A 69,101-nucleotide genomic window follows, 5' to 3' on the forward strand; every position below is an offset into this window, starting at 1 on the left:
AAGTGTTTGTTGTTATTGACCTTTTTTTTTTTACGAAGCCATTATTTATTTCTGAAATTACAGATAAAATTGAATGATGGAAGTCATTTTGCAGTATATAATTAGATTGGTATACGTACATGCATTATGAAGCATGGAGTCCTCTACATTTATACTAATAAGCACCGAGTATAAAAAGAAAAAAAAGATTTTTTTTTTTTAAATGAGATTGTTTAAAATAAGGCCACATTAACAATTCCATGAACCCAAACCCTCACTTTTGTATCTGCACTTCTAAACATCAATAAATGGAGGGGTAAACCGGCTAAATGGAGGAATGTATTCGTCTACGGAGCCCCATCAAGGCAGGTTATTACAGGGTGTGTATGTATGGAACCATCTGTCTTTTACAGGGTGTAGACCACTAAAGGATGGTGATATGTGCCATGCAAGCTCTGTATGAATCATGTGACATTCCACACATACTAATTAGTGCCAAATTATGGTCCGCGCGGGGAACTGAATGAAGTGCTTACAGATGCCTGTCAATGCCGGGGCTCCAAACCTCTAATCCCAACACTGTAGTTTAACAACTATGGAACACATTATTTATGTACCATAAAACAAGCCTTTTAGATCCCTGGACAAATTACCCCCACAGTTAGCTCAGCTAGCCAGTACTACTCTGATGTCATCAGTCACATGGACAAAGGGGAATTCGTGACAAACAGGGAAATAAATAGAAAACAACGGGAAATCATGTCTTAAATATGAAAGGCTGGCCAAGTCCAAGAGGTGGATCTCTTACCAACTTTATCTATATTTACCATTTTTAATTTAAGATGATTTATCTAATCATGATGCACATCCTCTTTGTAATTCTTTGCTGAATTTTAGATTTAGTATCTTGCTTAAAACCCAGCTGCTGTAAATCAGACATGAAATGGCCTTCACCTTTAGAGCCACATGTTGTCAGCTTAGGGATTTAGTGAGATGTTCCATGGGTGTACTGCAAACATTGTATCTTGTAAACATTATGACTTAAAAGTTTAAATGCTGGAAGTGAACTAAATATTATTACAGGCCTGTCTGGAAGACATAAAAACTGTTTATAATGACGCCGCAAAACAGAGCAGAGGAAGGAAATGGGGATGCTCTCGGCTCAATGGGGACAGTGCAGTCGCCACTAACGCTTCAATGGTACCTGCGAAATAACTCAAAAGCGCACACACATATACATACATACAACCACATGCTCAGAGGAAGTGGTCTTTCACTGGACAAACATTTAACATTTTCTTTATTAAAAAAAAAAAAAAAAAAAAAAAGGACTTCCAAAGATAACAGGGATAACTTTCCCCATGGTATGTCCTCTGCATAAAATAAAGAAAAACAAAAGGATTACTACTTTAACTGGGTGCGATGTGTCCGCTTGTTAAAGCACAGTCAGAATCACAGAGTGAAAGAAAAGCGCAGGCTTCCTACACCTACAGTCCTGAGTGAGACGGTCCAGGGCTGTTTGCTGCAAAGACAGAAGTAAAGAGGTCTGCATGAGCGACAGCAGCTTCAATCTGGAACTATTTTTGAGTGTTCGGGAGGCATTTTTATAGACAGTAGTCCTCATAGATGTCCAACACCTGTTTTATGTTGCTATGGTTCAATATTTATTTAGAGAAAGCACAAACTTGGCCATTTGGACCAAAATGGATAAGACTAAAGAGGAGTATCCATGAGGCTATGCAGATGTGTTCCTGATTATATCACCATGAGCAGCCCTGTTGAAAGTTGAGTTCCATTCTCATTATTAAGGACATCCATCAAGGTTTGAGAGAGAGGATGCATTAAGCTCAGGGTTGTAGCAGCTAAGCAGAAAGAAAGCTGTGAGAGAGTGAATCACGTCTGGAGGAATATTCAATAATTCAATTCATAAGAACCCTTGTAACTTCGGTGATGAATGGTCATTCATGGGGCAGACTGACGAGTTTGGACACTTAGGAAATGCAAACAGTGCAGTTGGGACAGGTGGCAGGCGTTAAACATGTTGTATTACATAATGAGCGCATTGGTAAGTGTAACTACATTAATAGTATGTCACACCTTGGGGTCGTCTCCTTGACCTTCTCTCTACAAAAATCCCAATGGCAGGTTTGCAACCACTACTTAATCCCCTTGCAGTCACTGCAATTGTAAACCACACACACGCTCACGATCCCACACGCACATACATGCCTGCTATGTTCACCATTGACCCATGGAATTCATCAGATAACACCTAGATCTGTCCACACCTTCTAACTTTCACCCTGGCATACAATAAATGCCGGCAGCTGTTCATTAAAGGCTGCGTTTAAGAAATTAGATTAATTAAGGTGTTCCTGCTTTAACAGCACAGGCCTGCTCTCCAGCAGCTCTGTACAGCTTCAGCTGCAAGAGCTCAGCTCGCTTTATTGCCCCCTAGTTTGCGATACACTCCCTGCCTTAACATTCTCAGTGTTACATTTCTATGATAATTGTCATTTCTCTGCCAAGAAACACAGAGGTGTTAATCATCCATTATGGGATCTGTAAGTAACAATAGCTGCTTAATGGAAAATACAGAAATATATCTATTCACAAAGGGAGCGCCGAGTTGAGTTTGTGCGAAGCAAATATGAGAAGCAAGCGTATTGTGGGTACCCACCTTCCATATCCGTTGTGGATGAAGGTGGTGTTTTTATGATCTCTCCCGTTGAAAACGGAGCTGGAGTTAAACATCTGGCTCCTTTACAATCTGTGCGACTTTAAATCTTGAAGAGAAACCATGCCTGCCTGTGATCACTACATAGAAAAAGGAAAACCGGTTAATGAAGCACCAAAGGAGAACTTCAGATAAAACCCGAGAGTCCGGAGAGACTTTAAACCGTCTCTCGATACTGATGTGTTTCCAAAGTACTCTGCTTCCACCTAGTGGCAAAGAATTCAACTGACACCTTCACACAAACTTTGATGCCAGACTGGAAATCCTTAAAAATAAAAACAAATTTATTAGCAATCACAGGGAAAGAATGAATGACATCTACAGGAGCATTTGTTGGAATAAAAATGCTAACGTCTTTATTTACAAAGTCTGCAATTGGATGTGAATAAGGTGAGCACATGCACATACAAATTGCAAATAGGCTATATTATTATTATTATTACACAAGTAACAAAGCTTTCCCCCAAATTACCCACAGTCACCCAATTATACAGCCCCTCACTGCTGCTGTGTTCCCAACAATCGACATTTATGATTACGACGATCACCAACAGACACAGAACATGTGAGATCATAGCGAGTGATGGATTTGTGGGCGATATTACAGTGAAATGCAGAAGCCACGTAGGCCTACATACAGCATCTGATCCGATCCAGGGACACTCACAACTGAATGAAAGAAATTATTAGATCGAGAAGCACTGGCCAAGCGAGGGGCAGATCAATATACAGTGATCGGACCTGTGAGAATTCATTGTCTTGTTGCTGAAAGGGAACGGCATGTCAATCAATGCGTCGTTTCTAGAGGCGACAGCGATGTCCTTGGACTGCTAAGGCTTTTACAAAAAGACATCAAGATTCAGACAAGGGTGTGCTACAGCACGGATGACTGTCCTCTGTGAACTCAAGTCATCAGGACTAACACTGGCTTTCTGTTATCCAACCCGAACAACAACAACAACATAAAGATGATGAGACATACACTTCGACACACCCATACTGTATTTTCTTTTTAAAAAAAAAATCCTTTTACAACCTGAGAACTGCAAGCAAAAGTTAGCCCACATTTCAAAGCTACATAAAAAAAAAGTCACAGGCTACGAGTGAAACGGCATTCAAATTAATCAGCAAGCAAACAAAATGTAACATTTTCTCATTCACATGACATCCATTAATTCATTCCTCTGTCCTCATTGTTAGAACAGCGCTGTCTTTTCTCACACATCATAATGCTTTCATGTGATTACTCAACATAAAATTAGATTGTCGAGGTGGCACTAAGTGTAATCAAGGGATTTCTGCTGCGTCTGTACCAAGTGTTTATTCATAATAGTTGGGTTAGAAACTGCATGGGGCAATAGATGTCTGATTGGGACGCTCTCTTGGCCAAAGGCACTTAAAACTTTGCTTAGGATTCTTGCCTCAGACACAACAGCCACTCAAAGTCTTACCTTCTGTTGATCTTTACGTCATGTGTAAACTTTGATTCAAGTCACTTCATAAAACAGATACTTCCACATGGCAGCAAATTAAATGCGGGCTACATCACCAAGAGTTTATCAGGAATTGAAGGCATTAGCACGAGCAACCATCATCATTTGGCAAATGACTGTTAAAAACTACAATCACACGATGTTACGTAAACACCACAAGTTGACGGGCAACAGAACAGATGTTTGATTGTGGGATTAGAGAAGCTCCATCCTAGTGTAGCCGCTTTACAGTAGTACACTGCAGTATCATTAGAAAACCATTTAAAAAAAAAAAAAAATTAAGAAAAAAAAACAAAAAACCTCCATGATGTACACAGACGCAGAGCGTGTCCGTAATGATGAGCGGTAAGGCATGATGGGTATGGACAATCCACCTTCTAGCACAGTAGTGAGACACCTTCTCAAGACTCCAGAATGGTTTTTTTTGGGGGGGAAGGGGGGGTAGTGCTGTACAAGGGGATACACATCTATGGTAGTGTACTGAGTGGTGCAGGTGCTGACGGTAGTGAGCAGAGAGAGCTGGATTACTTCACAGAGGCAGTGGAAGGGATGACTGTCGAGGACCCATGACCGTAAGTGGGGCTGAGGCCAGAGCTGCGACCAGGGGAAGGGGACACAGAGGGCGGGGCGTCACTCTCAGCTCCTCCGCGACTTTGAATGCTGGATGAGCCACTGCAGTGTGATATCTGCAGGTAAGAGAGAGAGAGAGGGGGGGGGGGGTGGCACATTTAAAATATGTTAATGACCCCAGCAGGTTCAAATATTATTACACACACGAGGTTGGATGTCAAATCCATTAACACTATAAAACTCAACTATTTTCTGGGTAATTTCACTACCTTCACTTTAAACCTCTATTCTTGGTCATTTGAAGAGCACCTGTACATTCTATAGGTTGTTTTTCACAACTGTCTCGGCCATCCAGATGTTTGTTTGTTTTTTATATCAGAGAAAAACAGATTCCATCTCATGAAATCTTTATGGTTTTACATGCGTCTCTCCATAAAACACTGCCAATGGAGATATATTTTCATAACACTGTAGGGGACACTGTATGGCAATATTAGAACCATGTGATATTCAATGACTTTGCAATATAAAGAAATATGTGCTGAGCTTTATTCACTCAAGTCTTGCTCGTCTTTTGATTACAACTTTTGTATCATTGTCATGACAAGCTTATTATGCTTTTATTTATAAAGTGGTAGTGTTGATTGACAGGAGATGAGGAGGAAGAGCAAAGTGGGAATGACATGCAGTAAAGGTCCGGCCGACCAGGACCTGAACCGGGGACTCGTGCGTCCATATGATTTTGTGCTAAACTCTCAGCTATCAGGTCGCCCTAAAAATACGTGAATTTTTGGTAAACTGATTTAACACAAAGCGGGATGTAATGTCAGCCGTACATTGAAGACAATGCAGAAAATTGCTGTGATTCCAAAAATGGATTAGTCAACAAAGTTTTGTCGCATAGGGAAGCAACAAGTTTCATCTGAAAGGGTAAGTTCTGCTGTTTATTTTGACATGTACGTTGTGAAGCCATCAAGACTTTGAACCCTGAAGCAGGAGTTTGAAAATCAGCGAAGAACTTCAAATATTACCTTGTAGATGTTTGCATAATTTCTTTGGTTTACATCTATGTGACTGTCATCATTAATAAGCTCTGTTACGTTCTCTCTATGTGATCCATATTTACGTGATGACAAGGTCATGAGTAATTCGAACACGAGTAGATGGTGGGGGGATGGATTCACAGCTGTTTTGGCTCTCGAATCCAAAGTGAGTAATGTGGATTAAAGGTTTATGTCCATGATCTATTATTGCTTAATACATATTTTTATGTTTTCAACTGTTTTTCTCCAACTTTGACTTTTTTACGTTTACCCATTTTTTATTATTACATTTCATAATTTATTTATTTTTTTATCAGCGTCAAACCGTTTTATTTGTTTGTACTCTTATTATCAGTCTGTCAGTCATCTGTAAAGTAACTTGGACAAAAGGTAAAGAAACTAATGTATGACACTACATGACATTAAATAATTCAACTTTGAATGGGAAATTAGGACCTTAGAAGAGTTATTTGATTTATGGCAATATATATTATTTTTTATAAGCTTAAGATCTCTTTTGGTTGAACAGTAATTCTGCAACAAATCAGAATCCTTATGAGTAAACACAGTAAAACGATTTTAGCCTGTTTAGCCCATCTTGTTTGGTTGGTGCTAGACTGGATCAGCTGAAAGGACGACCAAGCTGTGATTGGTTTTTCACTGTCAGTCAATTGGTCCTTTAACCTATCGCTAACCTTAACTCACACACAGTGTAACAACCAATCACAGACCGAGCGTCCCTCCTACGGATCCCAGCAAGCACCAACCATACAAGATGGACAAACAGGCAAGCCAAAGGCATTTTGCTATATTTTAAATTAAGAGGCATTTAAGGGTTTTGAAGAGAATACAAACTTAAGATACAGAGCACCATAGTTATTTTACTTGTGGTGCATTTTAAAAGCACCCATAATCAGCAAAATAATGGGCAGAAGTCTGCCAGACAAATCATAACACAGTTTAAGTCTGAAGTAAACCTAAGCCTGGAAATTGGCATGATTGGTTGAAGGCTAAAGCCTCATTCAAACCCCTTTAATTAAGCGCAACTTCCGGAAGTAATCCTCACCTAACTGGATAATTTGCTCAATGAAACATCTTATTACCTATGTTGTCTTTCTCTTTGCAGGAGACAGAGTAGCAGCAGATCTCTCGGTCCTGAATGGCAGATAGGTTCCTGCAAAGAGAGAGTTGGAAATGCAAAAAGTGGAGATAAGACACTTATTTTTAATAACATTAAATCCCACTAGTCGGTGGACACTCAGACATTATGTCAGACTTTTGTATTTGATATTAACCTCTGGCAGAAGTCATGTCAGCGGGATGCTTCATATCTAATTAACAAACCACTGAAACGTTAGCATGAGGTTTCACAGAGTAAGTTTAGATTTTGGACACCACCATATTAGTGTTTATGATTTTGTAGGATTATTTAAATAAGTAAATAAAAAAAAAATATATATATATTCCTCACATTTTTTCAATTAGCTGCTTCTCATCAAGTGCGTTGGGTAGGTCTCGTTTGTTGCCGAGGACTAGAACCTGAAAAATGAGGGAAAGAAAGGGAAAGAGCTGATCAATATCTGGTGCAGCAGTGTATTAGCACCATCGTGGTGGGATCAAACTATGTAAAGGATTTCTCTCAACCGTATCCCTCACCCATCACAGCATCTTTACTGTTTAGACAAAATAAACTGTCTGCGTGGTGTCAAGTCACAGCAGGAGGAAGCGAATCGATTGAGCACATCAGACCCTGTCAAGTTAATTTTCCTGTCAACTCATTAAAAAATCCTGGCCTGAGTTCAAATGACCACTTAGTGTGCCGTCATCAGGCCTGAGTCACTGCAACTGATTGCTAATTACGATTTTAAATCAGTGCTTGTGAGCAGTCACTTGACCCTCAGAAATCAATGGGATGATCAACTTGATGCTGTAACCACGACATTTTGGTCCAAAGAACACGAGGGACCTCTTACTGGAATTCCTTGTAGTTGTGGTTTGTCTAAAAGGTTGTGCAGTTCGTTTCTGGAAGCTTCTATCTTCTCTCGGTCTGCTGCATCCACCATGTAACTGCAGAGAAAGAACAAAATATTTTTTTAGAGCCAAACCAAACTTAAAAGATCAAAGTTACATAATAAGCATTTCCTCCAGGAAATCAAGATCATGCGATTGCAATCATTATCCAAGTTATACTAATCTCTACATTTCCCAACGTCAGTCTATTCACACAGTGTTTTAAAGAACGTGAGTTTAACACAGCCTTCTAGTTGTCAGAGACCACACTTCATTTCTGTGCACACAGTATGTGTTGAATTAATGTTGTCTAAAATGCATTTAAGCACCTTCTTTATTTTTTTTTTTGAAGATTTGTCCCATGTATTTTTTTTTTTTTTTTTACTGCAGTCAGGCCACTCTGTAAAGCTACGCAACTTTATTAACTCAGGAATGTATTGTTACTTACAGCTCTTGGTTATTTATGGTCAGAAAATAAAAGAGACGAGAACTAAAACATTTCCAGTTGCTTCTGTGATATGTCGTCTAAATCTGAACAAATTACATTGTAATCTTTGAAGAAGAAATAAAACACTTTGAAATCAAGCATTTTTGACTGCAACAATCACACAAAAAAACAACTCAGAGAAATCATGGAGAGACTGATAATTGTTTAACTTTGTTAGGTTTTTCAAATGTTCAGCCCCAAAGGCAACTTGTTGTACTCGTAAAGTCAACAAACTCACACAATGGCATTGACTCCTCGACAGTAGCGCTCCCACATGCTTCTGAAGCGGGGCTGTCCACCTATGTCCCATATCTGAGAAAAGAAAAACACAAAATTCCATCAGAGGCAAAACCAAACGCTGCAACCTTTTACTTCCTTTGAAAAGCAAAATCCCTGCACTATCACTGCTCTAGGATGCAGAATACACAGCTTTAAGTAGTGTCAAATAAATTGCTGCATTTGGTACTACTGATCACGACAATTTATCACAGAGACTGGAACATGTCATTGGGATTAAAGGAACGGCACTAGGCTGCTTCATATTTATATCTATAGGATTTATATTGGTTAATGTCAATGAGTTCTCTTAAACACACACACGGTGTGGTGCTAGGTCCGGTGCTTTTCAGATTATACATTTCCGTTACGTTTCCTTTAGGTGATATTATATGGAAACGCTGCATACATTTCTATTGTTAGGCAGATGAAAACCCAGTTATAGCCATCAATGAAACCGGATGAAAGAAATCAGTTAGTGAAACTTCAAGCCGGTGTAAAAGCTCTGCCACTTTTTCTCCCAGCGAATAAATAAATGGTCACAGTTCTCTTGATCTGGTTAAAATTCATTTAGGTTTTTAAGTGCTTCAAAATAAAATCATCTCTGAAGCATAAATCATGCAAAGGGGGACAATTCAAGCAAACTGAATCGTCAAAGTTGACAAATTCATATTTAAGGTCTATTAATGGATTTACAACATCAACTCGAAGCCTAGTTTGGATCTTCACCCCATTAGTTACTGCATGACACTGTTAATACAAACTCAACACTTCCTATATCTCTTTCAAATGAAAAGTCTTCTAGCATTTCAGTAGACAGAAACCCAGGGCTTTTATTGTGAAACATTTCCAGGGTCATTTGTGACTGAAATCAGACAAAACCACTTAAGATGAGTGAGCCAGAACAACCGTTAAAAATAGCATGATTGGATTGTTGACTTTATTAACTTAAAGCGATTACAATATCTAGGCTACATTTTTGACTGTATGCGGAGTTGCCTCCACATTGGTTCTCCAACCTTAGAGCCACAACTTTCAATTTACTCACAGCGTCAAAACTGCACTCCGGTAATTCAACAAATAGCAATACAGCCCTGCATGCAATATTAATAAAATCAGGAACATCTGCTTGTCTCAGCGTGACATGGAAAAATGTACCATTGCTTTTGTTACTTCCAGGCAAGACTACTGTATCTCTTTGTTGTCCGGATGTTCCAATAACTCTTTAAAAAGCCTGCCGCTGATTAAAAATGCTGCTGCAACAGTACTGACAGGATTTAGCAAGAGAGATCATATTTCTCCCAAAGAAGCTTCTCTTCATTGGCTCCCATAAAATCAAGAATTGCATAAAAGATTTTTCTCCTGACTTACAAAGCTTTCAATGGCCTAGCACCATATTATGTTAAAGATCTCAGTACAATATTATCCTAATAGAGTGCTTCCCTCTCAGGCGAAATTGTGGTTCCTGGTTTCCAAAAGTGGAATGGGAGGCAGAGTCTTCAGATATCAGGGCCCTCTCCTGTGGAAGCAGCTCCCAGTTTGGGTTTGGTAGGAAGATACCCTCTCTACTTTTAAGATCAAGCTTCAAACTTTTGTTTTTCATAAAGCGTATATAGTTAGGGTGAGCTTGAGCCAATCCCTTAGTTATGCCGCTATAGAACTCGGCTGCTCGGGGACGTTCTATTGTACACTCAGCTCCTCTCTCTTTCATTCTCCATGCATCTATCTGCCACTATTGCACCTCATTGTCTTTATGCCTCCCCCATAGTTTTATTTAAATTGTACGTTGTCTCTCTATGAAGGTCTCCTCGTTCCATAGATATCCCTGGAGCTGCACATTTCTGGTCTATGGGCAGTGGCCCCACCAACAGTTCAATGTCTCTTGTATCTCTCAGCTGTTTTTTTTTTCCTCTCTGCGCTCTCGCCTCAACCCAACCGGTCGACTCAGATGACCGCCCACCTCTGAGCCGTGTTCTGTCCGAGGTTTTCTTCCTGTTAAAAGGTAGTTTTTTTTCCTTTCAGCTGTTGCTCACATGAGAATTATTGAATTGTGGAGTTACTCTCTATAATGTTGTACGATTTTGTTAGAAAGACTTTCCTATGTTAAGTGCCCCAAGACGACTTCTGTTAAGACTTGCACTATATAAATTAAACTGACTAGGATGAAAAATGTCCCTGAGGCAGTGAGAGCCAGCAGCTGCATACCCTGGCTTGTTGGCTTACCTTTATTGTCACATTGCCTTTGGTGACCTTCCGCATGTTGAAACCGACTGTAGGAATCATGTCTTCACTGAACTGTCCTGACTGCACAAGACAAATGAAAGACAGAAGGCAGCATATTAGTGAATAATGTATGCTACAGTGTTCAAGTCGGCATGGTTTCATCTGATCCAAAAGTCACATGAAAAGCATTGTGGGAGTGAATAATTTCTATGATCGAGTAAATTAGAACATGATTTAATTGAGGGTTATTTTTTACTGGCTGAAATTTAACATTTTACTCAGTACTCCTGTTCTACTCTCTACTGAATTACACACTCCAGATAGAAAGTATTCTGAGAGCTTAACATTTTTTGTTGTTTCAGATCTACTATTCAGCCCATTCAATATGAAATAAAAAGATGAATGCTACATTAAAGATTCAGCTGTAATTTGGGTGGTTTACATCCGTATAGAAAGACCTGTTAGGAAAGATTTAGCTCTTTTAACATATCTTGGCCACAATTTAAGGGTTCGACAGTATTTAAACAGATTCACGAGGTAAAAAAAATAAAAATCAATACATCTAATATTTTGAGGACAATCGTTTTCAGTCAAAGCCTCTGAAGTCTTTGCTACATGGACAGCAGCTTTTAATCATCCCAGGTGATGCTCTCCCATACCTGCACTGCAGCCACCTTCAGCTCCTGCTTGTTGCGGAGTCTGTCTGCCTTTTTTTGGAAGCTCAATCAGATTACAATCAGGTGAGTGACTCAGCCAACTCGAGGATATTCCACCTCTTCACCCTGAATAGGTTTTTTGGTTGGTTTGGCTGTAAGTTCAGGATCGCTGTCCTGATGAATGATGAAATGTCATCCGGTGAGTTTGGATGTACGTGGTTGGCACGGAACACATCGAAGTTTCCTGTAAACCTCTGCAGTCATTGTGTTGCATTCATCAGCAGTGAAACCATCAATAAATGCCAGTGTGTCAGTTCCACTGGCAGTCATACATGGCCAAGCTATAGCAGCACCACCACGTTTGACAGATGAGGTGGTGCTTTGGCTCATATTGGCTGTTTCTTATTTTCTCCACACTCCCCTCTTTACATCACTTTGACAGAGGATTTTTAAGAACTTTGTTCTATATTTCTACAAGCCTTTTCTATTTTTGGTGAATCCTCAGAGTTTCAGGTTATGAAGTCATGATTATTAAGGAAATAAATTTGCCTGCATCCTGGAGGGCTATCTTGACTTGCTGCGAGGTCTTGACCACGCATATGATTTTCCATTCAACCATAAGCCTTGGGCTTCACGGTCTACCAGCTCGTTTGGGATTTTTTTTGTTGTGTTTGCCAGTGTGTATCTGTGTTTTTATAATGAGCTCTACATGTCTAACTACCTTTGATATCTCTCCATTAAGCTTTTTTTTCAGCCTCATTATTTACTTCTTTACTTGATGTGGTCAACTCTTTACTCCTCATGTTGACAGACCATTTCCCCTTATTTGTAATGGCAACCCTCAACTTAGTAGGCAAGTGTCCAGCTACTTTTGAAATCCTAATGTCTGGGCACCATGACTTGGCACTTTTAATGTAGTATCCATGATATTATTTCAAAGTAAATGAGCAGAAACACAGACCGTGAAAAGCAAAAATTTGTAACTGTTCAAATACTTTTGGTGATAATCAAAATTTCAGCTCCTAACCAATGTGTTGTAACCAACACACTTAAAGCACCATACATTTGTTTTAAAGGTTAACTGTTCTGGTCGGCACGACCTGATATTATACCAACCGAGAGCCTTAATTAACAGTATACTTTTTTTTTGGAAGGGGGGGGACATCCTCCATATTTGTAAACAGCATTGGTTAGGTGTTTGTATGTGGGCTTGAACCAGTCTGACAGCCCTGCAATGACTGTGACAGGAAATGCACCACAGATCACCTGACTGAAAAACAGAGCTGGGAAATATGATGTTTTCTTGCATGAAAAAAAGGGGAACCCAAAGAACTGAGGCCTAGAACATGAACCTTTTAAGACTACAGTGGGACCTATCGCCTAGAAACACAGACATAACTAATCTGGATAGCAAAATGTAACTCTTACTCTAACCTTGAGTAGGGAGATATCGACAAACCAATATATTTTTGACCCAATACCTCGACATCTATATTGCAACTTGATTGTTGGCATGACTTTCGGTACATTTACATAATGAGATTTTTAATAAACAATTACCAGTAATGTGGATATAATGAGTAAGTGGGTAAAGGGAAGCAATAGAGCAGCTAGGACAGTCTGGTAAATTCACAACATAACATCAGTTTACTGTAATGGAACCTTTTAAAAAAAAAAAAAACAGGGAAAGACAACACATAAGCCATATCTAACCATATCTAAAAATCTAAGACCATGTACAGTCTCATCACAACATAATAAAACATCAATATATCGTGCAGATCCTACTCTAACCCCAGACCCAGCTGTCTCGGTCTAAACCAACTAGAATAACAACAAACAGGACAACAAATTATCATAAACTTTTGCAATTTAGAGTGTTTATTACATGACATCGTGCCATCAAACCCGAACATATACAGAGGACCATTTCTGAAGGATGGAAGCTCAAACAGGTGACAGTGACAAACGCTGTACCGAATTAAGTATCTCATAACAGGCTGGTTCAATCAAATGTATGTACTTTTTACTCATTTCCATTGATAGGTAGCTGGCAGCCTGCAGCTGCACACAGTTCCTGTTCATCTTCCCCTCCAGTCCGCCCTACTTGCCGCATGACGAAACACCCCGTTTTCAAAATCGTCCGGTGGCCCGTGTTGTCGACACACCGTTCATGTTGACACACCAGCGGTTATATTACTAAGCGCTGACGAGTCCGTTCACATGACCGGTTTCACCAGTAAGCGCACAGTCACACCGCCCAGCCACAAGTGAAATCACGACAATCGCCGGTACCGAAGCAATATTTGCTGATCTCGTTGCTCCAAAACTGCCCAGCTGTGCGGTCTGGAACAATAACGGTGAGCAATGCTGAGGTGATCAAACCTAATCTGTCCACAACCTCTCCCAGGTGGTAGCCGGGGCCCACACTGACGTCGGGCTACTTACCGCGATCACATTGACGAACGTGGTTTTTCCGGAGTACTGAAGCCCTACTAATGTAAGCTCCATCTCCTCTTTCCAAAACAGGGACCTGAACCAGTCCAAAAGCCTGTTTATAAGGGCCATCATCTTGGATGTCACAGTAGCCGCAGTCTCTGCACCGGTCTGGATGAGAATTGGCTAACAGTCTACACAGGAAGCAGCTAGCTGCCTTGTCATATCATGTGATCTGCTGACAAGTGTTGCTGCTTCCGCGTGCCCGCCGAGGGGAGCGTCATCCGCGCGGGAACGCGCACGGCGAAAGCGGAACGAGCGTGGAAAATGTTTTGCAGGAAGTTACTTTTATCACCGGCCACTTTGGGTTATTATTTTTTGCAATTTATTGTTTTATGTAAAGGATATTTGCTTATTTCTACTTTTGCTCTGTGTGTGCCTATGCAGTCACGTGTCAATGGCATCGATAATTCCTTGTAAAACAAATTAGGCCTACCTCACAAGGAAATGTGCAATATCATTATATACAAGAGTGGCACACATAATTTATATTAAAAAAAACATGCATTAGCCTACTTCTACGCAGTCTCAATTTCGTTACGGCTGAAGAAGGAGACGATCGGCCAAACTTACGCAGGAGGAAACTGATATACAACCCTGTTGTCCCATTTAAAAGAATGACACCGACCTCCAAAAGCGTCTGGTAAAGCACAGTGACTGCAGAATTTTTATATTGGTTTTCAGACATCACTATAGTAGTTTAGGAGGTTAATGACTCCTACTTTTAAATCATACCCTTCTCAACCTACTTACCCGCCTTCAAAACCAATTAGGTACTGCCGCCTGCGCACTCCAATGGCTATTGAAGGAAATGGCATCAATGTGCAATAACCTCCAAAATGTCAAAGCACACAATGAATATGAAACATTCTTCTTTCAAATTTTAAACAACAAAATATTCTGTCCTAAATATAGGCTACAATGTCCAAAAACTAATATGCTAAAGCATTAATCGAAGATAAACTGAAAAATACATTATGTCATGGCTGAGGATTGTTTGACTGTAGGTCTCCTGACATCTTTTGCCAGTGGCTTTACCCAAGCTGCTCTATGATGTCATTGTGAATCTGGGAGTTTCAATATTGATGGTTTTGGTACAAATCACAAATGCTCGGGCCAGAACTTTCCTAATGATCATCAGAACGAAGAGTCACCGGTACAGCAAGCCGAGTCATTAGGTGAAGAAGTTGACTGGCAGACAAGTTTTGGCTTTAAACTCTGGATTTAAGTCCAGACCTCAAAGAAGAGCGGATAAGTTTTGGGTTCAGACAAGCCAGCTTACATGTGAGAAAAACACTTGCACAAATGACTGTACTGGCAAAGAAGAACATGAAGACTTCTCAAACTGAACTGGTATAAAAGACGGCTGGGAAAGGACTTTTCAAACAGGACACCAGGTGTTGCTGCTGCGCCCTACCAGTGACTGTAAGCTTTGAGCCAGGTGGCAGGGTCCTTGCTAGTCCAAAAATGTCTGGGTAAGGTAACCTATGAAACACTGACAGGAAGAGAAGACATCAAACCTTTCCTGTGAACCTCTTGAAGGACTTCCAGGTTCAATGATTGTGACCACATACAGCCGTGGCTGAATTTGTTTGGGTACAAACCATTAATCCATTAAAAAAAGAAAAAAAATTTTTTTTTCTCTGAACTTATTTTAAACTGCCAAAAGTAATTGGCCTCCATCACTGTCTACTCCATGTTTAATTCTGATTTTGCTTTTAATTCAACAGAATATTTTAAATTAAAAACCAATGAAAATGGCAATGATAAAATTCATGGGACCATATTCTAATATTTGGTTGCACAACCTTCAGGGACAATCACTGCAAACTTGACTTCTGCAGCTGTCAGTGAGTATACATAAGTATACATTAAGTTGTATATATATATATATATATATAGGTGCAGAAGTCTATATATATATATATATAACAAAGAATATATTTGAAATTCAATAAAGTGTTTTTGATTACTATCTGGGAAGTTCATTCAGCATTTAGGATACTGGTAATACATTTATAATATTGTAATGTATAATAGTATGTAGTGTACAAATTAATATAGCATCGTAATAAGAAAGTGTGCTTTCTTAGTAACTGGAATAAGCAAAAAAGTATAACTTGGTGTACTATTACCACAATATCAATATATTAATATTGCAATGTTTACATATTTGTAAAACACTCATAATATATTTCAAATATACTTAAAACACAAAAAAGGTATAATTTAAGTTAGCTATCAGCATGTATATTAGTACATACACAGTCATATACTTAAATTGTACTAAGTATACATTAAGTTGTTCCAATTTAGCACAAAAAATACACTAAATACACTTCACATTGTGCTTAAATACTATTTAATCACAACTAAAATATATTAAGTATAAAATAAGTTGTTTCAAAATAGCACTCTTGAAGTATTCTGATGATTAGTAGGGCTTCAAGTATATCTATATTTTTTCATATTGTGTGCACTTTGTGGTTTTCTTTGCTGCTGTGACGACCAAATTTCCCCACTGTGGGATTAATAAAGTCAAATCTAATCTAATCTAAAATAATCTATAGTTATAGGAATGCCAAAGAGTATGAGAACAGTACTGTGAAATATTTGAATTCATTCAGATAATATATAATTTTTTTGTTTTACATTTTGAATCACTGATTGTTTTTCTTAAGAAACCGGAGCACCCGGAGAAAACAAATGAAAGATTACATGTGGACCCACATCCACGGAAATAAAAGCCGCTGACGTACACAGAAATGCCCGAGCTGACCAGCAGGACCAGACCCAGGACTGTTCTTGCTGTGAGGTAACAGTGCTAATGGTAATGGTGCAGTCACCATTGTATGGGTAGTTTTACTTTTTCATTATTATATTTTTTTATATGTAGCTTCGACATTTATTTACATTTTGAATCACTGTTAACCACTGCACCAGTGGGCTGTGTTGTGATTACTTCATAAATCCTAATTCTCTACCATTGAAGCGCCTCGTGAGAACATTTGTCGAAAGAAGTTTCTCTTTGGAAACTCCACATCCATTGCGTCCTCCCAAACCTCTGTTGCCGTGTCCACGTCAACGTTAGGCGGTGTCTTCGAGATGTTGGCTTCACTCTCGGTGCTGATGATGTTCGTCTTCTTCTGGACCTGTACCTTCTCCAACTGTGGATGGGTCTCCTCCACCTTGGAACAGAGGTCCATGCTCATTGGGCGTAGCGGACTCAGACTGGAGGCAGAGGGCATCTGGAACCCCCAATTCCTCTGGAGACGTAAACAATCCTGTGACATCTTCTCTATCTGCTGTAAAATCTCATTCTTTCTGGCACAACTTTGTTCAAGCTTGAGTTTCAGATCGGATTCAATTTTCTTTTGACAAAGGAGGCTTTGCTCAGTCTGCCTCGTCTTCTGTTTGATTTTCCTGAGTTCAGCTTTCGCTTCATAAAAATCGTTCACTTTGACAGAATTTTTTGAATATTTACCCCTCAGACGATCAATGACACCACGCAGGGTTTCAATGCAATCGTTAACACGAGTTCTCTCTTGTGGACTGGAAACTCGAAGGATCTCCACTTGCTTGTGTGTAAACTCTTGGTGAACTTTAGTCTCCCACTCTTTAATATAAGAGTCCACACGTTCGTCCAGTTTCGGAAAGGTCGGTAGTCCTTTGAGCAGTGACATGGTGATGTGCAGCTGGTGGGATCAGATCTCACCTACTTAGTCTGGGCTGAATTTACACTCTTAAGAACCAAATCGATGCAAGTGAAGCACTTTGAGCGACGCCCACCTGTGAACAGATTAGATTAGATTTAGACTTTATTAATCCCAGTGGGGAAATTTAGTTGTCACAGCAGCATAGAAAACAAAAAAGGTGCACACAATATAAAAAAATGAACCAATGAATAAATATACATACACACACACACACACACACACACACACACACACACACACACACACACACACACACACACACGCACACAGACTGTATACTCAAAAACAAATAAAATAAATAAATACAGCTTGGGATGAATGGTGGCGCTGTGATGCTGTGGTTCAGTGCTTTGAAATTAAATGAACAGGATGAGGCTCGCCCACTGTGAAGTCACAATTAGAATGCCTTTCATAAGAGACCACGCCTACCTGTGACATCACAGTTACGGAACACCTTTGATGATAGACCACGCCCCCAATGGTTCCCATGGTAACAGAGAGTAGGGTTTAGAACAGGGGTGTCAAACATACGGCCCGCCAGGGGGTCCAGCTCGGCCCGCCGGATGACTTTGCTAAGTGTGAAAATTACAGAAAGACATAAATTGCATTTCTATGAGAATATGGAGCTTTATGAGTACAAACGTTTTGTTATTATTTTTTTTAATCGATCCAGTAATTGCTTCAAAAACAGCGTAAATGCGACGTCTGCTCCGGAGGCAGCCGCGCTCGCAGAATCTGCAGAGGAGAGCCGGGGCAGATAAACAGCGGGCTGATGTCTGAGTTTTTGGTCTTTATGTTTCTAGTTTATTGTAGAAAGACCTTAAAATAGGGTTTATCATCCAAAAACCTTCACCAATGATTTAAACAAAGAGAAATATTGTCGTTATGTATGCGTTATTATGCTATGATTGTACTGGTCCGGCCCACTTGAGATCAAAGTGGGCAGTATGTGGCCCCTTAACTAAAATGAGTTTGACACCCCTGGTTTAGAATGTAGCAGCATCTTTTCTCGTATCACCACACTGGTGTTGGTTTTATGGAACAGAGATCACTGTTGGAAAAAGTGTGTTTGTCACAATATTGCAGCTGCAAACACAATGGAAAGGCCTGTATAATTTAAATAAAAAGAATAAAACCCGTATTATATAAGCAATAGAGAAATGCAGTCTGCATTAATCGTCAGGACGTCTGACGTTACGGTGAGCGTATTGCTTCACTTCCTGTTTACAAAAGTTGTGACTAGTATTACTTTTATTAATATTTCAGCCTCTTTTCCTGAATTAAACCTCCCTTAATCTCTCTGCACTTCTTTTAGCTTCAAGTTAAAACTCACGCTCGCTCTACTTGAGCAGTTCTACCACTAAATATTTTACCAACGTTCACTTTACTTGGTGTTTCGGTACCACTAGTTTAGCAGTTAGCAATGGCAATGTACACTGAGATGGTTGTTCATACTTTTAATAAAGTTATTAAACTTATAAAAGATGTGCTGTCCGCCGAGATGGTTGTTCATACTTTTAATAAAGTTATTAAACTTATAAAAGATGTTCTGTCCACTGACACTTTTATAAAAAGCTCTACCAAATATCTCAAATTTAAACTGAACACACTAAAAATGACATAATATTGTTTTAAATGTCAGCTTTGTTCTCCCTGTCAGACACTGCATTTGACATTAAACTACTTGCCTTAGTTCCCTTTTGTGGTTGAACTTCAGTCAAAGATGTGACTCATTTACAGTGGGGCCCTATAAACTGGTCAGATTACAACCAACATCAGATGATCACAATCCTGAAGGTATATTAACATTTTATTTAGTTTGAGATACAAATTGCAGGAACAGAAGGTGAAAAAAGCCATTTTTAATCATCACTTTTTACAAGCACTATTAGCACTGTTAACCACAAAAAGGTTTGAGGGAGATTCCCTTGTAATCTCAATTCTGTAATCATCACATGGTCATTATTCTGCACATAAGCGACTTGAGAAGTTTAGAAACTCCAGATTTTTACAACTCCATGTCTGTCAGTTCAGATGGTCTGGGGCAGCCCTTGAAAGAAATTAGAAGAGATGAGTGAGTGTCTCATACTTTCACTGGTTTATCGTCACTTCATTGCTTCTCCAGAAGAATACATACATTTAGGATGGAATTTGATTACCTGTGGCCTGACACGCGTGTTGTACTTCTCGGGGGTTGCTGCACTCATTATCGTCGTGTAAATCGAAATTCTGGGAAGTTATCGAGACAGTAAAAAAAAAAAAAAAAGGTTACTATCAAATGTGATGAAAAGCATTAACCATCTCAAAACAAGCTGTGTAAGAGTTACTTTAAAATATGCATTAAGTCTGTAGAACATGACAATTCAAACCACTGCATTTCTATAGGCTATTTGCCATGTGCTGAAGTATAGTGGCAAACAAAGGCCTTTTGACCTTGTTGCTGATGTGAGGCAGAGGGAACTGAAACTGGTATGCACACAACTTCCCCTTCTCACAACAAGAACAGCAGTGGGATTTGTTGAAACCGAGAGCATAATGAACATAAATTCCTTCTCACCCATTACAGACTGGAAACTGCGACAAGACCTGGAGGACAAGACTCTGTTATAACTCCACATATTGTCTCGAACTTTCAGGAGTACACACTTTCTCTAAGCATCCCATGCACTTTGTTCCACCAGTTCATACTTGCCTGATAAAGTGTATCCATGTTGATGTGATCTTGGCCAGTGGCGTTCAGTGCTTTGTTGGCTGCATCTCTAAGAAATGAACACAGAGTAGCAGTTTAATAATAAGAACAACAACAACCACCATTGTATATATGTTCACGCGAGATGACTCACCTTCGATGGTCTCTGGCCGGGGGAGGAGCCCAGTGGTCAAAGTTTGTCTCCACTCTGAACCATCTATAAACAGTCAGGAACACGTAATCAAATGTCTGTTCAGTTGCACGATCCTATACCTTCACCCAAAGCAAACAAATGTTGCACCCGGTCCAGGTTAATATTAGGCATAGGACATGAACATCTGTTAAAGTATTAAAAAAAATATATATATATATATTAGTATATGCAAATATCGTTATTCTTTATTTCCTGTTTTTTTTTTTACCGGTACCTTTACAGGGAAAGTTAGCAAACAAGTCTACCACAGCTAAGCACCGACATAAAAATGAAGCATCAAGCACGGTCCACGATCAATAACCGATGGGCCAGACGAAGTGAGTTTGATGTTGGCTGTGTGGCGCAAACAATGGCCCTCATCTCAAAGATGAAACTAAAGGCATGTTTCTCATCAGCTGTCTCTTTGTTGAGCCCGAGTTAACAGGCACAAACATTTCTTTTGTGTGTGTGTGTGTGTGTGTGTGTGTGCGTGCGTGCGTGTGTGTGTGTGTGTGTGCGTGCGTGCGCGCTTTGGGTGGGGCCTGAATAGTCAATTACTAATTGAATAGTTCCAAGTGAATTTTGAAAAGCATTTTTGCTGTAAACACCTATCCCTACTTAATACACCAGCTTCTCCTCAGATCCTTTATTTTGCATACTCTTCATTTACTGGATCCAGCGGCCAGATGTCAGCGGGGCCCGTTCGATCTCTGGTGATGACGACTCCTTCCCCTGCCCGCACCCCACCCACGATGTAATACACATTCGCGATGATGGGGATTTTTGACAGACGCATCACTGCATCCTGAAAGTCTTCTGCTTCCTCCAGCGTCTAAATAAATTACACACAATTAGTTTAATTTCCTGGTGTATTTTATTTCCCAATCACACTCACTTGTATAACATAACTCACCTCCCTCACCAGCCAGCTGACCGGGACTCGCCGATACAGGAAAGCAGACACCAAATTCTTCCACCAGTTCCACCAGTGCTCCGTACCTGGCGAAGACGGACAAACTTTGAAACAACAAGAAAGCGTCTGAACCGTTATACAACCATGAATGGTCTTACCTCGTTGGTCACCTGACACCGTAAACTTGTTAGGACTCTGTCCTGTCCACAAACCAACGTAGCCAGCAAATGAAGTTCCACTGTATGCCACCTGAAGGGACGCATCGCATTTTATTCTGGACATCCTATCGTCACACAAGGACTCCCTGCTCCAGTTTACTGTCTGACTGATGATTCTGCATTCATGGTCGTTAACAGGTTTTGTGGGTACACTTTGAGGCACATCGAGTCTTTAGTTTAAAATGTTGTGAGCACTGTACCTGTCCGTTCTTGAGGAAAACTACATTGAAAGTCAGATTCCTCAGAGCAGGGTGTGGATAATCCAGATTCCTGCCGTGGAACACGTGCCCATCTTTGTCCTGAGCTACGATGCTGGTGCAAAATCTGGGGATGAAAAAGGTTCGTAGGCACGCATGAGAGGGCTTTTACTTTACTAGACACTGAGGCTCTTTGCACATGTTTCCATTACAGACGTTTAAGTAGATGTCATACGTACGCAGATATTTCATAGGCAAAGTTGAGAAGGATGATGTCGGCCAGGTTTCCTCCCAAGTGCGAGGCTATGCCGCGGATCTCCCCGGCGTAAGGCTTTGGGACGTACTTTTCTAAATCCTCCACGATAGGCGTCACTGCATGATGCACCCATTTTGGAATTGTCGAACTAAAAAAAAAAAAAACAAATAAGAAAACATGTTGGTGCGCAATCATGTGGGGGAAAAAAAAATGCATCACTAGAAACTGCATTTGAATTGTGAGATTTGAATGCGGAAGAATACAGAGAGGAGAATTTTCTGCGAGAATCAAATATGGTTTCAGAGCAGAGAGAAGTCAATTTCATAATTTAACAAATCAATTTCAAGTTGATTTAAAACTAACAAATTATGCTCTTCAGTTGTTATTGCAACTGAATATACAAGTTACACACTTTAATTTAAATTGTGATTCAAATTCAGTTTGCCAATGCAATTATTCAAGTAGCACCAATGCAATTTTAAATGAATTTTCCAGTGACGCATATTTCTGCCCATACAATCACTTTCCGCGCAGCCATAGTGAGTTATAAACACACTATATATATATATATATATATATATATATATATATATATATATATATAAAACAGTGTTCAGAAGTGTGTGTACACTGCCCCAGTCTATTCACATTAAAAAAACAAAAAAAAAGGTACCATATTAGCTTTCTACCAGCTTTTTGTTTGTGTGTGTGGCTGCATTCCTCTTCGCGATGCAACACAGATTAAAAAAAACAAACAAACAAAAAAAAAAAACAAACAAACAAAAAAACCATTCAAATATACTTCGAATGACTAATGAACTATTTGGTAGAACATAAAAGAACCTACGGAAAACTTACTCAATGATTTCTGTGGCAAGTTTGTTCACGTAGTCGACGTCGAAGACTTTCAGCAGCGGAGCCCATCGCACTTCTGGGTCTTCGTCCAGGCTGACGTTCACCGCGGGGGGAGCGAACTGTGCCCGGCACGGCGCTACGAGCCCCAGCGGCGGCAGCAGCAGCAGCAGCAGCACCGCAGCCGGCAACATCATGACCGAGCTGAAGGCTTTGAAGGCTCTGAAGGCTTTGACACCGTAGAAGTAGGGAGTCCTCCCCTCGCGTAGCTGATATTTCAAGGCAAAGGACAGAAGCGACACTTTCGCCGCCAGTTTTTCACAATAAAAGCGACGCGCAAACTTTGTTGCTTCCGCCAACAAAACTGCGGCAACAATGATTTTGGTGACATGTGGAAAACATTTTTTTTTTTTTTTTTTTAAATCCTTTCACTCGGCGAAAGGAGCAATTTACAATTAACATTAAAGCAAATATTTGAGCTTGACACTGTACAGCGTGTCGTCATTAATACTGTGTTGTTCCGGAAAGCTCAGCTGTAACTTATTATTGCTCAGTACTGTACCGTAAAGTGTCCCAGTAGTACAGTGAACCAGCGTGCGGATCAGCCGGACCCCCTTAAGTGAAATACAGACATTATTCTGTGCTTTTATGGCTACGTGACGAAGTCAAACGTGTTCCATGAGCAGGTCTATTTTACGGAAACACAAAAACAAACCAACTGTATACAACTGTATATAAATAGGTTAAAATAGCCTATAATTCAACGCAACCTACAAAAACATTACAGTAGCCTCCTGCTTGCATTCTATATAAGCCTTATTATGACAAAAGTCATACTGTAGCCTACTTTTACTTTTTGATACTTTGGACACATTTTAATAAAAAGAGCAGTTTTTGTTTTTGTTTTGTTTGATAGTTTATTCTGTAACAATGCACTATATGTTAGCTATGTAAAATCTGAATGTTAAAACAAATCCCACCATTGAACATCCTGCTTATTACAACTACTCCTACTAGCCTACTACTACTACTACTAATAGGCTACAAAGAAGAAGAATCAGAATCACAATAATTATAATAGAATATCTCATTCACCAGTCCTGAAGAACTGCAAGGTTTATTTATTATTTTCTCTGAAGTTTTTCTTAGTTGGACCATTCTACCATTCTAAGTAATTTGTAGAAAGACCCTTTCATTTTGAAAAAAAAATAGGAGACCGGAAATGTAATTACTGCTCTTGCTGGTGGAAAGTGGTACAAGGTACGAAGATATTTCTTGCCTTTACATTTTATTCTCTATTCCTATATTTTGATTTACAAACTTGATTTTCGATTGCGGTGCAAGGAATTTGCTTTTAACACTGTCTTTTATACTTACATTAAAAAAAAAAATTAGAAAAAATATACAAATTTGTAGGAGCTTTTGCATCAGGTTTGTCTGAAAGCGTGTCCTTTGCAAGTCCTCTGTGTGTTTTCGTTATTTGTGTTGAAGGTCATTCTTTTCTTTGATGAATGTTCACTCAGTAATTTGAGCCTTATTAGAGATCAGCCCTTCGACCATGACAGTGCTCCGATGTGCCTCATTCACAGTCCACACACTGTTCTCAGCGGCAATCACCATGGAAGCCATGTCCATGCGTATAAGTTCCACAGTTGTCAAAACTGTTATATCGTTTGGTAACACTAGACACCAGACTCCAAAGTATTTATCAGCCAGTTTATTCATGGCAAGGTCATTTTTTATTTTTTTTTATGGTAACACATTTTTACGGTTTAGGCCTTCTTGGAAGCCTTTTTTTTTTTTTTTTTTTTTAATCTCATGACAATATTTGTCTTCGCCTCTCGGACACTGGGGTCACTGTTTTCTATAATAGCCATTAAGGTTGCCCCTTCAGGCAGGAAAGCTTCAGAGAAACCACATCCTGCCTTTAGCTCAATGATGAATTCCATTGCATAAAGATGACAAAGCAAACATCCTTTGTGTTAGTTCCCTTTGTGGCCTTGAAAAAACACATTTGGCTACTTGGGGACAGAAAAAAACAAACTGTGAATACAACATGGTCATGTTGCTGTCACGTTCTGATGCAGCTAGCTGATAGGAGCTACATTGGTCCCAGTATGTCAATCATTTGTCCATTCTGGGGCCCATGGCTTTTAACATTACATATCCATCGGTATCCCCCGATGGCAACATCCAAATGTGTGCGCTTGTCACAGTAAATGATGTACATGTTAAAGCTGTACAATAATGAACTGTATCCCAGCAAATATTAGAGATAAAGCTCAATTAAAGAAACGGTTAATCTACTGTTCTATTAGTTTGATGTTCACCTGCCTACGTGCTTCTTTGTTGCGTAGTAACTAACAATGTAGTATAAGGGTGCTCTGCAAGATGTTTTTTTTTTTTTTTACTTATATTAATAAGTTATTGCTCTGCATGCTTATATAGCCTACTCTGTCTTTACATGACTCTGTAATATCTGTCCAAGAACTGTTTTTATGGAATTGCCACACATTCAATATTCACTCTCCTTTTAGCTCTTCTCTGATTACACCATCTCTTAAGAAAAATATCCTACAATGTGAAGTCACTGCTAAACCAACTAGTTGCAATAACTATCTGTTTAGAGCTGGGCAGGTATTGTGCGGAGAGATTTCTCTGTAAAAAGCTGCCTGGTGCTGCTTGAAAAAAACAACACATTAAAGTGAGGAGTAAGACTGAACCAAAACAAAGTCACGGATACTAAAACCAAAAAAAGTGAACGCTGAACTATTCTTTACTGCTCAGAGGAACAATGGAGTTGGGTGAACATTTTCTGTGGGGTTTGTTACTACCTGTAAACCCTTTCACATTCCATGAAGTAATCTGATCCATCCTCATAAAAAGGCGGACTTTAGGTGAAGGGGTTAGTTGAAGAGTTTCTGCATTGGCACGCAGGTAAATCATAAAGACCAGAGATTAGAGCTGTTTAACAGTTTATTGTCCTTTCATTTCCACTTTTACACAATTGTTGACTGCTGCAGATGCTGTAGATTAATGTATGACTAAAAAAGCAGGTGAAACAATAATCAATAAAAAAAAAAGGTACTCAAATAAATCAAATTCAAAGCCCAATACATTAACTTAGAAAAAAATAAGTAACAATAACTTTGACCAATATCCATAACTTACTCAAATAATGCATTGGGTGCTGCATTAAACAGAAGGAGGGACTGAACAGAGCCTGATCAAGGCCTCTTATCCGTTCAGGTGTGGCCGTTCTAATTGTTGAACGGCGGGATTGTTGAAAATCCTCCTTCCTGCACTGGCAGGAAAGAGGATCGAAGGATCAATTGAAGGATTTTCAACAATTGTTGTTAATATAAAATAATTGATTAGTGCAGCTTTAAAGGCTTCTGCTGTCTTTAAATTGTATTGTATCTAATACACACAACGATGATCAAAACAGCAGTGAGAAAGCATTGCATTGATGAAGGCTAACATCCAGACTGTTATACTAAACGCTCAGTTCCTTAATGCAGCATTAGAAGTCAAAGTCAACTTTATTGTCAATTCACCATATGTACAAGACATACAGAGAGATCGGAAATATTGTTTATCACAGTCCCACTGTCGGCAAAATAAAAAGATAAAACAAGAAAAGTATAAATATGTAACGGAGGCTGCGGTACCTCCTCCCAGAAGGCAGGAGTCTGAAGAGGCTTTGTGAGGGACGGGTTGAGTCTCCCACCGTGCTGACTGCTTTGCGGGTAAGGCGGGTGTTGTAGATGTCCAGGAGAGAGGGGAGTGCGGAACCAATGGTCCTACCAGCTGCCTTCACTATGCGCTGCAGGGTCTTCGGGTTGGAGGCGGTGCAGCTCCCAGACCACGCAGTGATGCAGCTGGTCAGGATGCTCTCCACGGTGCCTCGGTAGAAGGAGCGCATGATGGCTGCTGGGGCCCCTGCTCTCTTTAATTTGCGGAGGAAGTAGAGGCGCTGCTGGGCTTTTCTTGGCCAGCGATGCGGTGTTGTCTGTCCGGGACGGATCCTCGTTGATGTTCACACCCAGAAATTTGGTGGTGCTCGCCTGCTCCGCAGCAGAACCGTTGATGGTCAGAGGAGGGTGTTGCTTGAGGGTTCTGCACAGGGTGGCGCACAGTCATGAGTTAGCAGGGTGAAGAGCAGGGGGCTGAGCACACACACCCTTGGGGAGCCCCCGTGCTCGGTGTGATGGTTCCTGATGTATTGTTGTCAACCCGTACTGCTCGTGGTCTCTCAGTGAGAATGTCCAGCAATCAATTACAGAGAGAAGAGCTCGGGCCCAGCCGGTCCAGTTTCCATATTAACTCCTGAGGGATGATGGTGTTAATTGCTGAACTAAGGTCTATGAACAACATTGTCACGTAGGAGCCACTAGTGTCCAAGATGGGTGAGGGCTGAGGAGACGGCATCCTCGGTGGACCAGTTGGCTCGATATGCAAATTAATTTGGGTCCAGAGAGGGAGGAGGGGTGGATTTTATTTGCCGCATAACAAGCCTTTCAAAGCACTTCGTGATGGTGGAAGTTAGTGCAAGAGGGTGGTAGTCATGAAAGCAGGATGGCATTCTGTGCAGGAATGTTATTTTGTGCATCAAAACGTGCAAAGAAGTTGTTGAGGTTGCTGAGCAGAGAGACGTCACAGGTCTGTGGTGAGGGTTTGAAGTCTTTGATGGTCTTGATGCCCTGCCACATGCTCCGTGCGTCTCTGCTGTCTCTGAAATGTAAGGTAATCTTTTTCGTGTACTGATGTTTGGCTTTCCTGACTCCACGAGACAGGTTGGCCCTTGCTGTTCTCAGACCGGCTGCGCCCCCGGCTCTGAAAGCGGCGTTCCGGACCCTCGGCAGCCTTCGGACCTCCCCCGTCAGCCGTGGATCCTGGTTTAGCCCGGGCGGTGATGGCTTACATGTGGGTCACATCATCAATGCACTCGCTGATGTCGGCAGTAACAGTCTCTGTGTATTTCCGGATGTTTGTGCGGTTGTCGTAAGTGGCCGCCTGCTTAAACATGTCCCAGTCTGTGGTGTCAAAGCAGTCTCGAAGTGCAGCGGTACCGTTTTGTGGCCACACCTGTACCTGTTTCAGAGCTGGTCTGGTGACTTTAACCCTTGGTCTGTTTTGCTGGTTTCAGCATAACAGTGATGTGGTCACAGAGGCCGAGGTGCGGGAGGGATGGAGCCCTGTACGATCCTTTAAGGGTTGTGTAGACCATGTCCAGTGTATTATGTCCCCTTGTTGGAAAATCAACGTGCCGATATATTTTTTTTTTTGGAAGCACAGTCTCAAGGCCTGCGTGGTTGAAATCCCCGGCGAGAATGAGAAGTCCGTCTGGGTGAGCTGTCTGTTGTTCACTGATGGCATGATACAGTTCTGTGAGTGCTTCATTTCTGTCCTTGTTGTTGGGACTGGGGGGGAATGTACACAGCAACTACCAGAATGGCTGTGAATTACAGCATTAGTGGCCTAATGATGATTTATACTGTGCGCCTCTTGTGAAAAAGGAAGCCAGCTTGGTGTGAGGCCTTATATCCACAAAGTGGCGCCAGTGTTGCAGTTTTGAGTCGTAGACTATCAGCAGGCCTGTGGAGAGTCAGCCTAAGAATGGCTGGGTTTATTACAGCGATCTGCAAACCAAATACAAATACTATTGTAATTACAGGAAAAGACAACTGTCACCGCTAATGGAGACATTGTGGGTGGTAAGCAGCTCATGATACAGGCCTTTTTTATTTTTTATTTTTTTTTTTTATTTTCAGTATTACCACCCAGGAAACAGTACCCAAACAAGCACCGTGTATTTCATATCATTAAATATGAAAGTAAATCAAAGCCTTAAAAGTCTCTCCCCCCACAACTTGAAACACCATTTCCACTGTGCTGCTCTGAAGTTGCCAGACACCATTTATCTCATTAGAAAATGATCAGACCACTTTATAATAAAACCACAAAAGTAAACATATAGGTAATCATAAACTTCTTTATTTACATACTTTATTTATCTGGTGATACTTTTTACATGAGATTATATTCACTTTTTAAACTAATAGTGTGTGTTGTAGTACTAGCAGTTCACACTATTCATGATTGTAAAGCAAGGGAGATGTGGCTGTCCACTATTCTCCCGATTTTGATTAACTAAAAGTAACAGTTCAAGAAATTATATTGATTTTTGATATATAAATGAAATTGATTCCTTAAAAGTCCTTTTGAATGTGAAATGTTTATAGCCTGTAATCTAAGACATGCTATTGATTTACAGAGGCTGTGTTGCTTTATGGGTTATGTAAGTGTTATGTAAGCATGTGTTGTTATAAGGAGCTGTCAGGTTGGCTGGCTACAACACGTTTAAGCCAATAGGCAGTCAAACACAAAATCCGCAGGGGGAAAAAAAAAAAGAAGCTTTATTAATACTTTAATATATATCAATAATACTTTATATACAAAATATGTACAAGCTTGTGTTACATTTCAAAATAAAAATCCCAAGTACCTCTTTCTATACAAAACTATTATTTTTTTTAATTTGAATTTTACATTCACTCTCTTTGCCACAGACACAACATTTAAAGCAAATACGTTTAAACACGTGCCGTTGTTGTGTCTCCGTTAAACGAGTAAAGGCAACAGCATGAGCTGAGATCAGGCCGTACGCCTGATTGGGAATCTGTGGGCAAGATGCAAGTCTGGTTGATGCTTTTTGCTGCACACATTTCTCTCGGCATACAGCAAAGCGCTACCTCAACTTTCCTGTGGTAGCTCTACAAATACACTCAGCGGGTCACGTATCAAAAATAGAAATGTACGAGTAGTATGAGCAAAAAAATAATTACAAGACATTACTTCACAGGAGCTTCATCTAAATGCACAAATAGTCATGAGTCACAAATGAAATCGTAAAAGCATGAATGGCCACATCACTCTTTAACAGACATGAGTGGCGGACCTCGTACAGCGACAACGCCCTGAATTCTTTGAACATCGTGAAGTCTTGTGTTCATTTAGCTCCCACAAAATCCAAGAGTGACAGGAGCAATATCTTTTATGACGTCTCTGGTCAACATGAACCAGACAATATTTTGTATTTTTTTTTTGGTAACATTCTAATCTAAACAAGGGTTTGTTGCAGTTACACGAGCGACAAACACCGAAGGTAGATCCTCCAGTCACAGATCTACAGCAGGTAATAATAATCCAAGCAGCATGAACAAGGGGCTTTTGTTTAATCTTTACATTCATTACAGACTAGTATGTGTGTGTGTGTGTGTGTGTGTGTGTGTGTGCGTGCGTGTGCGTGCAAAAAGGTAGATCCAAATTATTTTGGTGGCGGGTGGGGGGAGGGGGGGGGCTCGTCTGTGCCTTACATTCTGGCTTTATCTATGACATTCAACGCGGAGTGCGGAGACGACAAATGAAGCTAATAAAATAAAAAATAATAATAATTTTGCAATCTCTTGTGCACTCTTCGTCTACTGACCATCTTCACAGTGTTTCCGAGCCATGCGACAGGTGTAATATGAGCCTTCACATGGGCACTCCACGCTGCCCATAGTAGTCCCGTTTAAGGAGCTGATGATAGACGGCGGTGACCATTTGGGGTTCTGTGCTGATGGGCCAAACTACGGCTGTGGTTTGAAGGGATGCCAGTGCATTTGTGTTTGTTCAACCTGTATTTATTTAACCACATTCAACATTCAGAGGGCAATATACTGACACAAACACATCTGCTTTTAGTCTTTGGTTTCCAAGTTCAAAGGAGAGACCTGCTTTAAAGCTTTGTGAAGAGCGTGGGAGTCCATGGAGGTCTGGTGGGGTACTGGAGACCCTGCCCTCGGGGACATCACCAGAGACGAGGGCAGCGTGTCTAGGGCTAGGCTTCCCGCGCTGCCGCTCATGCCCGGGTACATAACCGGCATCCCCCCGGTGTACCAGCATTTCTCGAGCATGGGCAGGTACGCTGCTGCTGCTGCAGCTGCGGGGGGGATGAGGTAGAAGGGGAGGCAAAACGGGGGCTGGTTAGGGGAGAAGCTCATGTAACTGCCAGGAACTCCTGCACCGTGACCGGAGACAACCTCATCCTCCGAGGAGTCCGATCTTAACTTCTTGGCCCGAGGCTCGTCGCTCTCCTGCTTGATGGCACCGCCCGTCCGCTCAGACGCCGCGTGCTTGAGCTCCCCCTCCCTGGCGTGGCTTTCTGACCACTGCGCTTTGGGGTCGCGCTTGTCGTGTTCTCCCCCGTAGCCGCTGTCAGTGTCTGTGTCACTGCCGCTCTGCTCCCCCATCCCGTGTGGGTAAGTCCTTTGAATGACTGGCACACAATTTTTGGCAGGGCCCTCAGAGGCCCTCGGGGGCTGACCTGCGGGCCTCTTCACTTTTTCTGAAGCTTGGAGGGTGGGCTCGTCTGGCTGCAGGCTGCTTTGATGCTGCAGGACTTCTGCTGCCACCTTTTGGATGTGACCGATGACGTGGGAAGGAGTCAGGTCCCTGCTGGTGTCTTGACTGGCCAGATAGTGGAGGACCTCTTTTGCGCACAGGTGAAAGCCGGAGCGGAACATCTCCTCACTGCTCTCTGCGCTGTCATCTCCATGATCACCTGGGCAATTAGAAACACGACATTAAAATCATCTTTCCCGCAGACCTGGCAGCTGTTGGTCTTTCACGTCTACTCTGCATCACAACCCATTAAAAATCAAACTTACTGATCTGCAGGTCCTTCTGTAGAGCCATGATTTTTTGCTGCTGCTGCTCCAGGATGGTGCTCAGGGCTTTCACATGCTTCAGAGTGAGTTCCAGCACCACAGCTTTTTCCAAATGACCCAGCGTCTAAAACAGGAAGACCTTCGATAAGCATGTTGATCTTTCTTATGTAACACATTCTGCAGCTGAACAGAGGACAATCGTAGAACATCCAGGAAGTCATGCAATCCACATACACGCGCACAAAACTTTTAACAAACTGAAATCCGGAAAAAAAAAAAAAGATTTAAAAATTACTTTTACTTTAAATAATTAAAACAATTAAACAGTATTATAGCAGTAAAATTGTAAAAAGAAAGAAAAGCCTTTTTAAATAAATAAATAAATAATAATAAAAAAAAGCTTTACTCTAATAATTTAAAACTGTTTTTGAAGACTTCAAAACTAAATTCAAAGTCTGAAGCAAACAAACTGCACAGCAGAAGCATGTTGCATCTCCCGCTCCCCGGCTGTTGGCAGACATGCCATACGTAGACAGTAATAGGCTACTCACTGTCAGCTTAAGATGTTCTGGCAACAAATCCTTCAGCTGGGCAATGCATTCGTTGATTCTGTCCCGTCTTTTCTTTTCGATCAGTCGGTGCGGTAACTTGTATGTCTCCTGCACGGAGAGGGTTGAAATATTGTCAGTGGAATTCAGACTGCTAGCTTCAAACTGATACATGCAGGATTGTTAGTGTTTTTCAAAAGAACAAATCAAATCAAATTGAATTTACCTTGCTCTCATCCCCGCGCTTCATGCCCCTCCTGGATTTGTACACATAAATGGGGAAATCCATCCTTTGGAGACAAGATAGAATTAGTTGGTTTGGTGAACAGGGGGGAAAAAAAGAAGAAAAAAGAAGCAGAATAGTTTAAAATAAAATTAGAATTTTCCATTTACCCTTGCATGTCAGCTATTTCCAGTGATTGGTGTTTTGGCACACAGGGAGGTGGTTGCGCACTCGTAATCCTCTCCATGTTGCTTGACTGTAAAAACCCGAAAAAAAAATTGACTTCAGAAGCCTTGAAATATGTCTTTGCAGTCGCTTTTCAAATCGAGAAAAAAAAAAAAAAAAAAAAAGGTCCTTCAACATAAAAGAAAGAGAGAATAAATGCGCAAAAAAAAAAAAAAAAGTATCTCCTGTTATCCTGTGCGTGCGTTCCCGTCGGGAGCTGCAGTGGAGCGCGGCTGGCGTGCTGTCACCCTGAGGTCCGGACTCGGTAGTTTGCCCACAGAGGCTCCACGCCCGGTGCAATGTGTGAGAGCTGGGCGGGTGTGTGACTACGTGTTAAATAAACCCTGTGACTGCAAGCACGTCTCTCAGCCACAGACACAGACTCCGTCACATGAGCCTCACGTGTTGGACGGTGCTTTCAACTCGTCACCCACCCTCCCTCCCTCCCTCCTTGCCGCCCGCCCTGCTGCTGCTGCTGCTTGGAGTACAACCCATTTCTGTAGTACTCCTCCACTGGGGCCGAGTCCCGTGTACCACCACGCTCCGACCGTGTTTACAAAGACAGAAAGTAGAGCAACAGTTTCCAGCAAGAAAGAGCTGAAATGTTGTATGTAAATGTAAATATGGCAGCCTCTATAATACACATTGTAACAATGATAACGTAAAGTTTCTCTGACAAAAAAAAAAAAAAAAAAGAATATTTTTGTTGTTGTTGTTGTTGTTGTTGTTGTTTTGGACAGGCTGTTAGCCCTTAGCTGAAGGCATAAATTGCTCTTAAAAACCATGTGGTTATTGCACAAAAATTGACAAGGGCACAATGATGTAAAAACCTGCACTGCTACTTGTCTCTGTAGAATTATATTTTATAAAATTGGTGTCAGTATTCTTGAATACGGCAACAACAATAAAAGGGAGAGGAAACATAAACCTGCAGTGCAGCACTTTTGTCCCCCCAAAACCTGTTGTCACCTGCTTCTTACTGTTGCAGCTATGCAAAAGTGGGCACATTTCACTAAGCGTCACAACCCTGCTTTCACTATCAGAATTGTATTACTTCACTCCAATAACATTTGGAAGTTCCAGAGACCACATAATTAAATGCTTTTTAAAAAAAAAAAATTTTTTTATTTTGTTTTATCCACATTCAAGTTAGAAACATCTGATTAATTATGGAATTATTTTCAGTACCACCAGAACACTGATCAGTAGGAGTGAAATTATCATGACTTGTGGAAAAAAAAACGTTGCCAAAAAAAAAAAAAAAATTGACTTTGCATTTCATGAGGAAGTTGAATGACAGTCTATTGGAGCCAGCACCGGTGGTTCTCAGTGGTAACCAGTTTAAGGCACTTCCGCATTGGCTTAATTTTATAGACCCGGACGCTATGTTCACTTTTATATACAGTCAAGTCTTAACCACTCAGCTTTGAAGTAGACATCAGGAGAACACTGTTGCTGGGCAATGGCAACTTGGATGGGAAGCCACAGAGGTTAACAATTTAGCAAGCAATCAGGAGGGTAACGTAATGAAGGAAATGCAAAGGCCTAATGACAAAGGGAAAAGATGAGGCTGCTGGGAACATAAACATTTCCCAGAGCTATTATTAAATTACGCCGAAAAACTCTATATGACTCTATAAGCTCTACAAAATTAAAACAGGCTATTTTATTTAATGTAGCTAATTGCCTATATGATATAGCCTGGGCTACTTTACCTTATAACAAATGGCCTCTGCAATTTGTGAAAATGTAGGCCCAAGTAAATAACATCTCAACTCAGGAACTCGAAATTGTGAATACAAGAAGGGGACACTCATATTGTCTCGTCTTGTGAACATGATAAATGTGACCATATTTAAAGGCAGTGAATGTCTCTGATGTTTTGGGGCCTGCCTATACTCCACGTCCACGCGCATTCATCCAGCCGGCGCAGAATGTCTCACCAGACACATTTTAAAAACTCTGTATAGCCTACAGTAAAATAAAAAAAAGATTTATCTGGTAGTGATATCCATAGCATTGTGGGAACGTGTTAGCCAATGTAGCAGACAATCATTTATTTGTAAAAAAAAAAATAATAATAAAAAAATACATATATATATATATATTTTCCCAATTTTAAGTAATTTTTTAATATAGATTTTTTTTTAAAGTTAATTAACACAGAAGAGAAAGAAAAAAAAAATCAAACACAATAACAAACAATGGTAACATGATATATTGAGTCAAATCACGAGTCTTCCCTGTGATATCTAATCTGTGTTTCAACGCAGCCATCGGGGACAGTCCTTTCTACTTTCTCCATACAGGAGCCGACAAAGTGTCACGCGCTCAGTGTGGACACCGTGCAATTTCATACTGTGCCCGTTTACCGTGTGGCACGTGCACATGCGGCAGGACGACAGTCGCTGGAGCGGAGCGTTTTGTTGTGTTTTTTTTTTTTTTTATTTTTTTTTTTATCAGCTGTGCTGATACTTATTAAACCTGCCTGTACCCAGAGGGCTGTCACGTTGAGCTCCTCATGGCCGGGAGAGAGTGCGGAGGAGCGGATCCCTGCCGGTGACGTCAAGGCGGGGCAGACTCCCGAGAGTGCCCGACTGGTCGCTCGGTTCCAACCGCCGACGTCCCGAAGCAGACAAGCCTATATATAGAAACGAGCAGGACGGAGGGAGCGGGAGGGGATCTCTGTCAACACTTGCTCCAACACTTGTTTTTGTCTTTGTACTGTGGAAATTAAAGAAAGATCAGCGAATTATTTGATCTCCTGTTCGTTGGTGCCATTATATTATTTTAAAAATAGCTGAGGCTACTAATACACGTGATGACGTGATGTACCTTCAAAGTGTGTGCTTAGTTTCTCTCCTCCAGTATAGCCTACTCATCAAGGCTGTGGACATTGTTAGATCTACTTAAATTCTCTATGTCCTAATACAATTAAATAAGAGCTGGTTTGCACATTAAGTCTGCTGAAGGACAGTTCATGGTCTGTTATTTGAAGCTTGGTTTCACCTCTACATCCCAGATTAAAGCTGCAAGAACGTTGTGATGTAGCCTACATAACGGCAATTGGCCTTTTTTTTCAGAAAGCAGATTTGATTTGTCTAAATATCCAGGATGAGAATTTCACATTGTGCCGATGTGTAAGAATGTGGAGAAAAAACACATTTGGTCGAAATTGGTGATCATGTTTTTTTTTTTTTTTTTTTGTAAAAACCTGACATTTTGCATGACTGACAACCGCTGACATTTCATTTGGACATGTTCAGGTAGGCCTCCAATTGAAATAATAATAATCTGATTCTGTGTCTGAACTCGGACAGTCATTTGAACTGTTATTTCTACACTGTAGGAGACGACTTGAAAGGCTTCTCGTCTTGCTGAGAAGCTGTCAGAAAAGTCCCAGATTGATGAGGATGTAAGCAATTTTAATTCCATCCAATTACACATTCCACTCCTATTGCAGACATTTGCTGGTTTCTGACAACAAAGGCTGGTTTCTAGGCATCACAGATGTTTTCTCCAAAAGTCCAAAGATTAATCAGGATGTGGCTCAGTTTGATTTTTTCAAATGTGGAAACCCTGACTGAAATTCCTGTCTTAACCCACGAAGAACATATTGCGCATTGAGTAGCCTTTATAGCTGTGACTGAATTGTCACTTATAGTTTGTGCGTACTCCAGCTGTGTCCCCTCAATTTCAAAATACAGTATCATATATATTACTTCAGTCGTATTGAAATGTTGTTTATTACTGTAGTTGAGTAATTTAGTACTGAATTGAAAATGGTACATCATTATTAACAGAAATGAGTCATTTTAGATGCACCGACTGATCGATGAGTGTGATACTATACAAAGGTTTATAAATTCTCCCTGAAGCAAACAGTGTTAAATAGCGCATTCATTTCTTACAGTGAACCTATAATATCACACCAATAATAAACACACTGCATGAAGTAAAGGATAATTGCATCCATTTTAATAAATAATTCTACTTTAATTTACAAATTGACAGTGCTTAGATTTGTATTTTATCCTAACATTCATAGGTAACGGGTTTTTTTTTCTATACAAAAGCGAAGGTAAGCAACAAACTTTATGTACACAGTCGTCGTCATCATCATCATCAAAAAAAAAAAAAAAAAAAGAGGTAAGTCTAAAAGTAGCATGAAAACCAACTAGTATGTTAAAAGTTAGTGACTCTGCACAAGCAGCAAACTTGTATTAGACAAAAAAAACAAACAAACAAACAAAAAACAGGCACGAATGGAACCTCTTTGCTGCTAAATGGGAGAAATTCTGCCAGTGATGTTTATCACTGCAAAAATAACACATCACCTCAGCAAAGTGTAATAGCATGAGTGTCGCGGAGGAGATTTTAAACACCGTTCTAAATGTCCTTTACAAACCAGTTAAATAAGAAAGCAGATTTATCATAAAATAAGTGAGCACTGAGATATGACAGTTGAATTTACACAGGTGAAAGGAAACTATCTGTATATATTGCTCTCACACAATATACTATCTCTACTGAGTGCACTTGTCACTCAAAAAGTATGCACATTTTCAAGAAATAAAATTGAGAAGGCCAGCTTATTAAATATTATCTCTATTTTTGTGAACAGACAACCAACAAGTGCCTATTTTATCCAGTGACAATAAAGTACAAACAAGAACATTGGCCCACGCTGTTAAATAAGACATAATTAATGGAACTTAAATCCACACACCGATGAGGTTGCATATTTAAGTTAATATATTGCACAACATACAAAAATAAGACATTTAATACTGCTCATTATGCCAGGGGTTTAAATAGAAAACATTAAAATGAAAAAAAAAAGAAAAAAAAGAAAGAAAGAAGAGCAACAAATGGGACTAATTCCTCCCGTCCAGTCAGCTTTATTGTTTCAAGTCCAACCAGTGAAGGCCATGTGTTTAGAAATCCAATTTATTTGCGACGTAGAAAACATTTGGCACCGATTCCGACAGGACTGAACAGAACGAGGTGGGTGAGTGTCACCGTGTGGAGTAACACGTGCGTGGAGTAGAGCTACACATCGCCTTATGACTACCTATGTTACAGTGTTTCCCTACCGTTATAAGTTACACTCACACTCAGTGCAGTATACATTATGGGGCGACCTGCGTGCTCCGTACCAGACGCACAGCCGACGCCGAGCTGCTTCGCGGGGCCGTGCCAACTTCACCTTACGCAGGCTGCTGGGGGTTGACGTTCATGTGCTGAGGGTGTCCCAACAGGCCAATGCGCTGCTTCTGCTTCCTCTGCTCCGTCATCTGCAGGCAACAGAGAGAACAGATGACTAAAAACTATCCCACCTGCCGGCGTGCAAATCCTCCTCTGCTGAATATGATGGCAGCTTCTCTGATCTTCGGTCGGAGCCTTACGGGAGCTAATAAATGCAGCACAAACTCTCCCCACCGCTCAGCCGAAACGCATACTTTTGCCGGGCGTCTTCATCCACTTTGCTGCGTCTTCTGACGACAGCAGTCAAATACAAACTAATAGTGAAACTAAGTCAATAGAAATTTGAAGAGATCAAGCAAATATGAGTCAATGTGTTAACCTTTACAACAGCAGAGACGAAAGTGGGTTTTCTGCTAAGACTTAACTTTAATTAACAAAAGGTATTGATTTGTACCTCGGCACTGAAACACAACAATATTCAAAGAGAGAGGACGGAGTGGTTGTGTAATGAGTGTTCCAGCAGAAATAATTCGGCGCAAAGAGACGTGTGAGCGAAAAATATTCAAACTCATCAAGTGGGCTGATGAAACTCCGTTAGCAGTAGAATGCCGTCCTTTTCTGCACTATAATTTTCTCACTAAGCCAATTTTCTTTGGAAAGACACACTATATGGAATATAATTTTCCCCTTTGTGCTTTTCTGTGAATAAATGCCCATTTCATCCCAGCATGATGCATTTCAATTCATCAAGCGACACAACTGTACGTTTTCCAACGGTTTCTTCGTAGAATCCGATCCAAAATGCAAACAGGATGCGCACACATGTTGAATCTGGAGTGAAATGGGACTGATGTTACAAGTGCCCTTCAACGCCTTCAGCAGAACAACAACCATTTCCCTCACTGTCTGGGTCAAAATGCCTCGGAAACATTCACTTCCTCACAAAGTTCTCATTTCAAGGGTAAAGATATTTTTACAATTCTGTTGACTAGGAACAGTAGATTGCATCAACTGTGCAATTCATCCTCATTTGCCTTCACACGCAATATCAACAGAATGCATCGTTACATAACTAAGAAGCACGAGAGTGTTTATTTGTTTATGGAGGAAATTGCATTTCGGGTTTACTTTGGACTTTAAATATTAAGAAAGATTTTATCCAAATGAATAAATTAGATAATAAAAACTCAAATGTTTTAATATTGAAATCCACAAAAGCTGACGGTAGGTTGCTGCTTAATGACGAAAATAAAATCAGGTTGAGAGCTTCGTGAGCTGTGTTGTGAACTATGACTCATCACCTTTTGCATTCAGTAAGTGTTGCATCTAAAGGGCAATGAGCGGCAAACAAACAAACCTCGAGCACAGTCAGCGGTCCACAACATTACTAAAACATCGCTCACGCTTCACAGTTTCCACACGTTGAAAGTGACAGACGTCAGAGGCCAATTCTTCGTCATCATTTTGGTGTTCGTCAAAACCAACCTGTTCTTTGAGCTCGGTCAGCTGGCCCGAGAGGTTGGACACCAGTTTCATGGTGGATTCCAGTTTCTCCTGCAGGTTTCTGATCTCATTCTGCTCCCCGTCTGCGTCGCTGCTGACCAACGACATGGCCCGCATCCGTGGAAACCAGTCCAGGTTGTGATCCTGGCAAACAGAAATCTGGATGGTTAGAGCACGTCAACACATAATGACATGGATTTTCAAATGGTTTAAAGACTTATAATTTATTCATCCCACAGTGGGGAGATTTAGTCGTCACGGCAACATAGAAACACAAAGAAGGTGCACACAATAAGAACAAATGTACAAATACGTATACATAAAAATAAGATGGATGAAAATAATTATTTTAGAAAAAAAAACAAAAAAACAAACAAGAGCAATGAATAAATACACACACACACACACACACACACACACACACACACACACACACACACACACACACACACACACACACACACACACACACACACACACACACACACACACACACACACACACACAGACTATATACACAAAAACAAATACAATAAAATACAAATAAATAATTACAGCTCGGGATGAATGAAAAGTGTCAGGTGCTATGAAATGAAAATACAGTGCAATGTTATTTTATGGTGGGGTTGAATACACACATAATAACACAAATTAAATCAAATCAAATTCAATTTGTGGTTGTCATCTCAGACCAAGTTTTGCCTCTTTGCCGTGTGCAGTGATTTGAATCTTCCTCTGAAAGCAGAATCAAACTAATCACGATGGGACTTTCCACAATTAGAATCACATGGGATGTGTACGTATTCCCCAAATCACTCAGAACAGGAGTTCACGTGTTGGTTGCTTCTGTCCCACGCACCATGAACCTGGCCAAACTAACACGAGGAAAACGTCCTCTTTTGGTTCTACACGCATCGCCTCACATGCAGCGCTGCGATGTACACATTACTCAAAGATAAGACATGGAATAGGTTGTTTCACCGAGCACTTAAATCAGGTGTTCACAGCAGGAAGTGAGCTGCTGAGGTTTTTTTTTTTTTTTTCTTCTGTTGGAGTTGCGGCAGGTCTAAGTGTAACGGCTTTATTTGAAGAGTGGGATGGTGGGTCAGAAGAATTCTTTCTAAAATACTGGCTGGAGCAGTGATGTTTACTAATAAGAAGTTACAGTAGAGTGTCATTAATGAGCTCTTTGACTCTTGTGCTGTGTCAGCAGCTACATGCAAGTTTTACACAAGACTTGTATCAGTTCTTTCATATCGCTGAAGTATCAGAATTGAAGAAGCTTTTTCACTGACAGGGAATGTAAGAAATGCACAAGCATGTTAGTACACTGGTGCTTCAAAGGCAGTTGGTTTCATGCAACCATTGTTCCACATTGTTCCACATATTTCTGACTGAAGGCTGAGTCGTTGATGTTGCTGACTGATGAGTGACTGATACCAGTTATAATGGGTTCAATCAAGGAGGCCTGATTATTGGTGGAATCGTTATGTATTTTTTTTAAAAATTAAATAAAATTGAAGGAAAGCCTTTTTCCTATCCATAAATATGCTAGGATTTCTACCCACAATACTAGCAATGTAATATTTCTTTCTTTCAGAATCAACCAAGACTAAAATCTAAAGGATTGTAACTTAAAAGAAGGTATTATAAATTATAAGAATATCTAAAAACTAAAATAATACCCTATTTCTATACTTATATTTGGTCAAAGTTTTTTTTTGTTAACATTAATTGCAATAAAATTTTTATTTGTTGTCAAATGAACAATCTTAAGGTTTGTAACTTCAAAGAAAGTAAGAAAGTAACACACACACACACACACACACACACACACACACACACACACACACACACACACACACACACACACACACACACATATAGATATAAAATAAAATAATTTTTCTATACTTATATGTGGTGGAATGTCCTCCCCCAATATTAGTAGAGAGAGCAATAGAAATGTAAAAAATATTGAAAGTTAAAAGTACTTATTCACAGAATATATGTAAATTTGGTGTTACATGCATTCACTTAACTTGCAAATGCACAAAGGACAAAGACATGAAGTCAGCCGGCTCCTCAGAGGCTGTTGCGCTCAACACGTTTGAAGGCCACTCGGTTGCATTCCTTCACGCTTCTATCTCCTTTGTCACTTCACTACCACATGCCACTGTTATAGTGCGCTCTCCCAAATTGGCCAAAGTCATGTGGACGCCTGCACTCTCATTCACAAACACACGTCTGTTTCAGTGCCATGTGCTCCCAATCAGCACCACAATCTGCTCTAACGCTGCGCAAAAGACCAGGGAGGATGCAGCGTAGCCGCTGAGGTCACTGGCTTGGAAGGCCAGAAGCAGCGTGCAGCCAAGAGAACCGGGCTGAAAAAGCCCCCGAGGTTTCAGCGGCTGATTTGGATGCGCACGGTAGAGCGAGATGGTCGCGAGAACCACAAACCAGTCCTGGGTCTGACAGCAGCCTGAGGGGAATCACACATCACTAAGATAATGAACAGCACACACTCATTCTGAAAGGAGGAGAGGATGGCTGAGCAAGTTCCACTTCCTGAATGTAAAGAGATAGAGGCTATGTTTACTTCGTTCACCCCCGCTCCCCCTCCTCCAAACATACTTACTATATCTGAACAAAGCTCCAACTTTTCTCAGTACACCTCCTTATTTTAATAAATAGAAGTTTATATATATATATTTTTTAATATTGGCTGTGTGTGAAATGGAGTAAGAATGTGCAGTGTTTTTTTTTAGTTTTTTTTTTTTTAAACCCTTGCAGTGTTTTAATCTCTTCAACATATCTGACATTTAGAGATCATAAGAAATACAGATGTGATATATATATATATATATATATATTTTAATCATTTCTGTCACCACTGTTTCTTACACTCAGGTCAACTCCAAAAAAATGACAAAAATAAAAGCGCTGAACGTGACATTAACAAGTCATTTCCTCACTGGGTTCTCCTTGCTGGCCAAAAGCACGCACGTGTTAGTTTGACGACTTTGTCAGCAGCGGCCCGGGCCTCTTTCCATCCCCAGTGTTTACAAATGAAAGCGCTTCCAGTAAACTGAGAGAGACAGACAAGATTTTAGAGTCTACAACATGCCGGTTCAATGGAAATGACAGAAGTTTTCATTATTAAAACCGCACGGGCCATGACAGAGAAACAGGATGCTGTGTGGTTAAAACAGCAACAGAAAATGTTACAGTCATGCCACAAGCCACCTGACGAGCTGACAGCCCCCTCATTCCACAAATATGCGAATAATTGTCAACAAATGTTAATGCATTTAAACAGACACATACATATATGGGTTAAGATTTTCCATGCTGTAATCAAATTGTAACTATTTTCAATGTTTACGGCTTCAGATCTTTGAAATCTGCTCACGGAGTAGAGAAATCTTTCTGTGTCTGTAACGCTACGACTACAAGAATTAGGGCAAAGGTGTGAGGTAAACATAGTCTTTTCACACTTTGGATATGACATTTCAGCCAGAGTCCTCCAACATTGACGTCAATCCTAGTCATTGTCAGAGTCGTCTGACTTCTACACCTCCTTCTGTCCTGTTTCCTCTTCCACATTACTGTAGCATCAAATAAATTGAAACTCAACGTGGGAGAGGTTGTACAGATTGAAAAAAGATTGGCCTTACACATTGCATTTCAGATGAAAATCACTTGTAAGGACTGCGAGATAAATCTCTATCAGATGCCTAAAATACAGAAGCAAAATGGAACAAGAAGAAAAGTAATGGAGTAATTTATTCAAAAAGGAATTTGAATAAAAGGAATTTGCAGACCACATGGAGGCTCTGCATTAAACACTTGGATTTAAAGCCGAGAGCTAATGTTGAAGAGCAACAAGAAAGTTGAATCTTTCACTAAATTTGTAGTTTATTGTATTTTTGAAATTAGTTTTTGAACGGTTAATGCACTATTTTATCCATTTTATGGGACGTGAAAGCCAGCCATTTAGATTGAAGAGTAGTCATTTCGAGCTAGGTTCATAAAAATATCCAAATGTTTCATATTACATCACATAAGGACACCGCCTCTACCGCAATGCACTGTGCAGTAGTAGGTTTTTAATGAGTCAAAGCTGCTATGGTTTAGTTAATTGGTCCATTTGGCTAATTCCGTCTCGTATTCTACGATTTGGCAGGTGACTTATTGTGTTTGTGCAAATTGCACAAACTCGGTGTTACCCGAGTGTGTGTTTGCCGCAGGTGAAGAGACTTCTCTGCCGTGTCAGATTTGGTCGCGTGTCCCGCTCATTTCAGACAGGACGAATGCGTTCCCAGAGACAGAATGCGGACGGGATGTCTAAGCCAAGACTGTGTGAGACTGGTAGCTGGTGTGATTCCCTCAGTGCACGCAGATGTCTCAGTTTCAGCAGGAGCTTCTGTTACTGGCGCCAGCAGCGGTAATGGCCTCACATTGGTTTCGGAGATTCAGTTCGATGACAACACAAAACTGTGCACTGTAAGTCTTCTTCTTCGAATGTTTGAATACTTAGCTCTCTGCCCCACGCCTCTCGGAGCCACGTGACACCGTAAAACGTAGTGTTTAATTATATGTTGGATGACGCGAGACATAGCTGACACCAGCTGATCCTTGCACATTCTTTTTATGTTTTGTTAAGTATCAATACTCCAGAACTGAACATCCCGTACGCGTTTTGTTATATCCCGATATAAACTGCATAGTAGTGTTATAAACACAAAGTTGGCTATCCTTATTAAACATCGTTCACTCGCCAAGACACCTGCCTACTTCACTCGTTCTCCTCGCACCATTTGCCACTGATAAAAATGTGATTTCTCCTTATCCTCGTCTCTTTCATTCCTAGCAGGCTCATAATGATAAACTTGTGGTTTCATATGCATATGAATATACGTGTCAAAATTACTGTTAAGATCAATATTTCCTGTTGGTAAACTGGACCAAGCTTGGCTGCTCTCCCTTTTGTGATGTCACAACCAAGTTGAGCTTTTTGAGGCGGGTATAAAATTGATCACAAAAAAAAAGAGTCGAAATGTTATTGTAGTGCATTTTTATTTTTTTTTATTTTTTTTAAACTAGTTTCTGTTTCATTTTTCTACACATGAATACACTGGGGTCGCCAACCAGAGAGTTACTCTTTAAGAATGACTGGGTCAGCTGATGGGTCATCGGGGTCTTTCACATAGTGTGCGCCTTTTCTGCTCAGCTTGCTGCTTAAACCTGCTGGTCATAATGCACTTTTGACAAACTGGTTTTGGCTCAGCGGGGTGCGATGTTAATGGGCGAGAGGATAGGAGGGGGGGGGTTAATCCCAAATCAGGTGGTTCCTCACATGACTAAGTGTAGCAGATCAAGGCGAAAGGCAAGAGTGGGCTAAATGGCATCAAATAGAAAACAGTGTCAGAAACTGACACCAGCACAAGTGCGTCAGAGAAGCAGCCACTTCAAAAAAAGGGGCTTTCCTTTGGCAGTTAAAATGCCTTCTAATTGCTCACAGGCTGTGAGCATGATGCAAGAATCAAAATAATCAGTTTTCTTTCTGAGTTTCATTTTTTATAGCAAATTTCCACAGATGTCATCTGACTGGATCAATTGTGGCAACAACGGCCAAACTGGATGCGCAATTATCTTTGCGTCATATGGAAGTACTTACAAGTTGAGATCTCAACATTTTCACGATTGTTATAACCTCTAAGGAAAACTTACATTATACACATACCAGTATAACTCTATCTATTAATCTATCTATCCATCCATCCATATAGATATCTATCCATCTCCCTATATATCTTCATCTTTCAATCTCTCTCACTCTCTCTATATATTTACCATAATAATATAGAAATATTATTGGAAAATAAATTGTTCTGAATGTTTCCATGTTCTGGTCTATCTACGGTTCTATCATGTGGTGACCTGCAGGGTGAGACGTGTGTGTTTGAGTGTGTGCATGTGTGTGTGTGTGTGTGTGTGTGTGTGTGTGTGTGTGTGTGTGTGTGTGTGTGTGTGTGTGTGTGTGTGTGTGTGTGTGTGTGTGTGTGTGTTATGTGCGCGCATTAATGATTGACACAAGGCCTGGCTGCTTCAGGGGATTAACACATTTTAGGCCGATGGTCGACTCTGTCTGAATGTTAATTCTCCATTCTCAAAGCTGACTGATGTGAAAATACTTTAGCAGGATTCAAGGTCACGAAGGCGGGGATTACATAAAGCACTCCTGGCACTCTGGGATAAATGAGGTAAAAAAAATAAAATAAAAAATAATAATCAATCCTGTCCAAACCCATACAAACCTGGAGTCACAAAGCACCGAGATTGTTATTCAGGACTGAAGGTTAATTTCAGTAAAGACCACAGCAGGAGCTGATACAGTGTTACACAATACGGCATGTGTAGTCTCTGAGGCGTATGCCAAGTGTTACCTGTACTGAGTAAGAACATGGGGGAAAGCTGTACTTGTTGAGTCAAATTACTACTGTCTATAGCAGGTCATTAAAAGTCAAGACTTTTAAATACCTTCTTTGGCTTTTTTTTTTTTTCCTGTTGCAACTGAATTCAAAGCCTATAAAGACTATTTATGACCTGCAGATACCCCGGTATTTATTTATTTCTAACATAAACCTATCTGAGTTAACTGGAAGTGGAAGACGGAGCACTTAAAGATAAAAATGCATGTGCATGACAACATCCTTACCCTGATCATTTCAGCCACGTAGCTCTCCGGGCCAGTGTACTCTGTCGAGTCCTTCACCTTCACCAGGACAATGAAGAACAAGTAGTGCCACATGTTGTGCTCAACTTTGATGTGTTCTTCAAAGGTAACCGTCTTATTGTCAAACTTGTCTCTCTCCAAACCTAAGAAGGAAAGGATACACCACACAGAGACAACCACATGCACAAAATAAATGTCACTGTCATTTCCTAGGAAGAGTGAAGAAACACACTGTGCGGCAAGATGACATAGTCGTTCTTGTGACCTAAACTAGGATGAGTGACAAAACAAACAAGAGGAAATAGGGTCATGAGGGAATGGGCAGACAAAACGTAAGAAGTGAAATTTACTTAAAGTCTTCATGAATTGCTTGTCACACCAAATCTCTGTGATCCATATACATTCTTGCACTGCATTTGCAAATAAGGATAAACCCTTAATAGTGTTGCCCAACATAAAGCAGTAAGAATTACCAGAGCTGACCACTGATTATTCACATGAAATGCCTTTCAGTGACAGACGAGGCCAGTGTACGATTGTATGTACAGTCTAACATGGTCAAGAACCAAATGCCAACAGGAAAAAACACGCCTCCTCCACAGCAGCACCTGCCATGACTAACTGTTCATTCTGGGAAGAGGAGGCGTATGTTTTTAACAGCCCCCATTCTGAAAACAGCCCTGATGCGAAGCTGCAACACAGCAGTCGCATGCTCATACAAGAGCAGGCTCTGAGCAGACCACTCATTTGATTTTTCGTAATCATTTGCAAGCTTTGGCGTTCACACCTGCTGATTGTGCTGCTCCACTAAGGCTGCATGCAGCGTGTTAAGTATCAAGTGAAGCTTTCACTCGAAAGATCTTTTTTTTTTTTTTTTTGTAATTCTACGAAGGGAGTACGACTGCAATACAGCAATGATTGGAAAAAGGTCATGAGTCACATGGTCCCATAAGCATGACGAAACAATGTTCCTGTTGAGTAGACAGAATGGCTCTAATATATTCTCTCGTCTTTTTTCTGCATCACCATACACCATACAAAGACAATGCAACTTAATTTGTTTTCTCACCACAAATAAAACATGTTGTCTTCAGGATTTCCTCTTTCTTCTGCTTCTCGCTTCTCAGGTCAGCAAATGTATCGATGATGACACCAAAGATGAGGTTGAGGACAATAATGATGACCATGAAGAAGAAGAGCAGGTCGTAGATAACTCTGGCTGCAAACAGGGGTTCCTGTTGAAACAAAGACAGGAAACTCTTAAGAATGAGCACGATGAGCCGAAATGAAGCTCAATCAGTTACTCACAGATGAAGTTGTACAGGCATATCAAAAATATCTGCTTTGAATAATAGTTTGTGTCTGAATTAGCTTTTTGTCAGGAAAGTTTACTTAATTATTCTTAATTCTTAACTGTATATAAACTCTTTCTCTCAACAGTTTACCTGCTTTCACAGCGTACGTGTACTCAAGGTTTCAGTTTTACACACCACTCGTGTGACTCGCATACCGGCCCCTAAAACATGCTTGTTTGTACATGTTTTTGAACTGAGAGTTAAGGTGAGCACACAAAGCTTCCACCTTCAGCAGATCAATATGAACGCTGCACAGTGAAGCTGTGAAGATTGTTTTTAAACTATCAAATAATCAAAAAAGTTACATCTATGTAAATAAGAATTCAGTTTCTGTCTAATATTGTCTTGTTAAATAAACATTGGGGTGACTCGTAGTGCCCTCTTTGCATGCGGAGTACGGTCCAGCTGTACACAAGACACCCTTCTGTTAAACACTACTGAAAACAGTATTGAACATTCACATGATTGTTAAACTAATAGAAGTCTTTATGACACATGGTTTATTTCTGGGGGTCAAATTGCAGATCTAAAGCATGTTGTGGTAGTGTACAAGCTTGTCCATATCCTGGATAAGCAGAGTTAATGCTTTTTCTGGCATGTTAAGAGTTATGAAAGTCCCCTCGGCAAACTCTTTGAACCTCAGCAGAGCCCATCTTTCCGTCACAGAGCTTCTTCAGACACACTGCACTGCTTCCAAAGAATCTCATCCACCAGATGCAAAACTTGTCTATTTTCTGCTTATTGGGTCAAACATGTCATGTATTTTTTTGAAGTTGGGGGAAATTAAGTGGTTGATCCTTTCATGGCCTCATTAAAAAATAAATGCCCTTTTTAAAAGATCTATCGGTGTCCTTCATCCACTTTAATTGAATTCAACTTAATTGAACCTTTGTGTGTGTGTGTGTGTGTGTGTGTGTGTGTGTGTGTGTGGGAGTAGAGTAGAAAAGCATGTTTGATGTGTGTTGCATTCTGATATCAGTGCAAGAGCAGAGCGCAGAGTTTAAAGACCAACAAAGAGTATTCTGGGCATTTAATCAAACTGCTCTTTACACTCTCAGAACCTTTGTTGTGATTTTTTTCTTTGTGACCGTGTTCCTTTTCTTTGTACCTCTTTGGATGGCTTCCGCAGGACGTCCCCAACTCCTCCCCCACTCCTGAGGCCGTGACTCAATACCGTGACTATGCACATGAGCAAGGAGTCACACGATCGCTCCTTATCCTCAATCACCACTGCTGACGGCTGGATGGCAACGGAAGCTATGGAGACACGCCATAATGTTAACTGTGGGATCCTGTTAAGGCTGGGTGTAAAGTTTCATCCGCTCAGTCTGCTGCATTACTATCACCGTTAAACAATACCTTTCCACAAAAATTCATAAAAAAGAAAGCCCACAAAGATGACAACTACTCAGAAAATAGATAAAATATTCTACCAACACTACATGCATTTGAACTTTAATTCTCTAATACATAGTCTATTATTGCTTTATTGAATCAGTCCCATCAGGGGTCTGGGGGCGTAACGAGATTGTACAAGTCACCAGACTACCATAATTAGCCAGCCTGGTGATGACAGACATAGAAGCCTAGAGAAGGTCAGGCCCAGGCAGTTTGAGGATTCAACACGGTTGGCTGATCAATTTTAAGGTGCTGCATGTGTTCATCTTTGAATGGTGGCTTTTCCCATCGAGGTCAGTCGGTTTGCAAGAACTCATTATTTGCAGTGAAAGGCTCTCTGAGTGAACCCGTCGACCTGCTTGTACCTGATGATAATTAATCCCTGACCTTTCAACCCTGGCCCCTACATCAGGTCTTAGGCTCGGCCCCCCGTGACCACAAGGAGTCTGAACCCCTGGCGTTTCACTCAGCTCCCTTAAAGCCCTAAGTTGGTCCAGCCGGTTTTAATCCCATGACCACACGACTGCCCAGATTTGCAGCTCAGTGGGACGAATCAGCTCTGGATGAGTCAGAAATCTGCACAGACATAATGACCTTCACATACAAGCGCACACATTCACAGGCGAGACATGAGCACGTAGTCATACACTAACACTCGGGAATCTCTTGAGAGACACGCATGCACAAACACATGGATTAACACTTAAAATAACCCTTCGAGCCCGCAACCTCATGTACACATGCACACATTTACCTCTCGTTTTTTTCAACCTACCATCCATCACGGTCTCTGCTGAACAGTTCTCTCCATTTTCTTTCTGACACACTCCACCGGAGAAGAACTCTCCCACCATACTGGCTCCATGTTCTGTTCAGTTGGGAACAACAATACATTATGCAACTGCATAAACTGTACAGGTTTCACGTTTGTGAGTCAAACATTTATTTTTCCACTGTGACGCAATGTGTAGGTGATGCTAAAAGAAAGGCGGATAGTTTTAAAGGAAATTAATGAAGAAAAATTGGACACATTTCTTGAATTCTTTTGCGACACTGATGTTTTTCAGACATGCAGTGTGTATTGGCGACTGAAGAAAACATTTATTGTAAGTCGCTTTGGATAAAAGCGTCAGCTAAATGAAATGTAATTCCATGTTTCAGTATCTTGAGTGTCTGGGTCAGGGAGGACAAGAAACGCATGTTCATCCCAAGAAGGGAATGAGAGGAAACCTGTATTTGGACTTACCTAGTGTTTTGTTGGGTATCCTGTCGACAGCCAAAATGAAGTCGTCCTTGAAGAAGATATAGCCCACAATAGAGAATAGGTAGACGAGGATAAGAGCCAACACGGCTGTCAGAACAATAGAGCGGCCATTGCGGGTGACGCTCTTGATTACGTTCAGCAAGGTCTCCTCTCGGTAAACCAGATCAAAGAGCTGAAAAGAGGAAGGATTCAGAGGTGTGTGTGTATCTGTCTGTGAAACGTGCATTAAAAAGGAGGAACTTTATGTGTAAATGAGACCATGAGGGTGGATAAATCTCACGTTTCTCTTGGTAGCAATGCAAAGTAACAATGAACAATTGTACACTATGCTGTCTTCATTTCTATTCAGGACAAGATGAAACCTAGTTTTTACTGTCATTTTTAGCATTTGAATAGTTGTGCAGTGAATAGGGTTAAGATTATATGTTTTGTATGTGCGCTCACGTACTAGCAGACTGTAAAAGAAGACATGGACAAAGACCCCCAGGGAGCAGATAATCAGGTAGAGCAGGTGGTACAGGAACTCCACATCCATGATCATGGCTATGTAGCCACGTGTGAAGGTTCCTCGGTTCCCAACGAAGCTCGTCAGGAAGATGACCTTATTACATAGCTGAAGAACAAAGGAAAGCACACATCACATAGAAATGAAACACAGAATGTTCAAGGAGAGTAAAAAAAAGTAAGGTTTATGGTGGTATTGCGATTTCAAAATGGCCATTGTCCTGCCTACTGGTTGAATCCCTTGGAGTTATGCATCGGCACATTTCTATTAGCAGCTGTAATGCTACCTAACAACTCAGTGTGCCTGCATGTCCACTTGCAAAGTGTTGGTTGAATACTTAATGTTGCGTTACACTACTGGCAGTCGCCACTGTGTACACATTACTCCTGTATGAGCAAGTTCAATGTTAGCTTAATGTTTGGTATGTGATTGCGACTTGTGCTAAAACAAATTTTCAGTGGATCATCCACTGGGCAGTAAAGCATATCTGAATCTGACACTGAAACACACTAATGCACACTTACATTGAAACCTCCCAGGAAGAGCAGCGTGGGCTCTAAGCCGACAGAGAAGATCAGGCGCAGGATGGTGGAGGCAATGAGCGCCCTGATGCCGTGAGGCTGAGGCAAGACTATGACAATAGCCAGAGACACCAGCATGGCCATCCATAGCAGGGCAGACAGATGGGGCTCCAGGGTGCCTGAGGACGGAGGAGGTCACATCGGGGAGAGATGTGAGACTTTCCCTTCAATCGTTTCTATTATAGTCAACTAAAGTAGGTACAAACATTTTATTTTCCTATTTTTTCCCTCATTAGTGATACATGTCACACTACTTGACATCTGTACACCATACTTCACCAGTTTGTCTTCTTTACAGTTTCACAAAGAACTGTGGCATCAGCATTAATGCAGCAATTTCATACTTGCAGAAAAAGAAGGCATGCATGCTCTTTTCAGTAAGCCCTTGATTCATATTTACTTATTCATAAATATACTTTGGAAACTTGTAGATCAACATTCCCTCAAAGGCAGAATGTCTTATTCAAAGAAGGTAAAAAAATAATGTTTTTGTGTGTGTGTGGTAGTGTTATTTTTTTAGACAATTAATGTTCCACATTAATCATTGGAGGTCAGCAAAGCATTATCATGAGCTCACCAGGAAACAGCTCAGTGCCAAGTCCAGAGCAGCGGAAAAGCTGCATCACCTTGTCAATCTAATTCCTGCATGCTCACACAAAAACACATTTGTCACGTTGCAAAGGAAGTCGGTCACTTTTGTCCGAGGCACTAAAAGGATCACTCTCGATTTCTCCCTCAATCCTCTTCCTTCCGAGGCTTCCTTCTTGTGTGTACAGATAACATAACAGGTACTTGTTACATAACCTCCTGTTGGCTAAAAATACATTTGGCTCCAGCCAAGTTCATCCGCGATGGTCCTAGGTACAGCATCGTAACAGGCTGCCTGCGCATCCGGATTTGGCACCCAACCCAGACACAGTAGCTCGGACGTCACACACCTACAGTCTGAGGCCATTCATTGCTCATCTGCAGCTATAAGAAGATAGAGAGACTTAACCTTACACTAAACTACTTACACTACACAGATCCAAGTTTCTCAATGTTAAAAGGCGGCTGAGCTACAAGCTCCACTGTCCACGATTACTGGTCGACACAAACCCCCACCTGACCTGAACCGCAGCATTAATCTACAGGAGCTCGATAGCCTGGAGATATTCAAGCCTTTATTACTGACTTCCACACTTCCGGGTGCCACTGAAAACTGTCCCCTACAACAGATTTCTGTAGTGTTGTAACACTCGCAATAAATGCTAGTTGTGACCAAATTAAGTCCAGTGGGGGAGTTTCATAATCAGTTTGCATGAATATGAAGAACCATCGGAGCTCATATGAGTCCAGGACATAGTGCCTGTCCTGGATTTGTGTGTATGCATCTGTTTAGACATAAGCATTCATCATTGTGCAACTAAAGGCTCAGATTTTTTTCTTAATGCATAATAACTAGCTTCATTTGAAAGCCAACATAACTTAAGCCATTTTGAACAGACTGGCATGGCCCGGGATGAACTTCTAAGCTTTCCGAAGACCTTTGACACCACAAACCACAGTGAGTTTGTAAAGCGAAGCTAACAACCTCTTTTTTTGTCTCTTCTACTCCACTGCAAGGAAGTTCAAACAAAAGGGACCTCGCCGTTTGACCCCAGCCAGAACAATTGAAAGTTTATGCGAGTCACAATGTGTGCTTCTCTTTGCAGTGGAACAATGAAAGCCTTAATGGATGCGGCTTTTCACATCCCCACAAACACTGCCCTCAAGGAGAACTGAGAAAAAAGGAAAGAAATAAGCAAAAAAAAAAAGAAAATGCACGTAAAAACACACTCAGCTCTGTCACTTTGTCCTTTGGGTGGTGAGGAAATTCCTCTCACGCAGGAACTGATGTCCCTCGACATCTCTGTTGGAATGAATTCCCTATCTGAAGTAATCTGTTACACCTTGTGACCCAACAGCACAGAGTTTCCCAGCCTAAATCTCTAAAGTAGGGCTATATGAAAAAACCTGACTGAGCAGAGGTTAACATGATGAGGGGAACGAGGTCAAATATGTAGATCCCACAAAGACGCTGATTTAACCCTGCTTTTTTGTCTTTGTTATTCTTTAAGAAGTTTTTGAAAATGTTATTATTATTTTAAATTAAGAACTCTCTTCATTTATGAGTGTTGATACATTTTTTTGCCTCTGTTTTTTATGCATACATTGAAAACTTGATTTAACATTACAATGACATCACGGATGCTTAAGGGCTGGCAAAATTATTGACAATGTTTTTGTTCAAAAAAATGTACAGTGAAATCCCAAAATGACTTAACACACAACAGATAATAGATTAACCAATGAAGGTAGTATAGACTTGTTTTTTGTCAGGTACCTCAGAGTATGATTTTCATTTAAATTATGAACTTTATTACCATGTTCAGGTGGGATGATTGACAGCAACTGGAAAGATTCTCATGATTTAACAATTATGAGCGTATGCCAACCTAGAAATCACAGGATGGTTGTGAGACTGCGGCCGTGTGAGGGTTAAAAATACTGTGCTTTGAAAATATCCCAATGAATTCATGAACTTTTGTGTTTAATTGTCTTAAATGATGGACTTAAGTTGACATGATCAACTGTTGAATGCTAAGGACAGAAACCACTAATTACAATAACTGATGTGACATGAATGCAACACTTTAAAAAAAAAAAAAAAAAGCACAGAATATCTTATGGACATCAAGACCACAAATAAATCCCAAGGAAAGTGTAAAATATTGCATTTGAACTCTTGCTGTATGTGTATTTGCCTCTAATCAGGTAGGTGTCCCTTTAAATGCTATCTCGAGCTCCACAGTCAGTGATGAAGCATGATATTGTATTTCCCGCTAGAAATTCTGGCCTTATGGGGTGACCACAGTATTTACAGTCTGCATGCACACGCACACACATGCATACAAATACACACCTAATTACCAGGAGTGTTACATACAGAGCAGATAACTACTCAAACCAATAGCATTGGGAGATGAGACAAGAACTCTGATGAGATGTTGAGTCGTGTTAGTGTCAAGCTCAGAAAAGGTACCGAATCAATAAACAGGTCAGGACCTAATTAAGAACAAATCCATCTTGCTCTTTTGTGAGGGGACTGAAGTTCAAGATCCAAGTCTTCAGCTAGGATTACATTCACATCACACCTCTGCTTGTGGAGAAACTCACTTTTGTTAGGCAGGTGTGAGGCTACACCCAATGAGGTTTCTCAGGTACGGGAACTTCTGTAAAGTCTTTGCACTAATAATGCATCTTTCTGTATGTGATACATGCCAAATGCGATGAAAAAAATGTAAAAAAAAGAAATCGCAAATTCTGGGATGCGAATGCTCAGTCACATTAGGAGCTGTTAAATGATGCAATCTATTATCTGCAGTTAAGATCTCAAATTGAAAACACTTCTGTTGTTTGTGATTACTTTGAATCATCCCATTTTTTAAAGCTGGCGTTAAGCAGATATGAAGTTATTGTTTGAGCAAAGAATCCTAAAAATGGTGCCCCATGAATTTAACATCACTCTTCTAAAATGCTGCTTGACTCATGCTTAAAGCGTTAAAAGAAAAAGATCTACAGTGATGCAGGTGAGCAGAGATATTATCTTTCCATGCAATGATCTTTCTTGTCAAAATCGCGTAACTTTATCACCCACAATACATGCTGAACGGTGATAATTCAGCTTGAGATCAGGGTGTGTTATGGGAGTAATGGCATATTTAACATCAAGCAGAGATAATATGCTAAGCTACGTTATTTATAACACTAACTCCCCCCCCCAAAAAAAAAAACTTGTAGTCTTCGTCTCCAACTGACACAAACTCATGTGACATCACTTCAGTTTGTCCCCTTTAAGCTCAAACCTGTAAACATGAAGCCCTGTTTAATGTCACTGTCATTTTCACACAGGGACAGAAGAGAAAAGGACCGTGGTAGAGCTCTTCCCATTTTCACAACTTGTCAATGACTCTGGAAAGTGGGTGTGGCTTCCAATTGAGTGGTTTTGGAAACTGGCTGACACAAAATCTCTTCCTCTCCATCTTTCAGACTAATGAGAGTTTACATTGACCTTAACTCCAAAGTTGCCCAGAGGTGGTCTACGAAAACTTCCTCTGACACACGCTGAGCTGACTGATGTTTCTTTTCACCTGGCAGCAGGAAGCTGCACCCATGTCACAATATCCCTCCAGACCCTCAAATAAAGAGTTTAACAAGGTGAGTGTATAAGGACGAACCAAGAGTTTAAAAGATGAAGACTGACTGACCTCCACCTCGGACACCTTCCAGAGGGTAGAAGAAGGCCACGAGCAGGTTCATTAACACAGCCAGGTTGAAGGAGATGCTGCTCCAGAACGACATGTTCCTGGAGCACCAGTACAGGATGGGCTGGGCTGGAGGAAGCAAATCCACACAGGTCATTGTACTGCAGAGAGAGCACTGCAGCATCATGCAGACATTTCCACATTAACTGTGCTTTTTACAGCTTAGCTAATAGAGCACTTTAGTTTACAGCAAGTAAAACACATTATGACAAATCATTGTTTTACATCAAAATTAGCTAAATGGATTCAAATTAAATTTTCAATGAATATTAATCAAAGAAAAGATGGGGAGGCTTGACTTTGCACTACATATACCCAACTCTGCTGTAAAGATGCCACTGAAACCCCTGAACTACATTTGTTGACAGCAGTTTTTGTTATCCAATTACAACAGTTTCAAAACTCTCCCTATAAAATTTTGCGTTGCAACTATAAAATGGTGCCATTAACAATTTATGACATCAATAACCTAAGCGGTGAACAGAACATTTTGAACATGTTTTTTTTTTTTTAACTAGCCATTCATTTCAAAACACCCTAAATCTAAGATGAACTTTTTGGTTGATTTGATACATGTGATTTGGGGGGAGGGGGGACACATTAAATCAAACAAACCACAATGCTCTGTGAGGTCTCTTTGACTTTACAATCACCAAAAAACTTTAAACAACTAAATCACTTTGAAGTGTAAAATCAGGGAAAACGTAAATCATTTTAAGTACAAAAAGAAAACCAAAAGTCATCCATGTTTCACATCAACTAAACCATTCTAATTTTAGAAGAGTAAAAAACACATGCACATATTTGTATACAGACACACAGGCCCTCTTTAGACCTTGGTCAGGAGATCAGTATCGTGGCCAATGCTATTTTGAGCCCAGCTATTCATTAGAAAAGAAGGTGGGGACTTTTAGCAACTGAAGTCACCATATTTATGACGAGTGGTTCGCACCAGCGGAACAATGTAGTCTCTTGCTGTGCTGATTCATTTTAGATAGGGAAGAGGTGGTTCTCCTCACATGATTTCACATTATAGACTTCCTTCAGGCCTGACCATGGGGCAGGCCACAACGTGCTCCTCCACCAAGAGTGTACAGACGTAAACAAAGCAAACACTGACGGAGAATCAGTCAGGGGTTCAAAGGGAAACTGAAAAGAGTATGAATGAATAACTACTTGATTTACTGTAGCAGCGTTCCGTCTGCGTTGTCCATTATTAAGCCGCTAATGAGCTGCGGACACAGTGACTTCGTTTCGTACGATTACGAGCTAGATCTTTAAACTCTTTTCCTTTTATCTTTATTTTACGCAGCAAAGCGTTAACTGAAAACACAAATAATATACTCTGTCACATGGTAGAAAAACGACATGCTCCCATGTCTAATGCAGCTCTCTGTTTGGCACCTGCTGCCTTCATGACGTCATTAAATCACAAAAAAAAGGGAGCGTCATTCATAAATGTCTTTCAATATATTTTACATATCTTAGTTCCTGCACAATGAGCATAATTCAGAAATGTAATGATTTATATTCCCGGAATTCAAATTAACTAATATAATACACTTGTGGCTCTTGCATTTATCATTAGGGAAAAAATAAAAGACTAACGTGAGGAGGAGGCACGTTTGGATTTTTTTCCCTTCACTATTCTTTCTATGTGGTGCTCAGAAAACATCTCCCCATGTGTTGGCATCCTGTTTCTAATCTCCCCTATGCTGACGTGTCCATTACCCTGCTGTGATTTGTCTGCAGTAAGGTTGTGCCATGTCAGAAGCAAAGGCTGTCTGACTGAGTGTGACCTCATGCTAGCAGGTAGATTAACAGGTCAGCCTGTTAATCCCATTAAAATGGGACAGATTTGGAGAATCCTGCTAACTCAGTTGGCTTCCTTCATTTGTTTTCAGTTTCCAGAAAGACAAACCACAGGAATCTGCTGCTGTGATCTCACCAAAAAATATATGGAGACAGACAATAACAGAACCACGCTGACATCACTCTTTCCAGGGTGGCAAACATCACTTCACAACTTTACAACATGTTTTGTTATCCTATCTTAACCTTTAACGTAATCAATATTATAATGTATTATTATTATTGTAAATAAAATGACTATACTGTAACTTAAGTCTAAGCAACTTATCAAAGTTTACACACTTTCTCCACTTCTATCCCTCCAGGTTTCGAGCTAAGAGAGAAGAGCTTCTCACACATGGACCTCGCAATATTTGTCGTAATAAAATAAGACAAACTGTTGTGTTTGTGAAGGAAGACTGTATTCCTCTAAGTGCTTTGAAACTACCCAAACAGTTAACAGCTCTGCTGACTGTGCAGCTAATACCTAAGAGTTATGTGGTTGGCACAACTCAAACTTCAAGTTCGACCTGTCTGATTGTCGAACATATCTGTGTTGGATTTGTTTGTGTTGTCATTTTTGAGTTCCAACAGTGCCATGACCTGTTTTTGCTGTAGTTGTACCCGTGTTGTTTTTTTTTTTTTTTAATCACAGCTGGCCGTTCACAGTGTTTTCAGTGTTGACAACTTGTTAAATAACACAGGAATACCATCAGATAAGAGTCATAAAAGAAAGCTTCATATTTGCTGCTTAACCATTTTTACTAAATATAATCTTGCCTTGGTGCCTGAGGCCTTATCATCCTTTAAAGTATACGTATATTTTTGTGGATTACGAGATCTTGAGTTGGCAAAATGCCAGAATGACTTGCAGGGAAATTTGGCTTGCAAAGGAGTTTGGGAACCCGGAGGGATGCTCGAGAAAAAGAGTGCAAACCTGGCACTAGAAGATAAAGAGTTGGGGAGAAAAACTTACAGGGAACTGTGTTGGTGTCACCAGTAGCCTCTTGAGTACCTCGCAGCTTCTTCTGCCAATTCATCTCATTGAAGAGATCCTCAGAGCGCAGAAAGAAGTCATTAATCTTGCTGCCTTGCTCATCACGCTCTGTGGTGTAGTAGACACGCAGCTTGGACTCTTGGGTGAGGAACTCGCAGATGTTGGGCACAGGAAAGACTATCTGCTCCATAGTGCGGTCCAACCGTACAATCTGGACACAACCACAGCAGCAGCCACCAATCACAAACTCTCTGTCACTGTAGTGGGCAAATCCACCTTCATTCTACAAGGCACAGTGTTTATAGATCATATGAATAGGTTATTTATTCATTCAAATGGACTGGTAAAAACTGCACTGTTGTGTTGACTTTCTTCATGAAAGCAGCTAATGAACTGAAGCAACACCTTAAACTAAAAACACTTTAAACAATCAGCCTTCCTTCTGCTCACTTGAGTGCACAAAGGAAAATGTGCAAACATGCCAAAGGTGCTTGTCATCCTGCCTCGGGACAAAATGAAACTGAAAAGGAGGCCAAGAAAAGCATTATCACATGCCTCAAGTCCATTGTTATGCCAAAGCATGTCGCAATCCTCTCAAACTAACACAGACATCTGGCAATAGATGTCAGATAGAGAGCATACAACAGTGATATTGTGGGAAAACATCACAGTGAGACAGTAAATTAAAGATAAAATACCATAAAGACATCAGCAGATGTGAAATAGCACAGTTTAGCACGGGCATGGAGCCAACAACTGACCTCTATCTGTGCTGTATGTTTGGCATAGAACTCCAGGGCCTCGTCCCCCTCTCCGTATGTCCCCCCTGGCTTCAACATAGCCTGCAGTTCCTTGTTGTGACGGGCTAACTGAAACAGTCACAGATTATCGTCAGAAAGATTGTTTATACTACGACCACAAAATGTTGCCTATAATGTGCAAATATGCACCTGGATACAAAACATGCTATTTTATCATTCTTTGGATGTAAGATAATCCATCCATCCAGCCACAAAGCTGCAGGGTGGGGACTGACAGTTGGTGTTACATAACTATAATTATTGTCATTATAATGAATTGATGCTATGCGCAGCATTCAGCCTGAGGGCTTAAATAGAGATGAGTGTAGAGTGACAGGTATTACATGTTTATAGCAGCCACAGCAGTTGACGCATACAAAAACCAAAAGGCCTCTGGAAATCTATTGGTGATGTACTACATTATGCAGCTGTGCTTGTGCTCCAGCGTTTGCGCACAGTCTGTCCACACTGATTTTATTTGTAGATATTTGTTGGCTTACTTGATGTGCCAAGATGTAGATATTATGGCCGACATTACGTGGAGATGCAGAATGCTCCTCCTCTCCATCCTCACCCTCCTGCGGCTCCTCCACCTCTATCTCACCCTGCATGTAGGCCTTCTTGATCACCTCCACCTGCGAGAATACAGACTTGTCATGATAACATCCACTTCATGCCATGTGATGCTTTGTATGGGGTCATACGCACCAGCTCTTTAGGTCGCATATTGTACAATATCCTCTCAGCATTCTCACTGTCATGGCGACTCTCCATAATTGCAAGAAGCAGCTTAGAGGCATTATTCTGTGAAAAGATGAGAGGAAAGATAACAGCACGAACATGATCAAGGTTATTTTATCTACCTGATGTTCAGCATTCTGCATTGTAAATCACAGGCTGATTTTATGTGAATCAAAAACGACCGAAGAGGAAATCCATATGTAAATATTACATAGTCACTGTTATGTAATTTGTGATGGAACACTTTATAAGGAAGCGTTGTAACAGCATATTTTGGCTTAACTACTTACAGTCAACATTGTTTTGAGAATCTCCTGCAATGAGCTCTTGTGAACGAGGTGTCTTAACTTCTATCATGAGACACTTGTGGCTACATTGCATTATTATTTTCTGAGCTACTGTCAGTGATGTCATTTTTGTATATAATATATATAGATATATACTGTACTGTATATACTGTGCATTTTATATTTAATATTTTTACTGCTATTTTATTGTTTTCTATTATTCTATTATTATCTATTGCTTCCTGTATGCTGCTGTAGCGAAAAAAAATTCCCCTTGGGGATTAATAAAGTAACTAACTTAACCTAATGGTTAAATAACTTTGCAATTCAATGATTCATTTTTCCCCCGTATGAATTAGAATGCCCTGTCCCCTGCTTTAAAACTCATTAATTTCAAGCGATTAAAAAGTCTTGTGCCTCTGACAGAACAATCATGTGATGTTCTCATATTCTCATGTGACATCTGTACGAAATGAACCAGCAGAGGAAATAAACACAAAATAAAAACACTGATCTGTTTCAAAAAGTGTTTCCGCTCTTCAGATCCACTAAATAAACCAATGAGTACTCACTTTGAGCTCCAGCACCAGATCCATCCTCTTCTTGCCAAGGGGGTTGATGTCATTGAGGATGAGAGCGATGATGATGTCAATACCATTGCACTCATGAGTCGCAATGCAGTTCTGAGGAACACAAGAAAATAAATGGAAATGCTTTTAGCAGGAGAGGGATTTTGGAATCCTGATTGTCAGGACTTTTATGGAAAAAGTCTGACATTTAAAGAACATATATATATATTTTATATATAAAGCTATATATAGCAGTACAGCACACTAGTATTTTCAATGATGATTTGATAATAAATACAGTAATAATCTATATAACAAGTCAAGCTCTTCGCCAATCCCATCGTTTGTACTGATGCACAATTACTGTTACTGATTTCTATAAACTTATATCACAACAGAGATGCTGGCACTGATCCGATGTATCAAAATAAAGCATGTCATATCTTCAGAAGACTGGATATTGGTCTGATCGAGTCATCTGATTGGTCCCAGTTTCCTTATGCAGAATGCTACAGCAACCTCAAACCTGTAGCCTGCCAATAAGAGTCATCTTCTGCAACAAGAAGACCAAAAAGTCCCACAATAGGTGTTATGGGGCCAACAGAGCCCTGATTTCAACATCATGGGGCTCAGTCTGGATAACTTAAAGATATGGGAGACACTGAGTCAAACTGAGACATTTCTCCAAGTTGCTGAACAACCTACTTGCCAGGTACCTTAATAACTAAGTGTAAATAGAAGAGCTGGTGTCGTTTTAAAGATGAAAGGTGATAAAAACCAAACACTGACTTGACTCAGGTTTTTACAGTTCACCACAGTTTGTATTAATTTGACTGATACATGTCATGATTGGTTCAGGGCATCTTTGATCAAACTGACTTCCAATCTTTGTCCAAGACACTATTTCACATGATAACATTTCACAACTATTAGTCAAGTTTCAGAAGTATTGACTTCGTACTCACAAATGACTATATTACCATGCATGTACATGAACTGATCAATGGCTTGTGGCAGCCAAATGTTTTAGGGTGTCTAAATACAATTTAACAAATATATTTAAAACTACACAAACAGAACATATAAAACAAAAACAATTCCTGCACTTGTCCCTGTCAGTGCACATGAACAAAGAGCTGTGTTTAGTCTGGCGAAGCAATTAGCTCCGTCCGAAGTTACTGAAATCTGTTCACACAGTGACTGCATTTAGCCAGTTGATTGTTTAGTCATGCCAGTTTCACACTAAGATAAAATGACCCGACGGCAGTAACAACACAGGATGCCACCATCATGTGAGAAGACCAAGCGATGCTAATCTGTGCCAAAGAACAAACAAAGGCACACTGCCCAGAGGCGTTGCGTGGTTGAAGAGAGATGAGAGACTGTGAAGCTTCAGCACGGCAGCTGAGCTGGGCATGAAGCACTCAGGGATAATTACAATACCACCCAAACAAAAGCACCAGTATGGTGACGGAGATGAAGAGTCGCCCCCACGTTAATTTGATAGATAATCTATTTTTTCATGAAGTATTAAAAGGTACGTCTTAACTGCTAGCTTGCACTGCAGTGTTCAGTGTGTACATGTATCACCTGGTTCTCATGACAGGGACCCTGGCAGTATTCAGTGAGGCTCTCCACAGTCTGGTTGATGAGTCCTACGTTCTTCTCGTTGATGTACAGTCCCAAAAGCCCGAGTCCTCCTGTGGTGCTGCCGCAGATACAGTCCAGGAACTGGAGAGTCTCACACACCAGATTATAGTTGTTCTTGTTATTCTGGTTGCGTAGAAAGTTCTGGAGGAGAACAATGAGATAAATAGAGTTAAATACTTCACAGGCATGTCCCTTTTTATTATCTGACTGTTTTAATTCTTCACTCTGTTGTGTTTGTGTGACTTGACTTGACTATTGGGACTTAGTTTATTATCATGGACTTAGGCGGTATGACATGTCGACAACAGTTTTTGCTTTAATTTACAAATAAGGAAATGAAAACTGTGAGATTTGACGTTGAGAAAAGAAAATCCAACAAAGTATTAATAAAAGATGATTCATCTCAGTGAAGAGAGAGTGTGGTATCATAAATATTCTTTAAGCTCCTGATCAGGAAATCTAAAAGATGTTATTTTTCTCTGAAAAGAGAACTAAAAATAAAAAGTCGTGATGGCTCCACTTTTACTTCTTGTTAGGCATGGAAACCTATACGGCAGCGAGACAATTGTGATGACTTTGGAAGAACCAAAACATCTCAATGAATTGATCATCTGTGCAGAATGGCGAGCAGTAAATCAATATCTTGCACCCACATGGGGTCAGGATGGGTGAGACAGAGAGATTCCGCACCGAGCCAACAATCATTTAAAGAAGGCCTTTCCTGCTTTGGGCTGTAAACAGAGTCAGTGCAAGAAGGAAGTCTTCTGTCTGGGCTGCTGGAACTAGCCATTACTAAACACTAACACACTCCTCATAGTGAAACCAGACCAAGACACAAGATATGGAAACAGCTGCATCAGGAAGTTCTGCAACTGGTGCCTATTTTCAACATGGTTTCGTTTCTGTATAATCGAGTGTGGTGATTGAAATTCAGAACACAGGTCAGGAAATGTTAGCATGACGTGGGCTGACGGGGGGCATGACTAGTTAGTCAAAACAAAAACCCTTCACTGACAGCAAAGTGGTCTACCTGTAGATCTCTGTTGTGATTCTCGCACAGAAGCTGCATGAGACGCAAGATTGGCTGCATGATGGTGATAATGACGCTCATCTCGCCTTCCTCCTGGCTCTTATCAGCGGTCGGGACAGGAGTGCCGTCAGCGGCTGCTTGGTGCTCTTCGGCTTCGGCCTCACGGCGGTAGGTGGCATAGGCCTTCTTGGTGACAGCAGAGGCCTCCACTAGCTGCTCCTTAACCTCCTCGGTCGCCACTGCCACCACTGGCACATCTTTCACTGACATTGGTATAGGAGAGAGAGTCAAACACAGACCACCGGCGATAAGACAAGTGTTACAAAGAATATGTACACGCCTAGACATGTTTCAAGGAAACATTGCATTTTTACAGTGGAGAGACCTAATTTGGTCCAAGAACATGTCATTTGACTAAATCTCTTACTTAAATAGAAAAGACAAATATGTTTTATAACTAAATACTGTATTAAACGACATACTGTACAAATGAGAATGTACAAGGATTAAAAAACAAAACTGTTTTTTGCAAATATTACACATCTTGCACTGCTTCTGACACTTTGTTAATTGCTTGTTATTCCTGCTTTTTATGACAAAGTATAATGACAACAAATACAACTTACATTACAGTCTGGGTATTCAATCAGATCAGAGGCTTCGTACACAGAATGCAGCAGAAGTTTACTTTGCCGGTTTCACGTGTAATTTACATGTACGGTCTAAGAATTTCTTCTCTGGCCTATTGTTACCTTGGTGAACCTAACTCCTGACCCTCTAACCTTTCTTGCGTGCTGGCGTGTCTTTGTCTGGTGGTTCCTCATCCTTCTTCTTGCTGCCCAGGTCACTTGTATTGACAGTCACAGTGGCTTTTATCTCCTGCTGGGCCAGCTTCATGCGCTCATAAAACACCTTGAAGAATTTCTCCGACTTGTTGTCCCCTGTTAAACGTTGAAACAATGACCGCTGGAGAAAATCAAAGAAAAGGTTTGAAGAATGGTTAATTATCTGATGTTCCAAACAGACACACACCACTTTCACTGACAACCCTGATTTAAGGTGGTGGACAGTAAAGTGAACAACATTGATGACCTCGTTACTATGGCACTTGCTAAGACGTGGGATGTGTTAGGCAACAAGGAAACAGTCAGTTCTTGAAGTTGATGTGTTGGAAGCAGAAACATTTTTGAGAGCACAAGGATCTGGGTGATTTTGACAAGAGCCACAGTGTGATGGCTGGACGACTGGGTCGGAGCACCTCCACAAACTAGGTCTAGTTGGGTGTTTCTGACATGCAGTGGTTAGTATCTACCAAAAGTGGTTCAAGGAGAACAATTGAGGAACCAGCAAAAAGGTCGTGGCTCACTGATGTGCATGGGGAGCAAGGCTGGCCCGTGTAGTTTAACCCCACAGAAGAACTGCTGTACCACAAATAACTGGAAATCATCATGCTGGCAGTTCCAGCTCCTTTGCAGCTTTCTGCATATGGACCCATCTTGACTTCTGTCCACCACTGAAGGCACCTTTAATAGGCACGTGACCATCAGAAGTGGTCTATGGAGCGATGGAAGGTCTTCTTTTACATTAAGTGGATGGCTGGTTGAGTTGTTCACCTCGAGAAAAGACAGCAGCAGGATACACTATGGGAAAAGGGCAAGCTGGTGGAGGCAATGTCAAGCTCTGGGCAATGTTTGGCTTGGGTGCTGGCATTCATGTGGATGTTACTTTGACATGTCAACCTGCATAAACACTGTTGCACACCACACACACTCCTTCATGGCAGTATTCCCTGATTGCAGTGGTCTCTTCCAGCATGAAGCACAAGCAACAGCCTTTATGCACAGCAACACAATTTTCAGGAAGGGTTTGAGGATCATGACAAGGAGTTGAAGGTGTTGACTTGGCCTCCAATTTCCCCAGATCTCATCTGTGGGACGTCCCGGAAAAACATTCAATCAATGGAGGCCCCACCTCTCAACTTACAGGACTTTAAGGACATGCTGCTAATGTCATGCTGCCTGATACCACAGGAAACCTTGGGTCTTTTGGAGTCCATGCCTTGATGGGTCAGAGCTGTTTTGGCAGTACAGGGTTCACCAACTCAATATTAGGCTGAGCGGTATACAAACCAGCATGTTATCAGCAATGTTTCTTTTTAAAATTCAAGGTCTTCAAGGTCAGAATACATTTGTAATTTTCAGCAGCCCAGTTTTTATTATAGTGTCATTGTGTCTCAGTTTTCATGCAGTGCTGCGAGCCAGAGGGTTTGACTAGAAGTAGTTACCCAAGTCTCTCTCAGTGGCAGGAAAACATGCTCACCTGATGTTACACTATCTGCCCTCTGCCCCCTGGGCTCAAAGCAGTTGTGGCTCCCTGAGGGCGCTGCTGGTTGTTTACACTTACAAACACACAAGCAACAGCAAAAAACAAAGACAAGATCTGGTAAAAGCATGCAAGCCAAATTCAAAAAGCATGCAACCTACAGGTTTGCAACCACAACCTGCTGAGGCCACACATTAACCATATACATGCTTTGCAAGTGTGTACATATTATATGTTTATAGAACTGAACTCACTGCTGCTACAGTAAAAACAAAATTCATGGAATAGCACAAGACCACAAATTTGAGCTTTTATGAGTTTCTCAACAATACAAAACAGAGAATTTCTCAGGTATGAGTAAGAGGTTTGTGAAGTCAGGGTGAGGAAGGAAATGTTCCGCCTATAACTTAACCACACAAAGACCAATCTTGTGTGAAAGCCTTGTCTGCATGGAGTTGTTGTTTTTCTGCAGCAGGCTCATATGTTCCGTCCCATTTTCCTCTCAACAATCCCTCCTTACATAAGACCTGTAATCAGCTGAGTGGTTACAGTGAGGGCACACAGCGCCTCGGCTCAAACACTGTTACATCAGCCCACAGAGGGAGAGCAGTGGCAGGAGAGAGAGGGAGGAAAACCCTGCCCGACTTTCATTGCCAGAGCGGCACGAAGTGAACGTGTGGTGTGAGAGGGAGGAGGAATGGTCCAAAAGTGGGAGGGGGGGGGGTTGATGCAAGCTGGAGTTATCACATACAGAGATTGTGGGGCAGTTTTGAAAGCCTGTTACATAAGACTCTTTCCAGGTTTAGCTTAACTGTTAAGTTTCTGAGAGACGGTAAAAACATGCGAACAGTGAAACTATGTAAAAATGCAGTGCATGGCACTTAAGTAGCATATCTGCCTAGACAATCTTTCAGAATATGAAACAGTGAAACCTTTTTAGTGAAAATCTCTGCAGAATCACCCGACTCAAGTCCTGAGGGAAGCAGAGCACCTAATGTATTAAATTGTTTTCCTCCTCTCCTTTATGCAACGGTTTCTTCTTGCTTGTTTTTCAAGCTGTTAACATCATGTTGTTGACAAGATAGGACCATTTACTGATTGTGATCTGATTAACAGACTTATGCAAGAGGCCTGATTCGCCAAACAGAGACAACAGCTCCAGGATAGCAGCTTTACAAGATCCGAAAAGACCTCATGACTGTGGTCATAAAAACACGATTTATTCACTAATGTGAGGGGAATCATTTTGCGAACTCTTGACTGCCATATACGCCAAAGGCAAAACAAACACCTTGTAACAACTTTTGCCCTGTGCTCTGTCTGCAGAGTCAGGGCTGGTATAACAGTAAAAGTCTGACAGGGTATCACAAACTGTCAAAAGCTGTCATAAAAGCTTGTTTGACTTGTTTATTAGACCTTAATCACTTTTTAATATATATATATATATATTTTTAACATTAAACCTTTTAAAAGTTTTACTTTTTGTTGTCTGTAAAAAATGTTTAATATCTGCATAGAATCACAAATATTACATAAGCCCTTATATAAAATAACATATATCACTGCTAGCTCTGTGGTTGACATAAAAAATGCACCGTAACCAACTTTTGGCCTACTAATGAAACATGAGAACATTGAGTGAGCCACCAATAACAATGATTCATTCTAATGTCCTTCCACATGTTTGGATTTCAGGCCTGACTCGAATAAATTATATCTGTATACCCCTCACTGATGAAGTGAACTACATTAATAATCTTGCAACAATGGTGCGAGTCTGGGATATACCCAAGTGGTCATAAGTGTCAGTTCTCGTAGTCAGCGTGTTGGATGCCGCAGAAATAGCCAGGTGTAAAGACTTTTGTTGTATTTGCGATTTCCTTAAAATTTTTGCTGGCTAGGCTACAACCTTGGGTGACCTCGAAAACAAACAAATGCATGTGTTAGATATGGTTAACAGAAACAAGGGCTTATCGTTTTGGCCAAATCTCTGAAACGGCAAAGCTTGGGGTGCACTTGATAAATAGTCCAGAGAGAATAAGAGTACATGTTCATTCACTTGGATCATGCTGTACTCCAGCAGCTGGCTAACTTCAAGAGACAACGTAATGCGATTAAACAGAATTAAAAAATCTTGGAGAAGAAAAAGAAGTCCACAAAACAAGATCGATAGCAATCCCTTCAAACAATGTTTAGCCCCTGCTTCTCCCTGTTAACTGCTGAGTCAGTCAGTCTCAGTTTTTCACTACGAGGCAGATTAACCCTCTACATGTCCCACTGTAGGGCTTTAAGCCTCCTGGGAGCTGTGCTGATCCTGCTGCTGCCAGTCATGTTCAGCACAAGCAGGTTAAGATTGACTCGTAATTCTGTCTCCTATTCCACAGAATCAACATGGTGGCACAGAGGGGCCTCCTTTCTGATTATTCTGCGCTTCTACTTTTCCCTCCATTTCCCGTCAGCTGCCACCCTGGCTTCTGGCATCAACACGGGCCAGTTATGTAAGGCCTGTTTACACCATCAGCTCTCCTTCTTTTTATCCGTCTCCCGCCTTTGCAGCCTGACACCTTGGTGAGTGACAAAGCCATCTCTGTGCTTATTGGAGGGCTTCAGTTGAGTACTCTTCCACTGCCCAGCTGGTATCCACGGAGATCTGCTCTTTGAAGCTATGACGAGACTGCCAGATTGAAGGTGTAAATCAATGTAAACTACACGTGCGTGCGTGTTCTCTCAGAAAACTGTACAGGCAACCAGCTTGGCAAAGAGTAAATGCAAGTGACTTGTGCAACAAAATGTAAATCACTGATCTGACTAAAATTTACACACGGCAGGACTAGGAATTAAACTTAAATAAACTATAAACTGGGATTTAAAAAGGGCAATCCCTTCCTCACTCCATATTTAAATGATAGCTGGTATGTTGATGGGGCTGATCCCTGGAAACTCAAATCTTTTTAAAGGTTTCCAAGAGGTATCTGTAAAGTGAACTTGAACCAGGCAGAGGTGGGGAGACGGGGGCGGGGGAAAATCTAGCTCGGAAGGGGCCAAGGGTAGCGGTGTGCCACAACAAGCCTATTGAGTAAGAGCGGTGGCACCTGTTCGCCCCTGTGACAGTTATGGATCTGAGATCATGAGGACGTGTTGAGAAGATGGATGGTGGGCTGGGAGGAGCAGTGATTTTACACTTCTTCTGTTATATAACACATACAGACACACACTCTCTCAAAGGGCTGTTTTTGGAATA

General features: G+C 40.8%; 4 protein-coding genes across 13 annotated transcripts in view; all 4 read right to left on the reverse strand.

Annotated features, from left to right (window-relative positions):
• Nucleotides 1-2,979: 2,979 nt before the first annotated feature.
• On the reverse strand, nt 2,980-14,153 carry arl8bb (ADP-ribosylation factor-like 8Bb). The gene is made up of 7 exons (XM_069714227.1): nt 13,923-14,153; nt 10,819-10,899; nt 8,558-8,631; nt 7,796-7,889; nt 7,294-7,361; nt 6,926-6,996; nt 2,980-4,895 (listed from the first exon to the last, which is right to left on the reverse strand). Exons 1-7 carry the CDS (start codon nt 14,043-14,045, stop codon nt 4,846-4,848), a joined length of 561 nt encoding a protein of 186 aa, XP_069570328.1. The 5' UTR covers nt 14,046-14,153; the 3' UTR covers nt 2,980-4,845.
• Nucleotides 14,154-19,478: 5,325 nt separating this feature from the next.
• Nucleotides 19,479-23,275, reverse strand: LOC138630020 (N-acylethanolamine-hydrolyzing acid amidase-like). The gene is made up of 11 exons (XM_069714105.1): nt 23,011-23,275; nt 22,136-22,300; nt 21,900-22,023; nt 21,640-21,730; nt 21,482-21,567; nt 21,228-21,400; nt 20,530-20,592; nt 20,379-20,445; nt 20,244-20,272; nt 19,846-19,915; nt 19,479-19,736 (listed from the first exon to the last, which is right to left on the reverse strand). Exons 1-11 carry the CDS (start codon nt 23,199-23,201, stop codon nt 19,695-19,697), a joined length of 1,101 nt encoding a protein of 366 aa, XP_069570206.1. The 5' UTR covers nt 23,202-23,275; the 3' UTR covers nt 19,479-19,694.
• A 6,132-nt stretch (nt 23,276-29,407) lies between these two features.
• bhlhe40 (basic helix-loop-helix family, member e40) lies at nt 29,408-33,074 on the reverse strand. The gene is made up of 5 exons (XM_069714178.1): nt 32,660-33,074; nt 32,493-32,556; nt 32,270-32,377; nt 31,719-31,842; nt 29,408-31,612 (listed from the first exon to the last, which is right to left on the reverse strand). Exons 1-5 carry the CDS (start codon nt 32,734-32,736, stop codon nt 30,750-30,752), a joined length of 1,236 nt encoding a protein of 411 aa, XP_069570279.1. The 5' UTR covers nt 32,737-33,074; the 3' UTR covers nt 29,408-30,749.
• A 3,591-nt stretch (nt 33,075-36,665) lies between these two features.
• itpr1b (inositol 1,4,5-trisphosphate receptor, type 1b) overlaps nt 36,666-69,101 on the reverse strand; it is an 81,997-nt gene continuing 49,561 nt past the window's right edge. For all 10 annotated transcript variants that reach the window (XM_069714328.1, XM_069714292.1, XM_069714269.1 and 7 more), the window contains 18 exons: nt 64,321-64,504; nt 63,539-63,801; nt 62,449-62,649; nt 60,862-60,972; nt 59,970-60,065; nt 59,762-59,896; nt 59,223-59,330; nt 58,441-58,672; nt 55,557-55,682; nt 51,211-51,386; nt 50,630-50,794; nt 50,164-50,353; nt 49,693-49,785; nt 48,628-48,776; nt 47,234-47,399; nt 46,147-46,307; nt 39,408-39,569; nt 36,666-38,011 (listed from right to left, as the gene is read on the reverse strand). In XM_069714328.1, the coding sequence (XP_069570429.1) occupies nt 37,925-38,011; nt 39,408-39,569; nt 46,147-46,307; nt 47,234-47,399; nt 48,628-48,776; nt 49,693-49,785; nt 50,164-50,353; nt 50,630-50,794; nt 51,211-51,386; nt 55,557-55,682; nt 58,441-58,672; nt 59,223-59,330; nt 59,762-59,896; nt 59,970-60,065; nt 60,862-60,972; nt 62,449-62,649; nt 63,539-63,801; nt 64,321-64,504 (2,805 nt within the window). In that variant the 3' untranslated portion in view covers nt 36,666-37,924. The remainder of the gene's footprint in view (nt 38,012-39,407; nt 39,570-46,146; nt 46,308-47,233; nt 47,400-48,627; nt 48,777-49,692; nt 49,786-50,163; nt 50,354-50,629; nt 50,795-51,210; nt 51,387-55,556; nt 55,683-58,440; nt 58,673-59,222; nt 59,331-59,761; nt 59,897-59,969; nt 60,066-60,861; nt 60,973-62,448; nt 62,650-63,538; nt 63,802-64,320; nt 64,505-69,101) is intronic.

Source organism: Brachyistius frenatus, unplaced genomic scaffold (assembly GCF_029030835.1).
Source record: "Brachyistius frenatus isolate BFR_SWC_R1_liver_20210118 unplaced genomic scaffold, ASM2903083v1 Contig_4, whole genome shotgun sequence".
Classification (NCBI taxonomy): Eukaryota; Metazoa; Chordata; class Actinopteri; family Embiotocidae; genus Brachyistius; species Brachyistius frenatus.

Excerpts from the sequence above, each read along its gene's own strand:
- arl8bb (XM_069714227.1), bottom strand. The coding sequence starts at position 14,045 with ATGATGGCCCTTATAAACAGGCTTTTGGACTGGTTCAGGTCCCTGTTT. Across the intron at positions 7,362-7,795 it reads CACAACTACAAGGAATTCCA|GTTCTAGTCCTCGGCAACAA; the intron begins GTAAGAGGTCCC and ends CTCATTTTTCAG. Across the intron at positions 6,997-7,293 it reads AAGCAGCTAATTGAAAAAAT|GAACCTATCTGCCATTCAGG; the intron begins GTGAGGAATATA and ends CTCTCTTTGCAG.
- LOC138630020 (XM_069714105.1), bottom strand. The coding sequence starts at position 23,201 with ATGATGTTGCCGGCTGCGGTGCTGCTGCTGCTGCTGCTGCCGCCGCTG. Across the intron at positions 22,301-23,010 it reads CTTGCCACAGAAATCATTGA|TTCGACAATTCCAAAATGGG; the intron begins GTAAGTTTTCCG and ends TTTTTTTTTTAG. Across the intron at positions 21,401-21,481 it reads TCAGCTGGCTGGTGAGGGAG|ACGCTGGAGGAAGCAGAAGA; the intron begins GTGAGTTATGTT and ends TAATTTATTTAG.
- bhlhe40 (XM_069714178.1), bottom strand. The coding sequence starts at position 32,736 with ATGGAGAGGATTACGAGTGCGCAACCACCTCCCTGTGTGCCAAAACAC. Across the intron at positions 32,378-32,492 it reads AGCGCGGGGATGAGAGCAAG|GAGACATACAAGTTACCGCA; the intron begins GTAAATTCAATT and ends CTCTCCGTGCAG. Across the intron at positions 31,843-32,269 it reads CAGAACATCTTAAGCTGACA|ACGCTGGGTCATTTGGAAAA; the intron begins GTGAGTAGCCTA and ends TTCCTGTTTTAG.